We start from the raw sequence: 72089 nt of genomic DNA on the forward strand, positions 1-72089 counted from the left end.
TATTATTTAATATCTTTTAATTATAATAATATTATTTTTGAACATCCAGTGAACAGTTTAAACTCACCTGGCATATCGAGAATCTCTACACCCAACTGAATGACGTGTGGAAGAAACGCCATCTAGCGATCATTATATGTCAGTAACAGCTTCCTTGTATAAATATAAAGTGGTATGAGGAGTTTAATTGAACCCTACGCCACTGTTTCCTTAAACTAGAAGCTGAGTGAATATTTACTGCTGGAAGGTCTAATTTACACTGGAGAGTGATATAATTTTTCTTTATGCTTTAAAAATTAAATTCTTTAGAAATTTTTATTCAGTTTTTATTACACACTGTGCTGTAATGGCTCCCGCAAGCTTAAGACTCTCCACAGGGGGTGCCATTAGTGCACAACTAGCTCTGTTTGAGTCGATTCTGCGCATGCGTGGACCAATTATTTTTACAGTTTTCATGTGTTTTTCATGATAATTCTGTTTTTCTCGTTGCTTCATGCAATCTCTGCTTACCGTTCATATTTGCTAGAGTGAAAAAGTGTAAACTGTGATTAAAAAAATAAAAGTAATAAAAAACGATTTCTTATCACCTCTGTTACCTCATAATTATTACTCTCATATAGTCACTAACACTATATCTCTCATATACGTCTGCTGGGAGCATTCTCTGATATGATGCTTTTAGCCTGTAGAAATATCCCACCTACTGGTTCATTTAGGCACATTTACCTTCATAAAGAAACACATGGCTGCACAACTCGACCGGACCGCCATCGTCTGCATAGCAATTATCAAACAGGTACAAACTACATCCTCTCCTTATTAGAAGTACTTGAGCAGCTTTGGTGTAGAGATGGTTATTGAGAAGCTTTTCAGAGTATTAACACAGTTCAGTGCTGTTGAAGCATTTGACTCCTGACTCCATGCTGCCATCTAGTGTCTAGTTTCATTTCCTACAATGACTGTTTCTGTCCTTTAATACAACGTAAATGTCAATTTGATATTTTCTAAATTAAATTAATATACCACTGATATAATTCTCATTCTTATTAACAACCGATAAAGATAATAAAATAAACTTTATTTTACCTAAAAATGTCTCTCTCTTTTTTCTTTTTTTACACACTTTCACACACTCTGGAAAGTGGGCGTCAGAGTGACTGCATTCAACCCATATTCACTTCCTAATCAATGCTAAACGAGTCTGTGTGTGTCTGTTGGGATTGTTGGGCCCTCATCTGTTTAGACGCATGCTATCCTAATTGCTGCTGCCCTAACATTGCATTTAAACCACTCCCATTTGTTCAGAGGTGAAATTTCCAGTAGTGAAATATCTTCAATTAAGTAAAAGGTTACTATTAAATTTCCTAATTGAATTCAAAGGTGATTTACATTTGTTCCCAAGAGAGGAACAAGGTAACTGAACAGTGATCAGTTAAAGGAGATGCTGAAATTTCACAGCTTAAAATACTATCCGTCACATTGTGAGGGATTAACCAGTAGTGTAGCCTTGAACACTGACCTTTATTGGAAGCATTAAACCAGGTGTACTGTCTGGCATTGGGGTTTCCTGTCCTCCAACAGTCTGTCAGATTAGTATTGGAGACTAAGTTATTGAAAATATAATCAAAAAGATGATGCTGCCCTCTAGAGGGAAGACGGTCAACTGAGCCATCTGGAACTACATTAAAGTCTTCTCCTATAACAACCTGATCTGTCGAGTATTTTACCTTCCATTACTTTATCTTCCTACAAAGGTCTGCTTCAAATATTTGGTTAATCGCAATACTGTTAATCGCATATACACAAACTAAAATGAATTTTGCTCCATCAGTATTCACAACTACCAATGACTAATAACATCTGTATCACATACATGGTCCAATAAATCTACACTATGGTAGCATGTTTTGACAAGTAAGTGAAACTCACCAGAACATGTGATCCATGTACAAACGGTCCGAGTTAGCACAAGAAATATGCGTGGTGACGTCAACAACTAATCGTCTATTAAATACTAATGAACTAATTGGGTCGTCGATTTTTGTAGACTATGTCGATTAGCTGTTGCACCCCTACAGCAGATATTCTGTCTGGTTTGTTCTGTAAAGTAATGAAATAAAAACAGTAATATTACTAATATTAGAATCTAAACAGTTGGTAATTATGTGGAATATTATATGGAAATTATATAAACATCAGGGAAAATATGTAAAATTGGTATATTTGGAATTGTACAATAATATATGTTGTTTATATCCTGTAATATAACCTTATTTTCTACTACAGACTCACTCACTATAAGAGCTTATATGTAAATATGTTTATTTGGAACAGATCGTGCATAATAGTGTAAAATAGTGTATATGTTTATATATTCTGTATTTGAATGTGAATATTGTATACTTGGTCACTATAAAAGATTTTTTAATATAAATATAAAAGACTATAAAAGATTTTAGGGAAGCACTCATTTGTTAGCCTGATAATGTCTCTGTCTGTCTGTCTCTCAGTAAAGGCTGAAGAGGCCATGGACCAGCACAGAGGTCCCTCCACCAGTGGAGCTTGTCTCGGACTGAGTCAGAAATAGTGCGTGGACTAACGTAAGTCTAAATCAAGTGTGATTCAGAACCTGATTTCTGAACATCTTCAGTTGAGTCATGTATGAATGCTGCTGATCTGTTTCTTAAACTGGTTGTTTTTGGAACTAAATCTACATCCACAGAGGAGCTTTACTACCTCTGATCTAAAGGAGAAGTGTATTCAATGAGGGAGGAGCATAGTAATGAGGCCGCCCTGACCTGCAGACAAACGATTTCTCAAACCCTGAAACTAAAATATGAATATTTAATCATTATGTACATTTAAAAATATTTATCTAAATTTCATAAAAATATACCTCAGAAGATAAATGTACCATTTCTGTAGGAGATGTTCCCAAATAAATCTTGCTGTTGGTAAAACAACCATTGAGGAGCAGATTGTGGTACTCATCATCCATAAGGAGCTGAAGGTCTGGACAGCGATGCCAAGGTTCCTATTTTCCTGTTATTTAAACAATTATTTTTTAAACCAGATATGAACCAATTATGGTTACCTGGTGGATTTGATTGCATTCTGCGACAACAGCTTTAGTGAGGTCAGTATATTGGTTGATCACCCCACCTAATCATCCCCAACTCTCCAACCCATCTCTAAAATTTTGTATGGAGCACCATCCATCATTTCAGAAAACACAGTTCCACTGCTCCACAGCTCAATCTAACCTACAGGGGCTAGACAAGCTGTGTGTGTGTGCATTTGCACATCTGTGTCAGCAATGGGTGCAACATAAAGTAGCTGAAAGCATTGTTTAGAAAGGTTGTCCACAAATATTTGGACTTATTGTGTAAGTTAAGTGAAACGCTTGGTAGGTTTGAAAGTAGGTTACTCTCAGACAACCCTGAAAAAAGTGCAGTGATTGAATGTTCTTCACCTCAGGCATCAGCTCTCCACTGGTGTCCAGTTCAATATGGAGGGTGAAGCTTGTTCCGGTGGCCTCAGTGATACAGACCAGAACTTCCACACTCTGTTGGACAGCGGATCTCCTCCCATAGACACTGCTTGATTTACCAGCCTAGGACCAGAGGACCGGAAAGTGATCCATACTGAGGCCATGGAACAGCAGGGATGTCTCTCCACCAATGAAGCTCGTCTCTGGGACTGAATCAGGAGCAGTGGGTGTTCTGAAGGCAGTCTGAATCAAGAAGCACAACAAGAAGATTCAGAACCTGATTTCTGAACATCTTCAGTTGAGTCATGTACAGGTGCTGGTCATAAAATTAGAATATTTTGAAAAAGATGATTTATTTCAATTCCATTCAAAAAGGTAAACTTGTATATTATATTAATTCATTACACACAGACTGATATATTTCAAGTGTTTATTTATTTTAATTTTGATGGTTATAACTGACAACTAATGAAACCCCAAATTCAATATTTATATTATATCTATCAATATATATATATATATATATATATATATATATATATATATATATATATATATGGAAACTCAGTTGTTTCTGATGTGGACATGAAGTGGACTTACTGAGAAGCAATGCACTGTAAAAAGTGGGACTGGGGTTCATTAATATTTACTAAATAATTAAAAGTTACCAACACATAATAAAATAAGAATATATGTAGTTTAAAATCAAATCGAGTTTTTAATGTTTTTATTAATTGTATGTAACACAAATGTTGCTTTAATAATAAAATTAGCTGAGTAGAATTTACTTAACGGCAATATTATATATATATATACAACTTTTTCTAGGACCTTGGCTATGAAGGGAAGATTTAAGATTGGTGTATAATTACCAAGCTCATTGGGGTCAAGGTTAGGTTTTTTGAGAACAGGTTTGATAATTGCTGAATTAAGGGATTTAGGTATGTAGCCAATGTTGAGGGAAGAGTTAACTATGGCCAGTACTGATTGTATAACCCTAGGCAGAACCTGTTTAAACAACTGTGTTGGAACAGGATCTAGTACACATGAGGATGACTTTAATAGGCTATTCAGAGTATTCAGAGTGTGCATTAAAGCTGGTGCACCATTCATCAACATTCACTGCAGTGGTCAGGGACTGACTATGAATTTTTAATGTTTTCAATTTTATCCTGCTAATGTCAGCAGGAATGGCTGAGTTAGTTTGTCTGTGACTGCTGGTGAGTTTATTCACAGTATTAAAAAGGAATCTGGGGATATTTTTGTTATTGTCTATTAGTGATGCGATTTATGAGGATTTGGCTTTAATTAAAGCTTTTTTGTATTCCGCATGACTATGATGCCATTCAAGCCGTAGAGAGTACGCATATGGTCATTACACCAAGGCGCTAGCTTTCTCTCCCTAATTTGTTTGATCTTAATTGACGCAACATTGTCAAGATTAGAGCGGAGCACAGACAGCAGATCATCTGTTTCATGCTCAAGTTCTATATGATGAGATGGGCTGGAGATGGTTAAATCTGGAAGGTTATTAATGAATACACTAGCTGTAGACATTGTTATGGTACGTTTGCTCATAAAGCGAGGCATCAGGTGGATATCCTGGTTTAAGACTACAAACATGATTAGGTAATGGTCAGAAATGGAGTCAGGCTGAGAAATGCTTACTACATGTTCTGTTTCAATATGCAGGGTCAGAACTAGGTCTAGTGTATGGTTGGACCTATATCTAGGAGTTGGACCTATAACATTTTGAATGAATCCCAAAGCATCTAAGATTGATTTAAACCTAATTCTAAGGGGGTCCTAAGGACTCTTTTCAAAGTGAATACTGAAATCTCAAACAATAAAAGCCTTATCAGTTGTGGTGGAAATCTGTCAGAGAGTGATGAAGCAGACAAGGGAATATGCATTGAGTAGCAAGTTTAATGAATCTGCACGCAGCTCGTGACCACGATACAGACTGCCTCAATGGTATTCAACATACATACTTATAGGAATATCCCCCACCCACCCTCACATGTTGCATACGCATCCTGAAGTCATGACTTACGACACCTGGCACCTCCTAAGAAGGAGTGTATGTAATTAACACTAGTGGTGTGTGACCTCTGGCACACTTTTCTGCCTATTGTTGATAGATTTAAGACACTGTGCCCCTGAGTGTGAGGGTGAGTAAGGGGACAACATGATTAACTGCTCTGTTTCAGCTAATGCTTACCCATATATTTCTTATCTGGCCTCGGCTGGCGCCAGACATAGTATCAGAATGTACTGTACAACTGTGCAGTAGATTATATAGAACAGAACATGATTTACGAATGCGAAATATTAAGGGGATACAAGATTAAATGGATACATTATGAATCAGCATGATTACAATATTTTTCATGACACAGTAGAGACAGCTACTTCTGAAAAGAAGTCAGCAATTTCACTAACAAGATCTGTATACGGTCCAGGAGGATGATAGACTGTAATAAGCAGGAAAGAGAGCTGCTTTTTAGAAGCCGGAGAAAAGCCTGCCACTTTAAGAATAAGCACTTCAAACGATTTAGCTTCATAACCTGAGTTTTGGATTATGCCTAGAACTGAATCATAGATTGTGGCAACGCCGCCACCACGACCACACCTGAGTGGATAACTGCAGTAGTTAAAGCCTGGGGGAGTTGATTCATTCACAGCAATAATTCATTAGGTTTAACCCACGGTTCACAGAGACACAGTGAACTGAGGAGGTTTACAGTTAGAATTTCATTGACAATGACGGCTTTACGTGTTAGAGACCATACGTTTAACAGCCCAAACTTAACGCAGGAGTTGCTAGTACTCGGACATCACGAAGCGCTGTTGATTCTGATTGGGTTGTTAAAATTTATTTTTGAACGTCTATGATTATCTGCAAGACTAAGCACACACCAAAGCTCTGCATACTGTTAGTCATAGTCTGACGCCAATAAAAAAGGGTTGATTTACTCATTGTAGCAGTTACTGATTAAAGATTACCCAAGGAAAATGCACTGCTGGGATTCAAACCCAGGATCTCCTGTGTACTAGACAGGCACTACAACCAACTAAGCCACTGCGCCCTACCTGAAAGGTAATCTATATCAATACAATATAGCTTCAGGCAAATTCAAAAACATTCTCTTGCATACAAACTTCACACAGACAGAAAAAACAACTTCCCTGAATAGGAACCTCTGCATTTTCCAGAAACAAAAAACATCACATGTACATATACATGTACAGAGTAGGAGACCTGGTCACACAGAATGTACACACAAAAGCTTAGCATCTTTTGTTTAGCCTTCAGGTTCCATTTAAACATCTTTTAATGGATCAGCAAACATCATTCTGATTCAGAAAAGGCTAAAATCCAAAATTTCAAACTGCTTCCTCTCACTTTTCACAAATACATGCAGAATCTTCTGCAGCACAAATATGTTCCAATACCCCAACATCAAACAGAATATTTCTGAAAGTTTGAAATTGCTATTAATTAGGTAAAAAGACTAGACCAAATCTTGCAAATAAAAGTACAAAAAGGTAGTAGACAGAGCTATAAAGAAGAGGAAACACTCTCGACTCTGGTGGGACTCAAACCCACAACCTTTGAATTGCTCCAGCTAGTCATTTAGAAGTCCAGTGTGCTATCCATTGCATCACAGAGGCCAGTTTATGAAATGGGTTCCTTGGCCAACCTTCCTATAAAATAACAGTAGTGCTGCTAATATTTGAGGCAAATAATGAATTTACTATGCATATGTAAATCCCAGTGGTCTGATGATTATCTGCAGGTCTAAGCAAACACCAATGCTCTGCATACTGTTAGTCATAGTCTGACGTCAATAAAAAAAAGGGTTGATTTACTCATTGTAGCAGTTACTGATTAAAGATTACCCAAGGAAAAAGCACTGCTGGGATTCAAACGCAGAACCTCCTGTTTACTAGACAGGCGCTATAACCAACTAAGCCGCGGCGCCGTACCTGACTCGTCTTCTATATCAATACAATATAGCTTCAGGCAAACTCAAAAACATTCTCTTGCATACAAACTTCACACAGACAGCAAAAACAACTTCCCTGATTAGGAACCTCTGCATTTTCCAGAAACAAATAACATCAACTCTGAAAGCTTGTCTCAATTGCTTAAACCTATCATATACATGTACAGAGTACTAGACCTTGTCACGCAGAATGTACACACAAAACTTAGCATCTTTTGTTTACCCTTCAGGTTCAGTTTAAACATCTTTTAATGGATCAGCAAACATCATTCTGATTCAGAAAAGGCTAAAATGCAACATTTCAAACTGCTTCATCTCACTTTTCACAAATACATGCAGAATCTTCTGCAGCACAAATATGTTTCAATACCCCAACATCAAACAGAATATTTCTGAAAGTTTGAAATTGCTATTAATTAGGTAAAAAGACTAGAGAAAATCTTGCAAATTAAAGTACAAAAAGGTAGTAGACAGAGCTATAAAGAAGAGGAAACACTCTCGACTCTGGTGGGACTCAAACCCACAACCTTTGATTTGCTCCAGGTATTTATCTAGAAGTCCAATACGCTATCCATTGCACCACAGAGCCCAGGTGAAGAAACTGGTTCCTTGGCCAACCTTCCTATAAAATAACAGTAGTGCTGCTAATATTTGAGGCAAATAATGAATTTACTATGCATATGTAAATCCCAGTGGTCTGATGATTATCTGCAAGTCTAAGCACACAACAAAGCTCTGCATACTGTTAGTTATAGTCTGACACCAATAAAAAAGGAGACGATTTACTCATTGTAGCAGTTACTGATTAAGGATTACCTAAGGAAAAGGCACCACTGGGATTCGAACCCAGGATCTCCTGTTTACTAGACAGGCGCTATAACCAACTAAGACACGGCACCCTACCTGACTGGTTTTCTATATCAACACAATATAGCTTCAGGCAAACTCAAAAACATTCTCTTGCATACAAACTTCACACAGACAGCAAAAACAACTTCCCTGATTAGGAACCTCTGCATTTTCCAGAAACAAATAACATCAACTCTGAAAGCTTGTCTCAATTGCTTAAACCTATCATATACATGTACAGAGTACTAGACCTTGTCACGCAGAATGTACACACAAAACATAGCATCTTTTGTTTACCCTTCAGGTTCATTTTAAACATCTTTTAATGGATCAGCAAACATCATTCTCATTCAGAAACGGCTAAAATCCTACATTTCAAACTGCTTCATCTCACTTTTCACAAATACACGCAGAATCTTCTGCAGCACAAATATGTTCCAATACCCCAACTTCAAACAGAATATTTCTGAAAGTTTGAAATTGCTATTAATTAGGTAAAAAGACTAGAGACAATCTTGCAAATAAAAGTACAAAAAGGTAGTAGACAGAGCTATAAAGAAGAGGAAACACTCTCGACTCTGGTGGGACTCAAACCCACAACCATTGAATTGCCCCAGCTATTTATCTAGAAGTCCAATGTGCTATCCATTGCACCACAGAGCACAGGTGAAGAAGCTGGTTTCTTGGCCAACCTTCCTATAAAATAACAGTAGTGCTGCTAATATTTGAGGCAAACAATGAATTTCCTATGCATATGTAAATCCCAGTGGTCTAAGCACACACCAAAGCTCTGCATACTGTTAGTCATAGTCTGACGCCAATAAAAAAAAGTGTTGATTTACTCATTGTAGCAGTTACTGATTAAAGATTACCCAAGGAAAAGGTACCGCTGTGATTCAAACCCAGGATCTCCTGTTTACTAGACAGGCGCTATAACCAACTTAACCACGGCGCCCTACCTGACTGTTTTTCTATATCAATACAATATAGCTTGAGGCAAACTCAAAAACATTCTCTTGCATACAAACTTCACACAGCCAGCAAAAACAACTTCCCTGATTAGGAACCTCTGCATTTTCCAGAAACAAATAACATCAACTCTGAAAGTGTCGTCTCGGTTCGTCTTCCTCTGGAGATGGACTTGTTATTCAAAAAGGAGAGTCTGTAACCACCGTCTTTAGTTGTAACAATAATATATTTTATTTCAATCGAAAGAACAGTGTGGAGAGAGTCTGCCAATTCTGGGTGCCCTTCGGTCTCTCTCTTCCCGACTTAGGAATACCTTGAGTTTTTATACCCTATTTCACGTCACATTCTGTTGGAATGTTGCCATATATGGAATGTTTACATTTCATCCATAGGGAACAGCCATTAGCTCCCCCATTACCTAAGTGGTCCATGGCCACATCTGGACAGCGTTTAAATCACTGACACGTCTGCCCAAAGGGATGTCCAAATCTAAACAGCATCTTATGTCTGTTCAATTTGTGTATATTTGGTCAAGAAACGGGGCCCCCTTTCTTTTCTACATCTGCAAAGCCAATGAATATACTACATTTGCCCCCTTTGAGCCTAATCAGAGGCTCAATATAATAAAAGAGCATCACACACATGGTTACATGTGCTTCTAAAGACCTATTCCTTCTATGTTTGCCTTTTTTAACACTTATTTCACAGAATGTGAGAGCGAAAACCTGCCAGGCAGCTATCTCACTTTTAATATCCCTCAATCATCCAAGACAGGAAAAACTCTCTCACGGTCCCTCTGCCCCAGGCGACCACATACTGTACTCCAGGCCAATGTAAAAAGAAGGAATATCTCATTGATATATATATTGAATATGGACATCTGCTAGTGTGAGTAAATACATTTGGAACCCCATTAAACCAAACATAATGTGTACTTTCAGGCTGGTCGACCCATCGGACCTTCCAATACACCTGTCCCTGCCTACCATTACTGACCCTAGTATCGAGAAAAGATCAAAACCCCTGGGGTCACGCTGTGCTTACTCACAATAAAATACATCATCTTACAACTCATTTACAAAATAATATCAATAGATTATACATATCAAAACTACTATTTGTACATGTAGTGTATTTAGAGTACAGACAGTAATAATTGACAAGTTTAAATGTGGCACATTGGAATTCATCAACAACGGTGTTCCTTGATGGTGAGTGTTCCTTGATGGTGAGTCGGGATAGATGAATTTACAATGTCCTTGTTCAAAAGATCTTCAGATCTCTCGATTAGTAGTGTCCATCAACATCTGACCCCTTTTCTGCCTCTTGGGATCTCTGAATACCAGTCCAGTGGTACTCCCCACGCTAGTCTGAAGGGAAAGATAGAAACAACAGCCAATATCTTTTCTTCAAAACATCAAATGCAGATTTCACAACAACAGTATTATACGTGTCAAACTATTACTACTCAGTAAATCATCTTTCAAGCCACCCTTTTCAGCCATACTATCATATACTTAAATCCCCTTTTACATAACCTGTGGTAATATAACATAGGTGTTATAACTTATGATAAAAGACTTGATTCATTAAATTAAAGTCATAATTCAATTAGATACTCAGAATGGATATTTATCCACCAAATCACCTTCTAATACTAATCCCTCATCTTCTTCTGAATCTGTCCTAGGTAATAATGGCAGTTGAATTTGTTCCCCCGGCATTACAATTCCAACCCATCTTAAAATCATTGCCTTAGCAAAAGTCAATATCAGTGTGCAACAACAGAACATTACACATAGCGACAAAAGCGCAGCACCAAACAACTGAGCCAACAATGTTCCCACATAACGATTGAATCCAGCTTTTTGCAGAATTTCTTCCATGCCCGGCACTCCCAGGAGATTAGCAAGAAGTCTTTTAATATCTCCTACAGCAGGTTGTGTTCCCACCATAATCTCTTCCAACTTTGCGATCCAAGGATGTGCTCCGTCTTGTAGAGTTGGCAATTTTTTCAAAACATCAGACATGTCTGTATTCTGCCAAGGCTTGTATTCCAATGTCTGTCCTCGGATGATCACTGGACACATCTTGTCACATGATGTTCCTTTTCTTAGGCGCAATGCATATCCCTTGTCCACTTTCTGAGAGCCTTCCATCCTTGATTCCTTCTTCTGCATGTGTAGCTCCTTCAGTTGTTTTTCCAGTCTTTTCTGCTTCTCTAAACTCATAGCAGTGTCCACATGAGAAAGGCATTGGTCTATACGCCTCTCTACATTTCTCATATCCCTGTCGATGTCTTCTTCCATTCTTGAACTGGCTGTGGTCGGGAAGAATCCTCTTGAAGTGCAAAGACTTGTGGGTCCCTTGTCTTGGTCGTCGTCTTCATTTTCACTTTCATCAGAACTTTCATCAGTGGAGTCCTCATACCGTCTAGTCTTGCCTCCTCTCCTTTCTGCCCTCACCAGGATCCGTCTGACTGCTGGATCATATCCTCCTCTGGCTTCTTCCCAAGCACTCTGATCCACATCATCTCCAACTTTTGTCCTCCTGGTCTTCACTGCACCTTCGATTTGCAAACATGTTGTTTTCTTCTTACTTTTGGAAATTGGATACATCTTTATAATAGTTTCTGCTTTGCCTGCTTCCACTATTCGGTCGTCCTCATCTCTGATACGATAGTCTCCCTCTTGAGTGATCACTGGAAGCTGGGGATAGATCTCCTTAGACGTCACCTCCTTCTCATATGGTGGGGGATTTTTTACTGGGTTGACATGTGAAAATGGTGCACTTATTTCTGCCATCTGCTTTTCTGTGCCCCTTACCTGTCTCTCTATGTCTTCTGCACTCCTCTCTCTCTTATCCTTTGCTGCTCTAACCAATTTCTGTCCCTCTTGTTCAAACAACTGAAGAATGCCAAGCTCCATCTGTCTCTTCTCCTTACGTTGTTCCCCCTTCTTACCTTTCTTTTGGTTTGCCTTGTATGTAGCCACAAGCACCTGCATTACCTTAATTACATCTGGATTAAGAGTCCCCTCCACTGGCCATGGTTGGTCAATGTCAGGCCAACGCTTATGCCATTTCTCTGATGTTTTAGTTATGCCTTTAATTAATGGATTATTTTTCTTAACCACATCAACAGGAGTAATACCTTTTGAAGTGTTGGTACCCATAGTTGGCATACTAATAGCCTCTCTATGTTATTTAAGTATGGAAAAAAAAAAGATGACTTAAATAATTGAAGTTACTACCCTTTCACTATCTACTTACAATTATACTATGTATTTGTAAATTACTTGGATGGTTATTGAAATTAAGTGGATGGGTTATTAAAAATATACTGAGGTTTGCCAACTCCAGAACAACCCAGACCTTAAAGATGTATGACCACTATGCAATAGTAAATTCTCCTAAAGTAAGACTGATGCCACCAAATACTTTTGAATCTAATCTCCCCAAAAAACACAAGATATTACAATAGTAAATGCTCCAATGTATCTCTATGCAGACTACATGTCTTAACAAAAATGTGTAACCCCCAAATACTTTCTCCTGCGTATTCAAATTCACTAACCAATCAGTCTGTTGCCAAGCTTCATACAGAGTCCTTTAAACTGTAAGTATTATGCAATTAATAGTACTATAACTGTGACTGCACATGTTTTTAAGTGCAGGTGTGTACAGGGAAGTAATTTGTGGAAAAACACACTAGCCTGATCTGCCGTCAGCACAGCTTCTTCCACTCAGTCCACGTAACTCTTCTGTCCCGTCGCTCACCAGCAGCCCCTCCTTACTTCCTTTTTCTGCCTCCTCTCACATCCCATAAAAGAGAAAAGGAGAATCACGCCAGAGTTAATATTGTCATAAACTCTCAAGGTCCATAACAATTCACTGTAAACATACATTTTCCATCCTATTTCCATCCACTTTCCATACATCTTCCTTCTGTTCCTACATACTATAATACCATCTTGAACCATTCTTCATATCCCCAAGGGACTCTTGGCCTACTGCCAACATAGTTTCTCAACTATCATCATAACATAGACTATTCCGCTTAAAACCAATTTAACACTCTTCACCTTTTTAAGCCCAAGTGTATATTTATGTTGACATGCCTGACTCTCCCTTAGCCAGGGGTCATAGGTCAACCAGAAACATATGTGTGCAAAGCCTATCTTCACACTAGTATGTATGGTGGATAGTCCCCTTTCTCCCGCTGTGCAGAAAGGGAGAGAAATACCAGCAAAACAGAAAAACTAATTTAACCCATCGAGGCTCACTAGTTCCTCTCATAAAGTAACCCTGTGTAAGGTAACTACCAACATGAGTGATACTAGTAAAACAACATTATCATCATAATGGTCTGTCATGCACCCTGAACAATTTATATAACAGTTCATACTGGGTCTAATAATCACTTAGGTTTAATGCATTCTCAAAGCACAACCAGCACTCCAAGCCACACACTCACTGCACTCACTGCCACAGAACACCAATAAAATCACCACCTCCATTATAATAATCCCAAAGACAGTTGGCTAGAAGCACTATAATAGTCTATTCTTCAACACAAGCCATACCAAGAACATCACTGTACCCATTTCAATACAGGAAAAACAACAACCTTAGACATCTTTTCCCCCATACAAAACAAACCAACCATTCTGCTATTACTATTCTCTAGTCATACTTCTTATGAACACATATTTAACAAGACTAATATTATTATTATAATATATTATCTCATATGACACCACAACCAAACTCTTAACCATGAACCATCATTTCTCATCATAGGAAAAATCTCACTCTACCAGGCCCCTGTGCTCCTGCATATCTTGTCATTAACACTGCATTACACATCTGGCGCTCAGCCACGCCTTAGCCATTGCAAAACACAGAATCACAAACCTACTACTAAATTCCTTTAGTAACCACTCGCCTTTATATAGTTATATGCAAACACAAAGTGTATATTTAATACACTCCTCTACTTATCTTACATTATGGCTATCATATTATATCAACATTCTACAATCAGTATTAATTTCATTTATTCCTTCTCAACATTAACATACCAGAGACTATTCTCCTACATTGCTGAACAATACTACTCATCTCAACCATATATAAACTTTCCTTCAAATTAGACATACTACTAATATCACATCTTCTACATGCACATATATACATGTATATATATATATGTAACTTTGAATTGATTTAAATTTGTCTCTCAGATGGTAGGTTGAAATTACACTTTAAAAACCCACATTCCAGGATCCACACGACAATCACAGGACTTATTAACAGTATTCTTGTACTGTACATGACCTGGTGCCAATATGGGCTGCTTTGGTGGTTTATGAAATTTTACCCTTACCTATCTCCCTCTCTGTTATCCAGACAGGGCTCATTAATTTTCCTATACCTCATTCCAACCCACACATCTGAGAAACCTATTTATTTAACATTACTGTTCTACAATCATTATCACTTAACTATGTTTATGGGATCCCTTTATCTATTATTTGCCATTAAACAACAACACAGACTAGACATACAACACATAACATTTACTCCTTTTTCCTCTCTCTATGGGCCCCCATATTTTCCTTTAAATTTACAACCTCCCACAAAGGTACACATGGTCTGAAACAATATCAGAATTAATTTAAATTGCATGTCCCCTTTAAATCTTTTCATAACCTCAATTAATCTGGCTTTTATTGCTTCTGGTGCACAGACTCAAATACAGCTCCTCCTCCCCGTAAGGAGTGACTCTCAGGCCCCATACTTTTGTCAGAAGAGACCTCCTGCAAGGCATAGGATCTCAGAAAGCCAACGAGATCGGGTATTTGACCATATGCATGTTTTTTTTTTGTTTTTTTTTGTTTTTTTTCAATAAAAGCCAACATTATGGAGAGTTTGAGAATTACTCTCCTCTTACCAAACATATCCCTTTTAACCCAGACAAAACATGACAAAGAAAGGGAGGAGGGTACCAGCCCCTCAGCCTCCACACACGGACTGACACACACACGTAAATCCCTGGGCACGCGCGCACACACACACCCCAAGTCGACTGTTTTAAGCTAACCCTTAAGTCTTCTCTTCTGTGCACTATACCCTTTTCTCTTTACTTCTGACACTTAGATAAGTACTCACCCCTCTTTTCTTTTTTCTCTTGTACTACCCTTTTTACTCTAAAAACCCCTTCTTTTCTCTTGTAACACCCCTTCTTTTCTTCTCTTAAACTTCCCATATTTCTCTTTTTCTTCTATAACACCCCATATTTCTCTTTGATTTTCCGTAACATCCCATAGTACTTGTCTTCTTCTATAACACCCCATGTTTCTTCTCTTAAAAACCCCCCATATTTCTCTTATATCACCCTGGTAAGCTAACTTTCATACTGTAACCTGAACCTGCTCACGTCTTACAATCCTAAGAGAGACAAGGGCCCTAGCTCTCAAAGCCTGCGTGGCGCAAATTAACATGGCCTTATCAATGTTACTCACTGCTTTTTCAACAACACCCCTTTTGTGTTCCTCATTTTCCTTATACCTTGTCAGTACTCTTGTTCCTACATATTTTTCTCATTCCTTACACCCCCGTATTGTGGTGGCACAACCCACAAACGACCCAAATTTAGAACAGAGTCTCCTCCCAAATAATGTCACAACCTCATGTGTTACAATTGCACTCAGTGCAGCCTCACAGCACACACCCCAGCATAACGCTGAAACCCAAGCTCGAATAGTGAGAAAAGTGCTCACCGTGTATTGTTGGCTCACGAGCAAAAGTTTTCCACGTGGTACCGTCTGGTGCCGCCGGAAGTCACAGCTGGGTCCCTGTTCGGGCGCCAAAATTTGTCGTCTCGGTTCGTCTTCCTCTGGAGATGGACTTGTTATTCAAAAAGGAGAGTCTGTAACCACCGTCTTTAGTTGTAACAATAATATATTTTATTTCAATCGAAAGAACAGTGTGGAGAGAGTCTGCCAATTCTGGGTGCCCTTCGGTCTCTCTCTTCCCGACTTAGGAATACCTTGAGTTTTTATACCCTATTTCACGTCACATTCTGCTGGAATGTTGCCATATATGGAATGTTTACATTTCATCCATAGGGAACAGCCATTAGCTCCCCCATTACCTAAGTGGTCCATGGCCACATCTGGACAGCGTTTAAATCACTGACACGTCTGCCCAAAGGGATGTCCAAATCTAAACAGCATCTTATGTCTGTTCAATTTGTGTATATTTGGTCAAGAAACGGGGCCCCCTTTCTTTTCTACATCTGCAAAGCCAATGAATATACTACAAAAGCTTGTCTCAATTGCTTAAACCAATCATATACATGTACAGAGAACTAGACCTTGTCACACAGAATGTACACACAAAACTTAGCATCTTTTGTTTACCCTTCAGGTTCATTTTAAACATCTTTTAATGGATAAGCAAACATCATTTTGATTCAGAAAAGGCTAAAATCCAACATTTCAAACTGCTTCATCTCACTTTTCACAAATACATGCAGAATCTTCTGCAGCACAAATATGTTCCAATACCCCAACATCAAACAGAATATTTCTGAAAGTTTGAAATTGCTATTAATTAGGTAAAAAGACTAGAGAAAATCTTGCAAATAACAGTACAAAAAGGTAGTAGACAGAGCTATAAAGAAAAGGAAACACTCTCGACTCTGGTGGGACTCGAACCCAAAACCTCTGAATTGCTCCAGCTATGCATCTAGAAGTCCAATGCCCTAACCATTGCCCCACAGAACCCAGTTGAAGAAACTGGATCCTTGGCCAACCTTCCTATAACATAACAGTAGTGCTGCTAATATTTGAGGCAAATAATGAATTTAATATGCATATGTAAATCCCAGTGGTCTGATGATTATCTGCAAGTCTAAGCACACACCAAAGCTCTGCATACTGTTAGTCATAGTCTGACGCCAATAAAAAATTTGTTGATTTACTCATTGTAGCAGTTACTGATTAAAGATTACCCAAGGAAAAGGCACCGCTGGGATTCGAACCCAAGACCTCCTGTTTACTAGACAGGCGCTATAACCAACTAAGCCACGGCGCCCTACCTGACTAATTTTCTATATCAATACAATTTAGCTTCAGGCAAACTCAAAAACATTCTCTTACACATAAACTTCACACAGACAGCAATTACAACTTCCCTGATTAGGAACCTCTGCATTTTCCAGAAACAAATAACATCAACTCTGAAAGCTTGTCTCAATTGCTTAAACCTATCATATACATGTACAGAGTACTAGACCTTGTCATACAGAATGTACACACAAAACTTAGGATCTTTTGTTTACCCTTCAGGTTCCGTTTAAACATCTTTTAATGCATCAGCAAACGTCATTCTGATTCAGAAAAGGCTAAAATCCAACATTTCAAACTGCTTCATCTCACTTTTCACAAATACATGCAGAATCTTCTGCAGCACAAATATGTTCCAATACCCCAACTTCAAACAGAATATTTCTGAAAGTTTGAAATTGCTATTAATTAGGTAAAAAGACTAGAGAAAATCTTGCAAATAAAAGTACAAAAAGGTAGTAGACAGAGCTATAAAGAAGAGGAAACACTCTCGACTCTGGTGGGACTCGAACCCTTTGAATTGCTCCAGCTATTTATCTAGAAGTCCAATGCGCTATCCATTGCGCCACAGAGCCCAGGTGAAGAAACGGGTTCCTTGGCCAACCTTCCTATAAAATAACAGTAGTGCTGCTAATATTTGAGGCAAATAATAAATTTACTATGCATATGTAAATCCCAGTGGTCTGATGATTATCTGCAAGTCTAAGCACACACCAAAGCTCTGCATACTGTTAGTCATAGTCTGACGCCAATAAAAAAAGGGTTGATTTACTCATTGTAGCAGTTACTGATTAAAGATTACCCAAGGAAAAGGCACCGCTGGGATTCGAACCCAGGATCTCCTGTTTACTAGACAGGCGCTATAACCAACTAAGCCACGGCGCCCTACATGACTGGTTTTCTATATCAATACAATGTAGCTTCAGGCAAACTCAAAAACATTCTCTTGCATACAAACTTTACACAGACAGCAAAAACAACTTCCCTGATTAGGAACCTCTGCATTTTCCAGAAACAAATAACATCAACTCTGAAAGCTTGTCTCAATTGCTTAAACCTATCATATACATGTACAGAGTACTAGACCTTGTCACGCAGAATGTACACACGAAACTTAGCATCTTTTGTTTACCCTTCAGGTTCTGTTAAAACATCTTTTAATGGATCAGCAAACATCATTCTGATTCAGAAAAGGCTAAAATCCTACATTTCAAACTGCTTCATCTCACTTTTCACAAATACATGCAGAATCTTCTGCAGCACAAATATGTTCCAATACCCCAACATCAAACAGAATATTTCTGAAAGTTTGAAATTGCTATTAATTAGGTAAAAAGACTAGAGAAAATCTTGCAAAAAAAAGTACAAAAAGGTAGTAGACAGAGCTTTAAAGAAGAGGAAACACTCTCGACTCTGGTGGGACTCGAACCCACAACCTTTGAATTGCTCCAGCTATTTATCTAGAAGTCCAATGCGCTACCCATTGCGCCACAGAGCCCAGGTGAAGAAACGGGTTCCTTGGCCAACCTTCCTATAAAATAACAGTAGTGCTGCTAATATTTGAGGCAAATAATAAATTTACTATGCATATGTAAATCCCAGTGGTCTGATGATTATCTGCAAGTCTAAGCACACACCAAAGCTCTGCATACTGTTAGTCATAGTCTGACGCCAATAAAAAAAGGGTTGATTTACTCATTGTAGCAGTTACTGATTAAAGATTACCCAAGGAAAAGGCACTGCTGGGATTCGAACCCAGGATCTCCTGTTTACTAGACAGGCGCTATTACCAACTAAGCCACGGCGCCCTACATGACTGGTTTTCTATATCAATACAATGTAGCTTCAGGCAAACTCAAAAACATTCTCTTGCATACAAACTTCACACAGACAGCAAAAACAACTTCCCTGATTAGGAACCTCTGCATTTTCCAGAAACAAATAACATCAACTCTGAAAGCTTGTCTCAATTGCTTAAACCTATCATATACATGTACAGAGTACTAGACCTTGTCACGCAGAATGTACACACAAAACTTAGCATCTTTTGTTTACCCTTCAGGTTCTGTTTAAACATCTTTTAATGGATCAGCAAACATCATTCTGATTCAGAAAAGGCTAAAATCCTACATTTCAAACTGCTTCATCTCACTTTTCACAAATACATGCAGAATCTTCTGCAGCACAAATATGTTCCAATACCCCAACATCAAACAGAATATTTCTGAAAGTTTGAAATTGCTATTAATTAGGTAAAAAGACTAGAGAAAATCTTGCAAATAAAAGTACAAAGAGGTAGTAGACAGAGCTATAAAGAAGAGGAAACACTCTCGACTCTGGTGGGACTCGAACCCACAACCTTTGAATTGCTCCAGCTATTTATCTAGAAGTCCAATGCGCTATCCATTGCGCCACAGAGCCCAGGTGAAGAAACTGGTTCCTTGGCCAACCTTCCTATAAAATAACAGTAGTGCTGCTAATATTTGAGGCAAATAATAAATTTACTATGCATATGTAAATCCCAGAGGTCTGATGATTATCTGCAAGTCTAAGCACACACCAAAGCTCTGCATACTGTTAGTCATAGTCTGACGCCAATAAAAAAAGGGTTGATTTACTCATTGTAGCAGTTACTGATTAAAGATTACCCAAGGAAAAGGTACCGCTGGGATTCAAACCCAGGATCTCCTGTTTACTAGACAGGCCCTATAACCAACTAAGCCACGGCACCCTACCTGACCGGTCTTCTATATCAACACAATATAGCTTCAGGGAAACTCAAAAACATTCTCTTGCATACAAACTTTACACAGACAGCAAAAACAACTTCCCTGATTAGGAACCTCTGCATTTTCCAGAAACAAATAACATCAACTCTGAAAGCTTGTCTCAATTGCTTAAACCTATCATATACATGTACAGAGTACTAGACCTTGTCACGCAGAATGTACACACAAAACTTAGCATCTTTTGTTTACCCTTCAGGTTCCGTTTAAACATCTTTTAATGGATCAGCAAACATCATTCTGATTCAGAAAAGGCTAAAATCCTACATTTCAAACTGCTTCATCTCACTTTTCACAAATACATGCAGAATCTTCTGCAGCACAAATATGTTCCAATACCCCAACATCAAACAGAATATTTCTGAAAGTTTGAAATTGCTATTAATTAGGTAAAAAGACTAGAGAAAATCTTGCAAATAAAAGTACAAAAAGGTAGTAGACAGAGCTTTAAAGAAGAGGAAACACTCTAGACTCTGGTGGGACTCGAACCCACAACCTTTGAATTGCTCCAGCTATTTATCTAGAAGTCCAATGCGCTATCCATTGCGCCACAGAGCCCAGGCGAAGAAGTTGGTTCCTTGGCCAACCTTCCTATAAAATAACAGTAGTGCTGCTAATATTTGAGGCAAATAATAAATTTACTATGCATATGTAAATCCCAGTGGTCTGATGATTATCTGCAAGTCAAAGCACACACCAAAGCTCTGCATACTGTTAGTCATAGTCTGACACCAATAAAAAATTGTTTGATTGGGTTGATTTACTCATTGTAGCAGTTACTGATTAAAGATTACCAAAGGAAAAGGCACCGCTGGGATTCCAAGCCAGGATCTCCTGTTTACTAGACAGGCGCTTGTTGTGTTGACTTGTCGTTCAGAGTCAGACATTAACCACACACGATTATGGAACAGAGAGCTTACTATTTTGTTTATTCTTCTCCTCCTTTCCTCTCTTCTTTCTCTTACCTCAAACAGTCCACTAGTGCCCCCCAGTGTCCTAAATCCGTAACAACGAATTTGTTTAATATATGCATTAAACACATTGCATATGGACAAAACAAAGTTACAGCAGCTTCAAGAAAAATGACATTCACTGGCCTGATGGTGGCGTTACAACAAAGCATTAAGCGTTTTTATTCAATAGCATCTGGTCTGTAGCTTCTGTGTCCTACACACAAAATTCATTTTTTTTTTTTTTTGGGGGGGGGGGGGGGGGGGGGGTGTTTTCTTGATCCTTTCTACTTCAAGAATTTTTTTGCCAATCTGGTAGCAAAATACCTGCAATATTTATAATTAATAATAATTATAAGGAATAACTTGTACCTTTTGAACACTTTGACTTTGAACAAGCCCATTTTAACAAAATCTGTTCAGCACATTATTTTGAGGGGGTATGTCAAGTTTGGTGGACATTTGTCACAAGAAAGCGAGGCCAATAGTACATAACTCTTAGAAACCATTCATCCAGTCAACCTACAATTTTACATGCTGCATCTTTAGCCTGTTCTATAATAGTCTGACCAGAGGACTTGATATGTCAATTATTGTGGTTGGTATTAGCCAATCACATTCAAGCATACATTTGACATGCTAAACATTCACCAATCAGGGTGCAACTTAAGGGGATTTATCAATGTAGGCATATTCTATTAACCAGTGAAGTTGCCAGAAATGCCTTACAATAATGCTGTCATATGCTGTTTCCTATATGTTACATTTACAGATACACCATACATAATCGATACCAATACATAAACTTATTGATCGATACACAGTACCGATCCGATACTATTGTTAAATAAATAAACCGTATACCTCACCATGTGGGAGAGATTTAAAGCATCAGGATTGATGTAAACATTATCTCACTAACTTTGTAAAATAGTTATAAATGTATTAAATTGCTATTTATTTGTCACTAAAATAAGAAACAATTGTGCAGGACCTTGGCACAGCATTCACCTTACAATGTGTTCATTTATTTATAAGTATTTATAGGACACAGTCACACATGCCAGATTTAGTTCTTTTCAAAGGATACAAAAGTCTTCATATGAGATATGACTATTAACAGAATGTTTTTTTTTTAGTTGAAAATGCAATAATTTTGATGATTGGTTATGTGTATTGATTTGTAATTATCATTATCATTGGGCCTGTTGTGCTGGTTCTTTAGGTATCATTGGGCCTGTTGTGGTTGGAACTTTAAGCCACTTGCCTATTGTCTATTTTCTAAATTTGCATTAAAAAAATCCTAAAACTTAGGCCTACTTGAAGCCATAGCTGACACTCGTGTGACTCCAGTGTTGTGACCTTTTTTTTAATGGTAATTCCTACTCCATCCACTATGTGGCAGTATATTGGAAGTAGGCCAGGTTACAAGCCAAAAGGGAGGGAACTATGAAGCAGCAAGGTGGTTTAGATGTGGCTCACTTCAGGCCTCACTGTAATGAAGATCCTTACTGGTGGAACTACAGGTTCTAACACTCACTGTAAGTTTGCTATCATTTAATTCTTTCTATATTCAGTCAAGGTTTGTGTATGTGTTATTCATGAGGTTTTGTGCTGTTCTGTTTTTGCAGAAAGCTTCACTTTTGTCTTGTTTTCTGTTTGTTTGTTTGTTTCTCTATTTGCAGTCCTTACAACTAACTTGCTCTTCTTATGGACATTGGGATAAACTTTACACACAGAAGACAAATGTATCACTCCTGAATTGACTCTCAGCAACTCAAACCAGGGATTTCCATGGTTTAGACTTTCCTTTCACAAGGAAACACCCAGGATTATAAATTGTTTTCAGAAAGAAGGATGTCTGGAATACAAACCACTTTGTGAGAGCTTGGCACAGCATTCACCTTACAATGTATTCATTTATTTATAAGTATTTATAGGAGACAGTCACACATGCCAGATTTAGTTCTTTTCAAAGGATACAAAAGTCTTCATATGAGATGTCTATTAACAGAATGTTTTTTTAGTTGAAAATGCAATCATTTTGATGATTGGTTATGTGTATTGATTTGTAATTATCATTATCATTGGGCCTGTTGTGCTGGTTCTTTAGGTCTCATTGGGCCTGTTGTGGTTGGATCTTTAAGCCACTTGCCTATTGTCTATTTTCTATATTGGCATAAAAAAAACCTAAAACTTAGGCCTACTTGAAGCCATAGCTGACCCTCGTTTGACTCCAGTGTTGTGACCTTTTTTCATGGTAATTCCTACTCCATCCACTATGTGGCAGTATATTGGAAGTAGGCCAGGTTACAAGCCAAAAGGGAGGGAACTATGAAGCAGCAAGGTGGTTTAGATGTGGCTTCATGAGGTTTTGTTCTGTTGTGCTTTTGCAGAAAGCTTCACTTTTGTCTTGTTTTCTGTTTGTTTGTTTCTCTATTTGCAGTCCTTACAACTAACTTGCTCTTCTTATGGACATTGGGATAAACTTTACACACAGAAGACAAATGTATCACTCCTGAATTGACTCTCAGCAACTCAGACCAGGGATTTCCATGGTTCAGACTTTCCTTTCACAAGGAAACATCCAGGATTATAAACTGTTATCAGAAAGAAGGATGTCTGAAATACAAACCACTTTGTGAGAGCTTTCCAACTCCTATGTTTTGGATTGGTTCTATGGACTTCAAGTAAGTACCGTTAATAAGAGGGTGAGTACAGACAAAATTTTACCCACCTTCAAGCACTAGTGAGCAGTCCACAAGAAATCTGCAGGCTCTCTTAAGTACTTGTTTTGTATATTGTGATCTGGCTATTCTAAGGGTAGTAGTATATTTCAGATGTCTCTCTACACTACAGCTGATTTTGGATTTATATGCTTTATGGATGTTTAACTGGAACTATATTACATTAAAAATGGTTAAAATAGGCAGTGTCACAGTAGTGATTTATTCATTATGAAAATGCGCTACAAGCATGTTTAGAACCTGTAAAGTGCAAAAAAAATCTGTTTGTTGAAGAAGTTAAGGTTTGTCATTGATTTTAATTTCTTCTCTGTTCTTCAGTAGGTTTGTTTGTCTTTAAGTAACACCAGCAGCTCTTTATCTCTGAGAGTTTTTGATTTCCGCACATTTTGTCTTTTACCATCAACAGCACCTGTTGCAGGAATTCTGGCTATTCTGATTAAATATCCTTGTCCAAATGGAAAGACTGGAAATGTTGAGGAAATATAATAAGTGTAGTTTCTCTGTTCTCCATCGTTTTTTTTTAGTCATGTTTGAGGTTTTAAGGGATTTGTTTGTGAGTGAGAGGAGGGGCAAAGTGAACATCTAATGATCCAATATCAAACTAAGTTGACTGAGCTTTCCAAACTCAAGGTTCTCAAACTCAAATGTGCTTGGATTTTAAGTGACTGTGTTTTTTAGCTCATTAGTAAGACAGCCCGATTAATTTCTGTGAAGTTTACTAGTGTTTGAAAATGCAGCTTCTCCTAGTCTGAGAAATATGTGGAAATAGTACCACCAGTTAAAGTGATGAAATTGGGTATGATGTCCGGTCCTCTATCACAGAGAAAGGCTTCACCTCTGCTGCCTGGAATCTGTTGTGCTCTCCGGAAACATTGAGAAGGTGCTGCACCAAGACCTTACCCAGTCACACCAGTCAGGTAAGTGATGGTTTACTTTATTCAAATCTTTATTCAGTCAAATGATTTTTAGTTGCTGGACCAGGGATAATGGAAAAATCAGCTGATCTAACATTAAGTCTAAATAGTAGGGCTAATAAAGAATACGTAGCCTTGATCAGAGGCAAGAAAGAGATCTTTGTAATCTTCACTAGGGCTGTGTCTGTGCTATGATGGGGTCTGAATCCAGATAGGAATTTCTTATTCATGGATGGACTAGGAGATTTGGTTTCTTAATTAAAGGTTTCATGACTGCTAATTTAAGGGTTTTGGGTACATGCCCTAAGCTAAGGGATGAATTTACTATTGTTAAAAGAGGTCTGATTATAATTGGGAGTATTTCTTTTAGTATTTTAGAGGGAATTGGGTCAAGTGTACAGGTTGTGCAATTTGCTGAGGAAATCTTTTTTTAGTTCTGGCTGTGGAAGTGGGTAGAAGGCTTCCAGCCTTTATTCTACAACCAAGTTATGTTCTAAAGCAGCTATACCAGGCAATTTTGATTTAAGGTCAAATGTTTGATTTAATAAGGAGTGTTGGATTTGTTGTTTAATGCTTTCTATTTTATTATTAAAATAGTCCATAAAAACATTACTGGTTAAAGAAGCTGGAATCTTGGGACACTTGGGTCGTCCGCCATTTTTGCTCTAGTTTCTACGCTGTTTGTTTTAAGGTACGAGTTTGATCACTGTACCACTGTGTGAGCGGAGCCGCTTTGTCTAAGGTTAATTGAAGGGTATTTTATAGACCGCTTGTTAATCTATCTAGCTATGTTTAATCTAACGGAGTGTAAGCTAAGGTCGGTAGGTCTGGGAGGTTTTCAGTAAACTGTACAGTGGTCATTGGGTTATTGCATGCTTTAAAAAGTGGCAAGGGGCCAAATTAACATTTTGCCTAAGATGTAGCTCATAGGAGATTAGATAATGGTCTGATGTTACTAAGCTTAATGCTAACACCCAGGGTCAGGACTAAATCTAGGGTATGATTACAGTAATGTGTGGGTCCAGTTACAGTTATCTAATATCGATGCAAGGGTCTTTGTTAATGAATTGTCTGCTTTTTCAAAATGAATATTAAAGTCTCCTACTATTATAACTTTGTTGTTGCACACTGCCAAGTCTGCAGCAAAATCACTCAATTCTTTTAAAAATTCAGAGTGTGGTGCTGAAGGCCTACAAATAATAGTGTGAATGCATTTTTATTTGTGGCTGGATTTGATATATTAACGTAGAGAATCTCAAACAAAGTGAATTTGATACAGTGTTTTTGAATATCAAGCGTTTTCTGGTAGATTATGCATGCTCCACCTCCTCTGCCTGATAATCTAGGGCTATGTACATATTTATAACCTGCGGGGGTGGCTTCATTTAGTGCTAAATATTGATCAGGTCTAATACAGGTTTTCAGACAACTGTAGTAAAGATGTATTCATTCTCCATCTACCTCTTCTAAGCCTGTCTGAATGTATATTCACACAAAGCTAAACAGGTGCATGGTCCGACAGGGAAATAGCGTTGATAGTGCTATCAGTGATATTATTGGTTAGACTCTGGGAGATTAAAATCAAGGTCAAGTCTTGGGTAGGAATTATGGCAGTGGTAGTAAAATGTGCATTTCTGGTTTCTAGGATTGAATCAGGTCATTGTCCACCATCAGCATGTGAATGGCAGCTCTATCCTTCGGCGTTGAGGTACCTGATTATTTACTTTTATCTAATATCCCATTTAAGACCTAATTGAAGTCTCCTGCCAAAAGCATTTGTCCTTGGGCATTTCCCAATTTATTAACTCCATGAAAGAAAGATGGGTCCTCCATGTTAGGAGCATAGACATTACACAGTGTTATTTACCCCCCCCCCCTCAATTTATATTGGCTTCTATATAAATAACTCTACCATTACTATCCTTATACTCTCTCAGCAAAGTTCAACCTCCTATGGACCAAAATAAGAACTCCATAAGAACTATTAATATTCCAGGAACATTAACATTAGCACTATTTGCCATTCATATGATAAGATAACAAAACTGAAATAAAAGATTGGCATAGCAATCGTTCCATGGCATCTGACCTTCCTACTTTCAAAATATAGGCTACTGCTTTTGTACCAGTGAACATTATTAGGATACCTGTAATTCTAAATAGAACCAGCATAGCCAAACAGGCCAACAAAAATCTCTTCTCCACAGCAGAGGAGAGAACATGAACAGAAAAATGTCTCCAGTAGCCAGCTGAGGATTCTCTTCTTGTTAAATTCATGTCCACAAAACTAACAACAAAGAGAAAAAAGGAAGAAAAAAAAAGAAGAGAACTTAACTTGGGTCAGTGGAATGTCTGAGACGTCTACTAGGTTATAGCCTAAACAGCTACACAAAGCTATCCAGACCAATCATACCTCTCAGTCTCCTTGTGCTAGTGGATGTTTTATAGTTTATTCTCCATCAGTAACTTGCTTCTTGATGAACTTGACAGCTTCTGTTGTGACGTCAAACTTTTCTCCTCTTCCACGCAAACTGGAGCGCTGCAGGAAAGACTAAAGGAAACCTCACTTTCTTGTCACGCAGCAGCTGTTTCGCCAATCAGAACGTTTTCCTCCTGTCAACCAGCTTCTTCGACATGTATGGAAACAAGGAAATGTTGCTTCCACTCCGCACTACACCTCCATTCTCCCTCACAGCTTTTAAGACATTATCTCACTAACTAACTTCTGTGTTTACTTTCGAGGAATATGGTGGCCATGGAGAGGCACTGGGAGCATCAGCGTGACCAGGGCCAGCCCAAGACTTTATGGGGCCCTAAGCAGATTTTCATTTGGGGCCCCCATACCACTACCTTAGCACCAGATGCTTCATCATTCCGTATGCTGCACTGTGTGTATTGTACCCATTAGCATTATTTGTAATTAGCTTACATCGTACACAAAAATGTTCTAATTAATTTTTACTTTTAAATACAGAGTGATGTATACATGTTCAGTATCATTAACAGACAAGACACTGCATTTACAGTAAACAAGTTAATGAGATTTTTCTTAATTTTTCCTTCAACAGATGTAGAAAAGTGTGAGAAAGGCACCTATTATTGACCGGTCCCCTAACTCTGACCACCTCTGCATATTGCGCAATTTCCTTTTTCTCCCTAGGACAGAAAAAAGAAAAACATTGTCTATGGCTCTGCATGCTCCAGCAGAGAGGGCAACTACTCCAGATGGTGTTCTCATTGTTGGAGATTTTATTGTAAGACCCTATTAAATATTGGGCCCAAAGAGTAATACTGCGGTACCTGTGGCCTGGAAGACCTCTAGTACACTAAATTCCAGACACCGTTTGGAAGAAAACAGATGGCAGGATCGAGGAAGCAAGCCATTCAGCTGACTCTTCGCGCTCCACTGCTGACTGCAGGTTTGACATTCTGTCCTCTACCACCGAGAAAGGCTACACCTGTGCTGCCTGAGATCTGTCAGGTAAGTGATGATTTACTATATTAAAAACATTTGTTCTTCCCTTTCTCTGCTTGTATTAAAAAAGTAATATTAGTATCACTTGCTCACATTTAAACAAACCCTGCAGTATCGAGCATATATTGAGAACAGAAAATTGGTTTTAACAGTCTTAGGGGAAAAAAAGGAAACCTACGTATCAATTCTTACCAGTACCAGTAACTTCCACAAATAAATTTAAATTTAGACTGTTAAATATACAACCTAAGTCAGGTATGCCAGGCAGATTCTCAACCCCAGATCCCTACTACCTTAACCAGTAATATTTTTTTATACATTTTTTATAATACAGCCTGTACACTCGACCCAATTCCCTTTAAAATACTGACAGAATTACTCCCAATTATAATCAGACCTTTTTTAACAATAATAAATTCATCCCTTACCTAAGGCCATGTACCCAAATCCCTTTAATTTGCAGTTATAAAACCTTTAATTAAGAAAGTAAATCTTGGTCCTGGTGTACTGTCAATTACAGACCCATCTCAAGCCTGACATTTCTGTCCAAGATATTAGAAAATGCTGTGCCTCAACAACTCTGCTTATACCAGAGTAAAAATGAAATGTATGAGAAATTCCAATCTGGATTCAGACAGCCCAAGTGAAGATTACAAACGATCTCTTTCTTGCCTCTGATCAAGGCTACGTAGCCCTACTCGCCCTCAGTTTAGCCTTTGACACTATAGATAACACTATTCTCTTTGAAAGATTAGAGAACGTGGTTGGAATCACAGAAACAGCCCTATCATATCTAAACTAACCCTATCAGTCCGTATTTCTAAATTACACAGAAGTCCGATATGGAGTTCCACAATGCTCTATTTAAGGGTATCTATTATTTTCATTATAGATGTTACCACAGGGCAGTTATAAGCAGACAGGATGTTAACTTACAGATGCAGATGACAATGCTCTATATATCAGCCAAACCTGATAGTAACTCTAGATTAAAGAAAATTTAGGACTGTGTGTATGTTTTTGGACTGTTCTCATATGCAGGATGTCTGCATTTCATCCATAAGTAATCATCATTAGCCCCCACCATCTCCTTTCCAAGACTACCCCATGGGCCTCACTATATTCAGTTTCTATACATGTATTGACTTTCTTTTTTGTGTTACAGGTTCTCAGGAACCCCATCAACCCAACAAATGTATTTTCATCGGCAACTGTGTGGCTCACTGTCTGAACTGTGTGTTCTGCAACTCTGTAACATGTAAGTGATCATTCAGTTTCTATACATGTATTGATTTTCTTTTTTGTGTTACAGGTTCTCAAGAAATCCGTCAACCTCTTCTTCTCCCTGAAGGTGTATCCGTCGAACAAATATATTTTCATCTGCGACTGTGTGGTTCGCTGTCCATCCTTCTGCAACTCTGTAACAGGTAAGTGATCATTCAGTTTGTATACATGTATTGCCTTTTTGTTGTCTTACAGGCTTTCAGGACCAATGTCCCCCCCCCCTTCCTGATGGTGCATACAGCCAACAAGGGTCTGTCCATTGCAAGTGTTTGTGTGGCTTGCTATCTATCTGTCTGCAAGTGTGTAACAGGTAGGTGATCATTCAGTTTCTATACATGTATTGACCTTCTTTTTTTTTTTTTGTCTTAGAGGTCTTTCGGACCGCATGAACCAAGGGTTTGTGCATCTGCAACTGTGTGTGACTCGCTGCTATCTCTCTGCAAGTGTGTAACAGGTTGGTAATCATTCAGTTTCTAAACATGTATTGACTTGTTGTTGTCTTACAGGCTTTCAGGACCAAGGGCTCCCCCCTTCCTGATGGTGAAACAGCCAACAAGGTTCTGTCCATTGCAACTGTGTGTGAATCGCTACTATCTGTCTGCAAGTGTGTAACAGGTAAGTGATCATTCAGTTTGTATTCATGTCTTGCCTTTTCATTGTCTCACAGACTTTCAGGACCAATGGCTCCCCCCTTCCTGATAGCGAGCCACACACACAGTAGCAATGGAAAGACCCTTGTTGGCTGTATGCACTATCAATCTGTCTGCAAGTGTGTAACAGGTAGGTGATCATTCAGTTTCTATACATGTATTGACTTTCTTTTTTTGTCTTACAGGTTTTTTGGACCTCATGAACCAAGGGTCTGTGCATCTGCAACTGTGTGAGACTCGCTACTATCTGTCTGCAAATGTGTAACAGGTAAGTAATCATTCAGTTTCTATACATGTTTTGACCTTCTTTTTTTGTCTTACAGGTTTTTTGGACTGCATGAACCAAGGGTCTGTGCATCTGCAACTGTGTGTGACTCGCTACTATCTGTCTGCAAGTGTGTAACAGGTAGGTGATCATTCAGTTTCTATACATGTATTGCCTTTTCGTTGTCTTACAGGCTTTCAGGACCAATGGCTCCCCCCTTCCTGATGGTGCATACAGCCAACAAGGGTCTGTCCATTGCAAATTTGTGTGTGACTCGCTACTATCTGTCTGCAAGTATGTAACAGGTAGGTGATCATTCAGTTTCTATACATGTATTGACTTTCTTTTTTTGTCTTACAGGTTTGTCGGAACGCATGAACCAAGGGTCTGTGCATCTGCAACTGTGTGTGACTCGCTACTATCTGTCTGCACGTGTGTAAAAGGTAGGTGATCATTCAGTTTCTATACATGTATTGCCTTTTCGTTGTCTTACAGGCTTTCAGGACCAATGGCTCCCCCCTTCCTGATAGTGTATACAGCCAACAAGGGTCTTTCTATTTCCACTGTGTGTGTGTGACTCGCTACTATCTGTCTGCAAGTATGTAACAGGTAGGTGATCATTCAGTTTCTATACATGTATTGACTTTCTTTTTTTGTCTTACAGGTTTTTCGGACCGCATGAACCAAGGGTCTGTGCAACTGCGTGTGGCTCGCTACTATCTGTTAGCAAGTGTGTAACAGGTAGGTGATCATTCAGTTTCTATACATGTATTGACTTTTTCTTTTTTTGTCTTACAGGTTTTTCGGAACGCATGAACCAAGGGTCTGTGCATCTGCAACTGTGTGTGGCTCGCTACTATCTGTCTGCAAGTGTGTAACAGGTAGTTGATCATTCAGTTTCTATACATGAATTGACTTTCTTTTTTTGTGTTACAGGTTCTCAAGAAGTCCATCAACCTCTTCTTCTCCCTGAAGGTGTATCCTTCTAACAAATATATTTTCATCTGCAACTGTGTGTGGTTCGCTGTCCATCATTCTACAACTCTGTAACAGGTAAGTGATCATTCAGTTTGTATTCATGTATTGCCTTTTTGTTGTCTTACAGGCTTTCAGGACCAATGGCTCCCCCCTTCCTGATAGCGAGCCACACACACAGTGGCAATGGAAAGACCCTTGTTGGCTGTATGCACTATCAATCTGTCTGCAAGTGTGTAACAGGTAGGTGATCATTCAGTTTCTATACATGTATTGACTTTCTTTTTTTTGTCTTACAGGTTTTTTTGATCGCATGAACCAAAGGGCCTGTGCATCTGCAACTGTGTGTGACTCGCTACTATCTGTTTGCAAGTGTGTAACGGGTAGGTAATCATTCAGTTTCTATACATGTATTGACTTTCTTTATTTGTCTTACAGGTTTTTCTGACTGCATGAACCAAGGGTCTGTGCATCTGCAACTGTGTGTGTGGCTCGCTATCAATCTGTCTGCAAGTGTGTAACAGGTAGGTGATCATTCAGTTTCTACACATGTATTGCCTTTTCGTTGTCTTACAGGCTATCAGGACCAATGGCTCCCCCCTTCCTGATAGTGTATACAGCCAACAAGGGTCTTTCTATTTCCACTGTGTGTGGGTCGCTATCAATCTGTCTGCAAGTGTGTAACAGGTAGGTGATCATTCAGTTTCTATAAATGTATTGACTTTCTTTTTTTGTCTTACAGGTTTTTCGGACCGCATGAACCAAGGGTCTGTGCAACTGTGTGTGGCTCGCTACTCTCTGTTTGCAAGTGTGTAACAGGTAGGTGATCATTCAGTTTCTATACATGTATTGACTTTCTTTTTTTGTCTTAAAGGTCTTTCGGACCACATGAACCAAGGGTCTGTGAATCTGCAACTGTGTGTGGCTTGCTACTATCTGTCTGCAAGTGTGTAACAGGTAGGTGATCATTCAGTTTCTATACATGTATTGACTTTCTTTTTTTTGTCTTACAGGTTTTTTTGATCGCATGAACCAAAGGGCCTGTGCATCTGCAACTGTGTGTGACTCGCTACTATCTGTCTGCAAGTGTGTAACAGGTTGGTGATCATTCAGTGTCTATACATGTATTGCCTTTTTGTTGTCTTACAGGCTTTCAGGACCAATGGCTCCCCCCTTTCTGATAGTGTATACAGCCAACAAGGGTCTTTCTATTTCCACTGTGTGTGTGGCTCACTATCAATCTGTCTGCAAGTGTGTAACAGGTAGGTGATCATTCAGTTTCTATACATGTATTGCCTTTTCGTTGTCTTACAGGATTTCAGGACCAATGGCTCCCCCCTTCCTGATAGTGTATACAGCCAACAAGGGTCTTTCTATTTCCACTGTGTGTGTGGCTCACTATCAATCTGTCTGCAAGTGTGTAACAGGTAGGTGATCATTCAGTTTCTATACATGTATTGACTTTCTTTTTTTGTCTTACAGGTTTTTCGGACAGCATGATCCCCTCCCTTCCTTTCCTGATGGTGGATCTGTCCTTCAAGGGTCTGTGTATCTGCAACTGTGTGTGACTCGCTACTATCTCTCTGCAAGTGTGTTACAGGTAGGTGTTCATTCAGTTTCTATACATGTATTGCCTTTTCGTTGTCTTACAGGCTTTCAGGACCAATGGCTCCCCCCTTCCTGATAGTGTATACAGCCAACAAGGGTCTTTCTATTTCCACTGTGGCTGTGGCTCGCCATCAATCTGTCTGCAAGTGTGTAACAGGTAGGTGATCATTCAGTTTCTATACATGTATTGACTTTTTCTTTTTTTGTCTTACAGGTTTTTCGGACCACATGAACCAAGGGTCTGTGCATCTGCAACGGTGTGTGGCTCGCTACTATCTGTTTGCAAGTGTATAACAGGTAGGTGATCATTCAGTTTCTATACATTTATTGCCTTTTCGTTGTCTTACAGGTTTTTCAGGACCAATGGCTCCCCCCTTCCTGATAGTGTATTCAGCCAACAAGGGTCTTTCTATTTCCACTGTTTGTGTGGCTCGTCATAAATCTGTCTGCAAGTGTGTAGCAGGTAGGTGATCATTTAGTTTCTATACATGTATTGACTTTCTTTTTTTGCCTTACAGGTTTTTCGGACAGCATGATCCCCTCCCTCCCTTCCTGATGGTGGATCTGTCCTTCAAGGGTCTGTGCATCTGCAACTGTGTGTGGCTCACTATCAGTCTGTCTGCAAGTGTGTAACAGGTAGGTGATCATTCAGTTTCTATACATATATTGCCTTTTCGTTGTCTTACAGGCTTTCAGGACCAATGGCTCCCCCCTTCCTGATGGTGCATACAGCCAACAAGGGTCTGTCCATTGCAAATTTGTGTGTGGCTTGCTATCTATCTGTCTGGAAGTGTGTAACAGGTAGGTGATCATTCAGTTTCTATACATGTATTGACTTTTTCTTTTTTGTCTTATAGGTTTTTCGGACCGCATGAACCAAGCGTCTTTCCATTGCCACTGTGTGTGTGGCTCGCTATCAATCTGTCTGCAAGTGTGTAGCAGGTAGGTGATCATTTAGTTTCTATACATGTATTGACTTTCTTTTTTTGTCTTACATGTTTTTCGGACCGCATGAACCAAGGGTCTGTGCAACTGCAAGTGTGTGTGGCTCGCTACTATCTGTTTGCAAGTGTGTAACAGGTAGGTGATCATTCAGTTTCTATACATGTATTGACTTTCTTTTTTTGTCTTACAGGTTTTTCGAACTCATGAACCAAGGGTCTGTGCATCTGCAAGTGTGTGTGACTCGCTACTATCTGTCTGCAAGTGTGTAATAGGTAGGTGATCATTCAGTTTCTATACATGTATTGACTTTCTTTTTTTGTCTGACAGGTTTGTCGGACCACATGAACCAAGGGTCTGTGCATCTGCAACTGTGTGTGACTCACTACTATCTGTCTGCAAGTGTGTAAAAGGTAGGTGAGCATTCAGTTCCTATACATGTAATGCCTTTTCGTTGTCTTACAGGCTTTCAGGACCAATGGCTCCCCCCTTCCTGATAGTGTATACAGCCAACATGGGTCTTTCTATTTCCAGTGTGTGTTTGGCTCGCTATCAATCTGTCTGCAAGTGTGTAACAGGTAGGTGATCATTCAGTTTCTATACATGTATTGCCTTTTCGTTGTCTTACAGGCTTTCAGGACCAATGGCTCCCCCCTTCCTGATAGTGTATACAGCCAACAAGGGTCTTTCTATTTCCACTGTGGGTGTGGCTCGCTATCAATCTGTCTACAAGTGTGTAACAGGTAGGTGATCATTCAGTTTCTATACATGTATTGACTTTCTTTTTTTGTCTTAAAGGCTTTTCGGACCGCATGAACCAAGGGTCTGTGCATCTGCAACGGTGTGTGGCTCGCTACTATCTGTCTGCAAGTGTGTAACAGGTAGGTGATCATTCAGTTTCTATACATGTATTGACTTTCTTTTTTTGTCTTAAAGGTCTTTTGGACCACATGAACCAAGTGTCTTTCCATTGCCACTGTGTGTGTGGCTCGCTATCAATCTGTCTGCAAGTGTGTAACAGGTAGGTGATCATTCAGTTTCTATACATGTATTGCCATTTCGTTGTCTTACAGGCTTTCAGGACCAATGGCTCACCCCTTCCTGATGGTGCATACAGCCAACAAGGGTCTGTCCATTGCAAATTTGTGTGTGGCTTGCTATCTATCTGTCTGTAAGTGTGTAACAGGTAGGTAATCATTCAGTTTCTATACATGTATTGACTTTCTTTTTTTGTCTTACAGGTTTTTCGGACAGCATGATCCCCTCCCTCCCTTCCTGATGGTGGATCTGTTCTTCAAGGGTCTGTGCATCTGCAACTGTGTGTGACTCGCTACTATCTATCTGCAAGTGTGTAACAGGTAAGTGATTATTCAGTTTCTATACATGTATTGACTTTTTGTTGTCTTACAGGCTTTCAGGACCAATGGCTCCCCACTTCCTGATGGTGCATACAACCAACAAGGGTCTGTCCATTGCAACTGTGTGTGTGGCTCGCTATCTATTTGTCTGCAAGTGTGTAACAGGTAGGTGATCATTCAGTTTCTATACGTAGATTGACTTTCTTTTTTTGTCTTAAAGGTCTTTCGGACTACATGAACCAAGGGTCTGTGCATCTCCAACTGTGTGTGACTCGCTACTCTCTGTCTGCAAGTGTGTAACAGGTAGGTGATCATTCAGTTTCTATACATGTTTTGACTTTCTTTTTTTGTCTTACAGGTTTTTCGGACCTCATGAACCAAGGGTCTGTGAATCTGCAACTGTGTGTGACTCGCTACTATCTGTCTGCAAGTGTGTAAAAGGTAGGTGATCATTCAGTTTCTATACATGTAATGCCTTTTTGTTGTCTTACAGGCTTTCAGGCCCAATGGCTCCTCCCTTCCTGATAGTGTATACAGCCAACAAGGGTCTTTCTATTTCCACTGTGGGTGTAACTCGCTACTATCTGTCTGAAAGTGTGTAACCGGTAGGTGATCATTCAGTTTCTATACATGTATTGACTTTCTTTTTTTGTCTTACAGGTTTTTCGGACCACATGAACCATGGGTCTGTGCATCTGCAATTGTGTGTGACTCGCTACTATCTGTCTGCAAGTGTGTAACAGGTAGGTGATCATTCAGTTTCTATACATGTATTGACTTTCTTTTTTTGTCTTACAGGTTTTTCGGACCACATGAACCAAGGGTCTGTGCATCTGCAACGGTGTGTGACTCGCTACTATCTGTCTGCAAGTGTGTAACAGGTAGGTGATCATTCAGTTTCTATACATGTATTGCCTTTTCGTTGTCTTACAGGCTTTCAGGACCAATGGCTCCCCCCTTCCTGTTGGTGCATACAGCCAACAAGGGTCTGTCAATTGCAAATTTGTGTGTGGCTTGCTATCTATCTGTCTGCAAGTGTGTAACAGGTATGTGACCATTCAGTTTCTATACATGTATTGACTTTCTTTTTTTGTCTTACAGGTTTTTCAGACAGCATGATCACCTCCCTCCCTTCCTGATGGTGGATCTGTCCTTCAAGGGTCTGTGCATCTGCAACTGTGTGTGACTCGCTACTATCTATCTGCAAATGTTTAACAGGTAGGTGATCATTCATTTTCTATACACGTATTGCCTCTTCGTTGTCTTACAGGCTTTCAGGACCAATGGCTCCCCCTTTCCTGATAGTGTATACAGCCAACAAGGGTCTTTCTATTTCCACTGTGTGTGTGGCTCGCTATCAATCTGTCTGCAAGTGTGTAACAGGTAGGTGATCATCAGTTTCTTTACATATATTGCCTTTTCGTTGTCTTACAGGCTTTCAGGACCAATGGCTCCCCCCTTCCTGATAGTGTATTCAGCCAACAAGGGTCTTTCTATTTCCACTGTGTGTGTGGCTCGCTATCAATCTGTCTGCAAGTGTGTAACAGGTAGGTGATCATTCAGTTTCTATACATGTATTGACTTTCTTTTTTTGTCTTAAAGGTCTGTCGGACCACATGAACCAAGGGTCTGTGCATCTTCAACTGTGTGTGACTCGCTACTATCTCTCTGCAAGTGTGTAACAGGCAGGTGATCATTCAGGTTTTATACATGTATTGACTTTCTTTTTTTGTCTTACAGGTTTTTCGGACCGAATGAACCAAGGGTCTGTGCATCTGCAACTGTGTGTGACTCGCTACTATCTGTCTGCAAGTGTGTAACAGGTAGGTGATCATTCAGTTTCTATACATATATTGACTTTCTTTTTTTGTCTTAAAGGTCTTTCGGACCACATGAACCAAGGGTCTGTGCATCTCCAACTGTGTGTGACTCGCTACTCTCTGTCTGCAAGTGTGTAACAGGTAGGTGATCATTAAGTTTCTATACATGTCTTGACTTTCTTTTTTTGTCTTAAATGTCTTTCGGACCACATGAACCAAGGGTCTGTGCATCTGCAACTGTGTGTGACTCGCTACTATCTGTCTGCAAGTGTGTAACAGGTAGGTGATCATTCAGTTTCTATACATATATTGACTTTCTTTTTTTGTCTTAAAGGTCTTTCGGACCACATGAACCAAGGGTCTGTGCATCTCCAACTGTGTGAGACTCGCTACTCTCTGTCTGCAAGTGTGTAACAGGTTGGTGATCATTCAGTTTCTATACATGTATTGACTTTCTTTTTTTGTCTTACAGGTTTTTCGGACCGCATGAACCAAGGGTCTGTGCATCTGCAACTGTGTGTGGCTCGCTACTATCTGTCTGCAAGTGTGTAACAGGTAGTTGATCATTCAGTTTCTATACATGAATTGACTTTCTTTTTTTGTGTTACAGGTTCTCAAGAAGTCCATCAACCTCTTCTTCTCCCTGAAGGTGTATCCTTCTAACAAATATATTTTCATCTGCAACTGTGTGTGGTTCGCTGTCCATCATTCTACAACTCTGTAACAGGTAAGTGATCATTCAGTTTGTATTCATGTATTGCCTTTTTGTTGTCTTACAGGCTTTCAGGACCAATGGCTCCCCCCTTCCTGATAGCGAGCCACACACACAGTGGCAATGGAAAGACCCTTGTTGGCTGTATGCACTATCAATCTGTCTGCAAGTGTGTAACAGGTAGGTGATCATTCAGTTTCTATACATGTATTGACTTTCTTTTTTTTGTCTTACAGGTTTTTTTGATCGCATGAACCAAAGGGCCTGTGCATCTGCAACTGTGTGTGACTCGCTACTATCTGTTTGCAAGTGTGTAACGGGTAGGTAATCATTCAGTTTCTATACATGTATTGACTTTCTTTTTTATCTCGCAGGTTTTTTGGACAGCATGACCCCCTTCCTCCCTTCCTGATGGTGGATCTGTCCTTCAAGGGTCTGTTCCTCTGCAAATGTGTGTGACTCGCTATCTGTCTGCAAGTGTGTAACAGGTAGGTGATCATTCAGTTTCTATACATGTATTGACTTTCTTTATTTGTCTTACAGGTTTTTCTGACTGCATGAACCAAGGGTCTGTGCATCTGCAACTGTGTGTGTGGCTCGCTATCAATCTGTCTGCAAGTGTGTAACAGGTAGGTGATCATTCAGTTTCTATACATGTATTGCCTTTTCGTTGTCTTACAGGCTATCAGGACCAATGGCTCCCCCCTTCCTGATAGTGTATACAGCCAACAAGGGTCTTTCTATTTCCACTGTGTGTGGGTCGCTATCAATCTGTCTGCAAGTGTGTAACAGGTAGGTGATCATTCAGTTTCTATAAATGTATTGACTTTCTTTTTTTGTCTTACAAGTTTTTCGGACCGCATGAACCAAGGGTCTGTGCAACTGTGTGTGGCTCGCTACTCTCTGTTTGCACATGTGTAACAGGTAGGTGATCATTCAGTTTCTATACATGTATTGACTTTCTTTTTTTGTCTTACAGGTCTTTCGGACCACATGAACCAAGGGTCTGTGCATCTGCAACTGTGTGTGACTCACTACTATCTGTTTGCGTTTGTGTAACGGGTAGGTGATCATTCAGTTTCTATACATGTATTGACTTTCTTTTTTTGTCTTACAGGTTTGTCGGACCGCATGAACCAAGGGTCTGTGCATCTGCAAGTGTGTGTGACTAGCAACTATCTGTCTGCAAGTGTGTAACAGGTTGGTGTTTATTCAGTTTCTATAAATGTATTGAATTTCTTTTTTTGTCTTACAGGTTTGTCGGAACGCATGAACCAAGGGTCTGTGCATCTGCAACTGTGTGTGACTCGCTACTATCTGTCTGCAAGTGTGTAAAAAGGTAGGTGATCATTCAGTTTCTATACATGTATTGCCTTTTCGTTGTCTTACAGGCTTTCAGGACCAATGGCTCCCCCCTTCCTGATAGTGTATACAGCCAACAAGGGTCTTTCTATTTCCACTGTGCGTGTGGCTCGCTATCAATCTGTCTGCAAGTGTGTAACAGGTAGGTGATCATTCAGTTTCTATACATGTTTTGACTTTCTTATTTTGTCTTACAGGTTTTTCAGACCGCATGAACCAAGCATCTTTCCATTGCCACTGTGTGTGTGGCTCGCTATCAATCTGTCTGCAAATGTGTAACAGGTAGGTGATCATTCAGTTTCTATACATGTATTGACTTTCTTTTTTTGTCTTACAGGTTTTTCGGACAGCATGATCCCCTCCCTCCCTTCCTGATGGTGGATCTGTCCTTCAAGGGTCTGTGCATCTGCAACTGTGTGTGGCTCACTATCAGTCTGTCTGCAAGTGTGTAACAGGTAGGTTATCATTCAGTTTCTATACATATATTGCCTTTTCGTTGTCTTACAGGCTTTCAGGACCAATGGCTCCCCCTTCCTGATGGTGCATACAGCCAACAAGGGTCTGTCCATTGCAAATTTGTGTGTGGCTTGCTATCTATCTGTCTGGAAGTGTGTAACAGGTAGGTGATCATTCAGTTTCTATACATGTATTGACTTTTTCTTTTTTGTCTTACAGGTTTTTCGGACCGCATGAACCAAGCGTCTTTCCATTGCCACTGTGTGTGTGGCTCGCTATCAATCTGTCTGCAAGTGTGTAGCAGGTAGGTGATCATTCAGTTTCTATACATGTATTGACTTTCTTTTTTTGTCTTACAGGTTTTTCGAACTCATGAACCAAGGGTCTGTGCATCTGCAAGTGTGTGTGACTCGCTACTATCTGTCTGCACTTGTGTAATAGGTAGGTGATCATTCAGTTTCTATACATGTATTGACTTTCTTTTTTTGTCTGACAGGTTTGTCGGACCACATGAACCAAGGGTCTGTGCATCTGCAACTGTGTGTGACTCACTACTATCTGTCTGCAAGTGTGTAAAAGGTAGGTGAGCATTCAGTTCCTATACATGTAATGCCTTTTCGTTGTCTTACAGGCTTTCAGGACCAATGGCTCCCCCCTTCCTGATAGTGTATACAGCCAACATGGGTCTTTCTATTTCCAGTGTGTGTTTGGCTCGCTATCAATCTGTCTGCAAGTGTGTAACAGGTAGGTGATCATTCAGTTTCTATACATGTATTGCCTTTTCGTTGTCTTACAGGCTTTCAGGACCAATGGCTCCCCCCTTCCTGATAGTGTATACAGCCAACAAGGGTCTTTCTATTTCCACTGTGGGTGTGGCTCGCTATCAATCTGTCTACAAGTGTGTAACAGGTAGGTGATCATTCAGTTTCTATACATGTTTTGACTTTCTTTTTTTGTCTTACAGGTTTTTCGGACTGCATGAACCAAGGGTCTGTGCATCTGCAACTGTGTGTGACTCGCTACTATCTGTCTGCAAGTGTGTAACAGGTAGGTGATCATTCAGTTTCTATACATGTATTGACTTTCTTTTTTTGTCTTAAAGGCTTTTCGGACCGCATGAACCAAGGGTCTGTGCATCTGCAACGGTGTGTGGCTCGCTACTATCTGTCTGCAAGTGTGTAACAGGTAGGTGATCATTCAGTTTCTATACATGTATTGACTTTCTTTTTTTGTCTTAAAGGTCTTTCGGACCACATGAACCAAGTGTCTTTCCATTGCCACTGTGTGTGTGGCTCGCTATCAATCTGTCTGCAAGTGTGTAACAGGTAGGTGATCATTCATTTTCTATACTTGTCTTGACTTTGCTTTTTGTGTTACAGGTTCTCAAGACGTCCATCAACCTCTTCTTCTCCCTGAAGGGTGTATCCTTCTAACAAATATATTTTCATCTACCACTGTGTGTGGTTCTGTTCTATCTGTCTGCAAATGTGTAACAGGTAAGTGATCATTCAGTTTCTATACATGTATTAACTTTCTATTTTTGTCTCACAGGTTTTTTGGACCGCATGAACCAAGGGTTTGTCCATTGCAACTGTGTGTGTGGCTTGCTATCTATCTGTCTGCAAGTGTGTAACAGGTAGGTGATCATTCAGTTTCTATACATGTATTAACTTTCTTTTTTTTGTCTCACAGGTTTTTTGGACCGCATGAACCAAGGGTCTGTGCATCTCCAACTGTGTGTGACTCGCTACTCTCTGTCTGCAAGTGTGTAACAGGTAGGTGATCATTCAGTTTCTATACATGTATTGACTTCCTTTTTTTTGTCTTACAAGTTTTTCGGACCTCATGAACCAAGGGTCTGTGAATCTGCAACTGTGTGTGACTCGCTACTATCTGTCTGCAAGTGTGTAATAGGTAGGTGATCATTCAGTTTCTATACATGTTTTGACTTTCTTTTTTTGTCTTACAGGTTTTTCGGACCTCATGAACCAAGGGTCTGTGAATCTGCAACTGTGTGTGACTCGCTACTATCTGTCTGCAAGTGTGTAAAAGGTAGGTGATCATTCAGTTTCTATACATGTAATGCCTTTTTGTTGTCTTACAGGCTTTCAGGCCCAATGGCTCCCCCCTTCCTGATAGTGTATACAGCCAACAAGGGTCTTTCTATTTCCACTGTGGGTGTGACTCGCTACTATCTGTCTGCAAGTGTGTAACCGGTAGGTGATCATTCAGTTTCTATACATGTATTGACTTTCTTTTTTTGTCTTACAGGTTTTTCGGACCACATGAACCATGGGTCTGTGCATCTGCAATTGTGTGTGACTCGCTACTATCTGTCTGCAAGTGTGTAACAGGTAGGTGATCATTCAGTTTCTATACATGTATTGACTTTCTTTTTTTGTCTTACAGGTTTTTCGGACCACATGATCCAAGGGTCTGTGCATCTGCAACGGTGTGTGACTCGCTACTATCTGTCTGCAAGTGTGTAACAGGTTGGTGATCATTCAGTTTCTATACATGTATTGCCTTTTCGTTGTCTTACAGGCTTTCAGGACCAATGGCTCCCCCCTTCCTGATGGTGCATACAGCCAACAAGGGTCTGTCAATTGCAAATTTGTGTGTGGCTTACTGTCTATCTGTCTGCAAGTGTGTAACAGGTATGTGACCATTCAGTTTCTATACATGTATTGACTTTCTTTTTTTGTCTTACAGGTTTTTCAGACAGCATGATCCCCTCCCTCCCTTCCTGATGGTGGATCTGTCCTTCAAGGGTCTGTGCATCTGCAACTGTGTGTGACTCGCTACTATCTGTCTGCAAGTGTGTAACAGGTAGATGATCATCAGTTTCTTTACATATATTGCCTTTTCGTTGTCTTACAGGCTTTCAGGACCAATGGCTCCCCCCTTCCTGATAGTGTATTCAGCCAACAAGGGTCTTTCTATTTCCACTGTGTGTGTGGCTCGCTATCAATCTGTCTGCAAGTGTGTAACAGGTAGGTGATCATTCAGTTTCTATACATGTATTGACTTTCTTTTTTTGTCTTAAAGGTCTGTCGGACCACATGAACCAAGGGTCTGTGCATCTTCAACTGTGTGTGACTCGCTACTATCTCTCTGCAAGTGTGTAACAGGCAGGTGATCATTCAGTTTTTATACATGTCTTGACTTTCTTTTTTTGTCTTACAGGTTTTTTGGACCGAATGAACCAAGGGTCTGTGCATCTGCAACTGTGTGTGACTCGCTACTATCTGTCTGCAAGTGTGTAACAGGTAGGTGATCATTCAGTTTCTATACATATATTGACTTTCTTTTTTTGTCTTAAAGGTCTTTCGGACCACATGAACCAAGGGTCTGTGCATCTCCAACTGTGTGTGACTCGCTACTCTCTGTCTGCAAGTGTGTAACAGGTAGGTGATCATTAAGTTTCTATACATGTATTGACTTTCTTTTTTTGTCTTACAGGTTTTTCGGACCTCATGAACCAAGGGTCTGTGCATCTGCAAGTGTGTGTGACTCACTATCTGTCTGAAAGTGTGTAACAGGTAGGTGTTCATTCAGTTTCTATACATGTATTGGCTTTTTGTTGTTTTACAGGCTTTCAGGACCAATGGCTCCCCCCTTCCTGATGGTGCATACAGCCAACAAGGGTCTGTGCATCTGCAACTGTGTGTGACCCGCTACTATCTGTCTGCAAGTGTGTAACAGGTAGGTGATCATTCAGTTTCTATACATGTGTTGACTTTCTTTTTTTGTCTTACAGGTTTTTTGGACCGCATGATCCAAGGGTCTGTGCATCTGCAACTGTGTGTGACTCGCTACTATCTGTCTGCAAGTGTGTAACAGGTAGGTGATCATTCAGTTTGTATACATGTATTGCCTTTTTGTTGTCTTACAGGCTTTCAGGACCAATGGCTTCCCCCTCCTGATGGTGCATACAGCCAACAAGGGTCTGTCCATTGCAACTGTGTGTGTGGCTCGCTATCAATCTGTCTGCAAGTGTGTAACAGGTAGGTGATCATTCAGTTTCTATACATGTATTGACTTTCTTTTTTGTGTTACAGGTTCTCAAGAAGTCCATCAACCTCTTCATCTCCCTGAAGGTGTATCCTTCTAACAAATATATTTTCGTCTGCAACTGTGTGTGGTTCGCTGTCCATCATTCTGCAACTCTGTAACAGGTAAGTGATCATTCATTTTCTATACATGTATTGGCTTTTTTGTTGTCTTACAGGTTTTTCGGACCTAATGAACCAAGGGTCTGTGCATCTGCAACTGTGTGTGACTCGCTACTATCTGTCTGCAAGTGTGTAACAGGTAGGTGATCATTCAGTTTCTATACATGTATTGCCTTTTTGTTGTCTTACAGGCTTTCAGGACCAATGGCTCCCCCCTTCCTGATGGTGCATACAGCCAACAAGGGTCTGTCCATTGCAACTGTGTGTGTGGCTCGCTATCTATCTGTCTGCAAGTGTGTAACAGGTAGGCGATCATTCAGTTTCTATACATGTCTTGACTTTCTTTTTTTGTCTTACAGGTTTTTCGGACCGCGTGAACCAAGGGTCTGTGCATCTGCAACTGTGTGTGTGACTCGCTACTATCTGTCTGCAAGTGTGTAACAGGATGGTGATCATTAATTTTTATACATTTATTGACTTTCTTTTTTTTGTCTTACAGGTTTTTCGGACCGCATGAACCAAGGGTCTGTCCATTGCAACTGTGTGTGTGGTTCGCCGTCTTTGTGTCTGCAAGTGTGTAACAGGTAGATCATCATTCAGTTTCTATACATGTATTGACTTTTTGTTGTCTTACAGGCTGTCAGGACCAATGGCTCCCCCCTTTCTGATGGTGCATAAAGCCAACAAGGGTATGTCCATTGCAATTGTATGTGTGGCTCGCTATCTATCTTTTTGTAAGTGTGTAACAGGTAGGTGATCATTCAGTTTCTATACATGTATTCTTTTTTGTGTTACAGGTTCTCAAGAAGTCCATCAACCTCATCTTCTCCCTGAAGGTGTATCCTTCTAACAAATATATTTTTATCTGAAACTGTGTGTGGTTCGCTTTGTGTGGTTGACTTTTTGTTGTCCTACAGGCTTTCAGGACCAATGGCTCCCCCCTTTCTGATGGTGCATACAGCCAACAAGGGTCTTTCCATTGCAGCTGTGTGTTTGGCTCGCTATCTATAGTGCCCTCCATAATTATTGGCACCACTGGTTAAGATGTGTTCTTTAGCTTCTAATAAATTGAGTTTTTTTGTAGATAATATAGGACCACGATAGAAAAAAAGAGTAAAATCCAACCTTTAACTCAAGTGAATTTTAAGGGGGGAAAAAAATCCCTGACTAAGAAATAATTATTCTTTATTAAATCACCTGTTCCACAATTATTGGCACCCCTAACATTTCTTAGGAAATAAATGTAATTAAAGTATTTCTGTCAATTCTATAGTAGTTTACGAAGTTGATCAGAGTATGTAGGAACATTTAATTAGTAATTCACAACTTCCAGTTTCCCTGGGGTATAAATAAAAGGTCTCCAAAGCTCACTGTTACAGAATTGCAACAAATGGTAGCTTCTTGGGGTCACAAAGTCTCCAAAACAACCATCAGGCGCTATCTGCATGCCAACAAGCTGTTTGGAAGGCATGCACGGAAAAAAACTTCTCACTCTCAATCATAAACGCAAACGTTTGGAGTTTGCTAAGCAGTACTGGAACTTCAACTGGGACTGTGTGCTTTGGTCAGATGAAACTAAGATAGAGCTTTTTGGCAACAAATGCTCTAAGTGGGTCTGGCGTAACACAAGAGCTGAGTATGCAGAAAAGCACCTCATGCCCACTGTGAAATATGGGGGAGGATCAGTGATGCTGTGGGCCTGTTTCTCTTCCAAAGGCCCTGGGAACCTTATTAGGGTGCATGGCATCATGAATGCTTTGAAATACCAGGACATTTTAAAGCAAAATCTGGTGGCTTCTGCCCAAAAGCTGAAGATGGGTCGTCACTGGGTCTTTCAGCAAGATAATGACCCAAAACATATGGCCAAATCTACACAGAAATGGTTCACCACACACAGAATCAAGCTCCTCCCATGGCCATCTCAGTCCCCAGACCTCAACCCCATTGAAAACCTGTGGGGTGAGCTGAAGAGGAGAGTGCAGAGAAGAGGACCCAGGTCGCTGGATGATTTAGAGAGATTGTGCAAAGAGGAATGGTCAAAGATCCCTCTATCTGTATTTGCCCATCTTGTGAAACATTATAAGAGAAGATTAGGTGCTGTTTTGTTGGCAAAAGGGGGTTGTACAAAGTATTAACATCAGGGGTGCCAATAATTGTGGCACACATGATTTGATGTTAAACAATTATTTCTTAATGTGGGATTTTTTTCCTACTGAATAAATTCACTTAAAGTTAAAGGTTGGATTTTACTCTTTTTTTTCCATCGTGGTCCTATATTATTTAGAAAAAAACTCAATTTATTAGATAATTATGGAGGGCACTGTATATATCAATCTGCCTGTATATATCAATCTTTATTGTTTTTAATTGATTAGTGAAATGTCTATCAGCCTGGTCTCATGGGATATACGTACCTCTGACCACTTTTTAGGTTTAAGATATAGGGGAACTGGGTCCTTTCTACTGATTAAGGGTGATTTATCTAGCTAGTAGGGAACAGCTAGCTTGGTGGCTAGGCTAATGCAGCCTCTAACATAGCATCAGGTACACAGCGAGCTGTAGTTGTGGACATTCTCATATAGTTTGGTGGTTAAATCAGAGGTTCTTCTAACATATCTTTTACCAAAAGCTTATACGAAGATAAGGGAACGGGAGACACTGTCTGCTCATTCATTAGCGTAGAGTGAGGTGTCAGCTGAGCTCGTACATTAGCTAGCTAGCGCTAGGTGGCTAATGAGGAGCGCTTGCTAGATAAAGCAGCTGGTGTTTTCACTGTGGTTGAGATCTCGTATGCTGTACTAACTGATTTCATACTGGATCTAATTGTGTGTAATTATGATCTTTCTCTTTTTTACAGCTTTGAACTTCTATTCATCATTGATTCTCATTATCTTTCTCTGCCTCTTGCAGGGACCAGGTAGACACGGGGACAGGTGAGTTAATGGTAGAGTTTATGTTAGCTGGTTTTCTGGTTAGTTTTTATGACCTGTGGTGCTCTGTGGTGCATTTTGGTGACGAGTCTTGCACTGAATGTGTTCTTGTGGGTTGGAGCCATTATCCGTAATGGCATGCAGCTTATACAGCATCCTCCCCTCTGACACTGCCTCAGTGAGTCCACCTCCACACCCACATCATCACTGGCCTTTTGGATCAGTTTGTTCAGTCTGTTGGTGTCTGCCACTCTCAGCCTGTCCCAGAATGCACTTGCACTTGCTGCCACAGACTCATAGAAGATCCTGAGCATAGTCTGGCAGTTATTGAAGGACCTTAGAAAATAGAGACGACTTTGGTCCTTCCTGTAGAGGGCGTCAGTGTTCTTAGCCCAGTGTAGTTAATTGTCAATGTAAACTCTTAGATATTTGTAGTTCTCCACAGTGTCCACATTGACCCCCCTGATGGACACAGGGGTCACCAGTGCCTTGTCCCTCCTTAACAGGTCATTTTGTTAAATACATTTTCATGAGTTGCTGAACAATAACAAAAAATGGTTCAGCTTCCAATCCTCTATGAGGAAACATATATCATGTTGATTTGCATGTTCTGTGTATGTATGAAAATGTATTAAAAAAATAATAATTCCAGAAAATGCAAGAACATCTGAAGCTTCAGCTAGTGAACAATGCTTTGCGGATGTAAATGCACACCAAGTTATTGGTATGTATTTTTCACACCTAAAATGTTGTTCAGAACAATTTGGAAGGGTGAGGCTGTTGAAAAGCCACTTGTCCTTATTTGTGCAGGTCTGTAATTAGCATGCCACTGTTATTCAGTATTTTCCTAATTCCAGAATGGGAACATTTGTGGCGATTTGTGTATCTTCCAAAAAGCTTTCCTTGAATGAACATATTGTCATCATGAAAAAGAAAAATTCTGTAGCATTGACCACTTCTCTTGCCCAGTTTGCATCCTAGATACAGTTGCTGTGTCTGTCGATGGAAACCGAAAACTACATCGTTTTAGCAAAACAAAGAGTTATGTTATTATTGATAACTGTAAACTGTCATCTTTATGTTTTCTTTAGAGGAACAAACATTTTTGATGGCATTTTTTGGCCAGTGATAAAGATATAGCAACATTTGTTGAGTGCATTCGTACCAGTAAGATATTTGTCAAAACACTTTAGACTGTACATAGTGAAGCAGGATTTACTTTTTGTATATATTTGATAGTGACATTGTGCTGCAGGTACATGGAAAATGAATCTGTGGGACATCAACATGGGCTGCAGCCAGAGAGACCTCTAAAAAGACAAACATCATATGTGATGAAGAGGTCCTGGAGGTGGCAGTTTGCTTAAAGGTCTGAACATGTACTGGGGAGATATTTGCCAATCCTCCATTTTTGCAAGAAGAACTGGCCACAAAAACAAATGGAAAGTTCTTCTGCACTGACGTAATGTGTGGATATTGGCCCTATCTGCAGAAGCCCGCTCAGACATTTCCAGAAATACAAAACTTGACTTAGATGACTTAGACTTTTCTGCATGCAAAGGGGCGTTCTACAAAATGTGAGGTAATTGTGTATTGTCGAACACACAGTTAAGCATTTTACCATATTGGTGGTGTTTTTAAACTTCAAATTTGTATTCTTGACATCTGATATAAATGCTGTAGGTTAACAGCTTTTTGCCACGAGTGGCTCTAACTACAAAATACATGAGTAAGGCTGGGAAGTGTACCTTTACTTACAGTGCTCATGTATTGTGCTTTTTTTACCCTACTTTTCATTGATCATATTTGTTGACTAAGCCCTGGTGAAACAGCACCTTTATCAGTTCCTTCATCATTACAGCTCGAGTGGATATGATCACATTGCATGTCAGGAGGTTGGACAATCTTGCTGTTTTTTTACAAGTATATTTTAATACCTGCCCTTTTAACTGATAGAGTGACCATGGCAAACAAACTTTTTAAAATTATTTGTATAATTGCGTTCTCATTGCATAAGTGATGTGACTTTCTCTGTCAAAATGTTGGAATACTTATTAGTCACCATAAAACTAAAAATAAGGCAAACTATAGATAGATTCTCAGATTTTCTTGGCAAAACATTTATGGGTGTCGTCTTTTAATTTTACATCCCATGTTGTTTAGTCATTTACTGTTTTGGCTTTATCTCAATGTTAGATTTACTTTTAATGTCAACCACCTTAACCTGACAAATATTCTTTACAGCTCCACATGACCCCAGATCAGATGATCCAGTGGGGTTGCAACATGTGATTGAAGGCCTATTCTTGGGCATGCAGCAAAAAAGGGTGGAATCTATATCGAGTAACTGGTAAGTAGCCATGTTCAGGTTGCCTCCCAGACATCATGAACTTGTGGAATTAATTTTTAAATGTGAAATCTGTGACAATAACATTAAGTTGTAGGTAATTTAGGTAATTTCCAGTTCAAATACATTTTTACATGGAGCAAAGTGCCCCTTCCACATCGTACACTTAAACCCTTACAAAATTTGTATACTGTGTTTATACTCTAGTGAGCATGTTCAATAAAACCACCTCATTGTTTCTGCATGTTTTCCATTTGATCAGTTCCACTGACCATATAGGTCTTGGTTGTTGTACAGTTACATACTGTAATCCATCTTTTTCCCTGTGTACTTTGCCAGCACACCTTTACCTTTTTCTTTAGTATTCAGGACCTCCACAAGACTATAATTTCCAGAAGTTGTACTGAAGAAACTAGCATGAGCAAGTCTGATTTGTAATGTAAGCTAAGAGAGTTAGTTGGTCACAGGACTCTGTTGGCTGGATATTTGTGATTGGTGGACTATTTTCAGTGACACTGAGCTGTTAAAAAAAACTCCAGCAGCACTGCTGTGTGTCTGTCTCACTCGCACTGGTGCAACACACACTAACATGCCACCACCCTGTCAGTGTTACTGCAGTGCTGAGAATAATCCACCACCCAGATAGTACCAGTTTATTGCACTGGTGTGACTGAATCAGACACAGAAATGCTGTTGGAGTTTTCACTGTTCACTCTGTAGACAAACCGAGCTTGTCATTCTGCTTTGGAGACGTTTGCTTGTAATTGTACACACCTACCAACCAAGGAGTGTCTAAACGAGTGGACAGTGAGTGGACACAACGTTTAAAAACTTTAGCAGAACTGCTGTGTCTGATGTATGCTACGATTACTTTTGTATTCGCTGACGTTATGACTTGGGATTCTGGTATGTTAATTTTGACATGGACCATTTTCGTGACTCTTCATTTGAACTCATTAAACTCAGACTTTCAAAGGAAAGAGGTCTATGTGCTTTTCATTTGTTTCAGACCATAGAAATGTGCAGACTCTGACCATGAAGATCATTAGACCAGGCATTTTTACCCCCTTTTTTGCCCACTTGCACTAAACTGTGCTTTCAACCTCACAGAGTGACCATGTTCCACAGAGTCAGGAGAAGTGACTGAATGCCCGACTTCTCTGATTAACTGTCACAGTGCTTCTCCTTTCCTTCCTCCACAATGTAAAACCAGTCACGCGTTGCCTGTGTAGTCAGGACAGAAAGCTGCAGCACTAACATCAGATGTCAAATTATTAACACTCACACTGCAGGAGAACTGGAAATGATATGTGGAGTGAGAGAGAGAAGCAGGAGCTCTGATGCTGTGTGCATCGCCTTTCAGTTCAGTTACACTCCCCTGCCAACCAATTCCGTTCAGCTGGGGATATCCATGCACTGAGTTGATGACAAGTAAGTGCCAGCTAGTTGGCTGTTCAAGTTTGTTCCTTGTGAGAATTAACTCCATGTTAAAGAATAAAGAGAGAAAGAAAGTCGTTCGAGCTGCAGTAAAGTTCTTGTTCTGTGTGGGTAATGGCTTCCGCCTGAGGACATAGTAGTGCACTTCTCATGTTCGCCAAACATATAGGGAAGCTCTATATGTAACCGTGTGCATATTCTCTAGAACATAATGTCCCTTAAATACTATTCCTGCTAGAACTGAATGTTAATACTTATTATTTATTAAGTGATCATTTCTTGTCTGATTCAGCAGTTTAGAATATTTGTTCGAATATGATTTGATGGTGTTTTTTTTTTTGTTGTTGTTATTTCAGACTGTGAGCAATGCTGAATGTCAAGTTGTACTGCGAAGTACTATTGGATTACAATACAGTTTAATAAGAAGACATTATGTTCCCTCGTCTTTATTCCTGTGTCCTTACCGATGCACCATCCTGTTTACTGTGAAACCCAATACGAGCTAGTCCTACCTATATCCTCTGAAACACTTAGACATGAAGAAGAATGTTTTTGACAAGGTGATGCAGCTGGAGAGACTTATCAAGGAAGAGGCTTGTTCCTTGTGGAAGAAATGAGACAACAGTGAAACCATCTTACAAGAACCTGCAGGGCTTTGAGGGACCAGGCTGGTGTACTCTGTGTGGCCTGGCCACACAGAGTGAGAACCTAAGACTCTATTGTAATGCACTTCACTTTATATAGGATCAATTCCTGAACCGATCTACAGACGATCCTCCCTAAAAGGGCCATAATAATGCATACTTAATGAATAACATATTCACCTGATTCTATACTGGATCCTACTTTTCAAAGCCCTTAACTAGGATTTATTTGTGCTAGTTGTGTTTTACAGGGTGATTTATATATGATGCATCCAGAATATCAGATAGTTTTTAGTGAGGTGAGGTGCTTGATTGTTTTGTTAAATTATGTGTTATATTTTCAAGTGCCTAATGCTTATGCATGATACTGTAAATACCAAGTTAACTACTTGGTATTTAAATACTACTATTCCTACTTAAAAAACAACATTGATGCAAATGACTGCAATATCATTGCATATTTTAAAAAAAAAAAGGGATTTGATGTGAATGAGGTAAAATAATATTATCATATCATAAAATAATAGTAATTAGGGTGTGTTTTGCAGAAGCCTGGTAATAAACTAGCGAGAAAGGAAGTGAATGTTGTTATTAAGCACATATCAAAACAGCCAAACCTGACTGAAGTGCCATCTTCCCTTTTTCCCTTTTCCCTACACACAAACACAGACAGAAACGAGTGTTAGTCATTTCAGCAACCCCAGATAAATGCAGAACTACTGAACATCCTCAGTTTCAACATCTGACCTCCTTTACTCCTCTGTAATTTGGTTATAGTAGAATATCCACCATTTTAAAACATACATCTGCAGAATCTGCAAAAATAACACAGAAAGAAATGTTGGTATTAGATACACAGTTGGACTTTTCTAGAAAAACTTCATTAACAGGAAATAATGTGGATTAATTAAGTTTCTGCTCAAAGCTTGCTTGCTGTTCATGTCTCCCAGTGTAAATCATTTCAGTGTCTCAGGTAAAAGCTTACACATACTTAATATACCTCCGGCCTCCTTTGCCTCTGCACAGTTAGGCAAGTCATCAGTTGAGTCGTCCGTAGTAAAGCAACCAACACCATTGAGTGATCTTCCAAAAGGTGAAGCCTGAGGCTTAGTGCTGCTCATAAGTGGCTTCTTTGTTGAGCGTCTGTATTCTGGATGACCACTCTATCTGATTCCATTTTCTCTAGTTTCACCCAAAATCACCCACAATTCAGGTCTTCTCACAAAACATATATGAACAATAATAAACAATCTGTAATCATTATGTAGCAATCTAATATAAAGGTGTTTTACAACATTTACAAAAGTGGCCACATAAATCTGAGTGCCACTGTGCCAATTCACTGCATGTCACTTGCCTGAATTTTGTAAATGATTTAATATAAAATGTGACAACAGAAGACTGAATGACAGATAATCTAACACAAACATTTAGTCTACGGTACAACAAAATGCAAAGAGAAAAACAGTGCCAATTAATACTCTTCTAAGAAAGCTTAAGAAATTTACCAAGATGAAAATACCCCCCAAAAAACAGATCAGAATCATTTCAGTTATAATTAGTTTTATACAAATGTAGATGATAAAAAGCATACAGTGATTATAAACCCAGTATGAAGATGAAATTCCAGACTCTTATGAAAGAACCATAAAACTACAGGGGCCGATTTCCTGCTTAGGGATTAAGCTTAGTCTTGGATTATATTTGGGTGTTCATCTGTGGGACAAGTTGGAATGGGATGTGAACATGGACAAGCTGTACAAGAAAGGCCAAAGCCAGCGCTACTTTTTGAAGACTGAGGTTCTTTGGTGTGACAACCTAGCTGCTATGAACTTTCTACAAATCTGTGGTGCCAAGTAACATTTTTCTGTGCCATTGTGTGCTGGGCAGCAGTACTACAACAAAAGACCCAAACAGACTGAACAAGATCATTAGACTGACCGACTCAGTCCTGGGGGCTAAACTGGACACAGTGGAGATGGTGCTGGAGAGGGTAATGGGATGTTGGCAAAGGTGTCCGTGATCATGAAGAACTCTCACCCAGTCCACAAAACACTACATGGACAGAGAGCACACAATGGGCAGCAGACCTCGCTGCAGGAAAAACACTTTGACAGGTAATTTCTTCCTACAGCCATCGGATTATACAAATCTACACTCCAATCCATCAAATTAATCTGTTACTCAGCATCATTGTACATCTGTATATCACCTGCACTGCATTTCCATCACTGCCTGTTCTGCTCTAGTCATCTTTTGCACAATACTGTGTGTTACAGCAGTTCTGCATTAAGTACTTAGTACTATGCAGTAATACTGCAACTGTAAACAACCTCATCCGTGGATTACTGTTACCATCACACAGTAACATTAACTGTGACAGTAACTGTGGCTATGACTGTGGCAATAACTGTAACTGCAATACCTATATATGAGGGTTAGGGTCCTCTATAACAGAAATATGCTACAAAGCCATTTAGGGAAACTGAATATCTCTGTACCAGTCCTTGGTGTGGTAACGTCAGACAAAGCTGTAGACCACTAGAATAACCAGCTGTACTGAGTACTCCTCCTCTTCCCTGCCCGCTTCTCCAACTAAAGTATAAAACATAGCCAAAGTCAAAGCGTATAGTTGTGCAGTTGTGAGGACAACCCACTTGGAGGCCAGTAGACTCGACTTTTTTCCAAACTCAATCACCTTACACCACTTCACCCTAAACCTGCACAGTTCAACAACATTAGAGACTGAGTGCATGTGCGCATAATGGAGATATCTGTCAGGGGGTCCAGCAATGTGTGGGTGTCTCATGTAAAATGCATTTTGCAGCATGTAATGTCTGGATAAATGAGTGTAATTAGTTCTATTAAAACATTAACAGCCCCCATCATCTAGCTCGCTTCCTCTTCTGTTTTACATTTATTATAGTCCTATTTTATTCGATTTATTACAATGGTCAGTGGCTTGTCTAGGCTGAGGTCTAAGCTAGACATAGGTTTTAATTTAAACTAATAAGATTATTTTGAGTCTCTTCTGTCACATACGTGTTATTTGTGTAAAAATTACTGACATGAGCACTACGAAGGACTGTCAATTCATGGATGCAAACGTATGGATGCAGTTACTGCACAGAACCTGGCCCCAGTTTGAACATAAGACAGCTCTCATTTGAACTAAATTTGTCCTCATTTCTGTGTAATAGAATGGCAGGATGTCATGCTTTGTATGTTTTTTACAGACACTGATATGACCCCTACCGAGTGAAGGATTTCAGTGGTATTTGTTTCATGGCATTATTTCCATTATTACAAGTCAAGTCAAGTCAAGTGGGTTTATTGTCATTTCAACTACATACAGAGTACACAGTGAAACGAAACAACGTTCCTCCAGGTCCATGGTGCAACATAGACAGTGCATACAAGACACAAGTGCAACACAAACAAACAAACAAGTGCGGACAGAACAACACAGTACAGACAGAGGATAATAAATATGCATTCATGTCATGACATTTTCTATCTCTGTATTCTCCCCATCGTCTCATGCCAGGTTTATTAGCATTCCAATGGTTGTGAGCAGCCAGGCCTTCCATGTCTGCAGAAGAAGGCATATGCCTTCATGCCTATCAAGCCACCCCCCCCCCCCCCGCCCCAGGTAAACCCCAACTGTTTTCCATTGCCTGCACTCCTCCCCCCGATTAGAATGTGGCACATTTACATAAAATGTACTGTTATGGAGAGAATTGCAGGGAAGTGAAATCACACCTTATCCTCAAAATGGAGTTATGTAATAACTGAAAGTTCGGGAGAAGCACCACGCCCAAACTCTTCCCCTCAATTACTACGCGCTATAAAACCGTTCCTCTCCCTTCTCGTTCTCGTGCCGAAACTTGCATCCCACCACCACCCCTGCTCCTCCTGATCCAATTTTACTCAACCTCTACCTGGCAAGGGGTGTCTGGTTTCGAATTCCATCTGCTTGAAGCCCCTCAGAACTCCAGCCCAAATTTCTCGAGTTGCCTCCTTGCCTTAGCTAGCTTGGTCCGCACTCACAAACTGATTTATACTTAAATCATCATAGCAGCCACATACATTAATGTACAAATGTCAACAGGTACAGCGGCTGAGAAGAATGAGCGGAAAGACTCATGAATGAATGAGTGGGGACACTGACTGACAGTTCAGTTGCCAGCAGATGAACTAAAAAATATAATAGTACCAGCAGGAATGACCTCCTGTATCACACCAGAGGTGAAGATGTCTGTTTCTTCCAAACGGATTCCTTCTCTCTTTATAGGTGTGCACTTTTCTATTCAAGTGAATGGCTTCTGTGCCCAGTGAGTGAATTAGAGGCTGAATATTAAAGACATTGTATTAGACTCTTGAGTACAGAAAAAGTGAACTCCATAGAGAGGGAGAGTGTCCTTTCCTTCACATTACTTTATGAATTATATTGGATAGAAATGAGAAATAGGTGCTGGGAATTTCTCACCACCTTCATCTGCCACACACCAATAGCATCAAGGGAATACTTAATAATTTAGTGTAATATTAGATACACACTGATGCACCTCCCCTTGACCCTGTACACCTCTGAGAGCAGCACTGAATTTAAGAGTCTTCTGTAGGTCTGCTGGTGGAAATGAAAGTGGTGTGCTTACACTTTTGCTGAGCATCTCCTGAAGATCACCTAGGAGTCCTTCAGAGGAAAACTGCAAGCACTGTTTCAGATGAAGCGGTGACAATGTACACCATCACAGGATGGATGGCATTAACCTTAAAATACACATAAGCTTCATTATGATGTTGCAAAAAAGTGTAGTGATGAAGGCAGTAGTGGAGAGTAAAGAACCTAGAACAGTCAGAAATATCTTATAATAGACTATAAAAGACACAACTATTCATATGAAGTTGGTTCATCACATCACATTTGATGGCTCTGCTGTTTTTCCCCATTACATTATTCCACTTACCCCCAAGAATCTTCCAAGAGCTTTTCAATAGTCATTCCCTCAGCTAGTTCTCCATGCTGCCAATGCAAAGGCTTTCATAAGGTCCTTCACGATCATCAAATCAGGTTTTTCAGGCAACACCTTATTGTGGGCCTCAGACATAGTATCCTCTCCAACAACGCATGATTTCCTCATCAAAGACACAAAATATCAGTCCCAACCATAAAAAGAGAATTACTCAAATCTCTCCAATACCAATATTACACCAACTACTCTTCTGTGATCAACCATAATAAAATCGTTCTTAAACAAACTTCCATAACTGTTCTCCTCATCATCCCTCAGAAAAGAGCTCTTCGCCATTAAAGCTTTGGTAACTTGGACATACTCTGCATTGGTGGGATACCTGCACATCAAGAGCAACAAAATGAATCAAATGTATCCAGTAATTCTGCTCATCTAATGGGGGCATTTCACAAAGCAGGATTCCTCTGATTAGCGAGAAAACTTAAGCCCAGAGTCAAGCCTATCCAATACGTAAAGAGCTGAGGCACATTTTGTAAGGGGGTTCAGTTCCTAATCAACATCTGGCACTAGGAAGTGGCCACTGCATCATCTGAAAATGCCATCCACTGCCACGTACCATATTACGAAAGCCTTGCCTCAGCACTGTGATGGCACTTTGGGTCTGTTTACTCCTGCCATAAAGAGCTGTAAATCCCAGAAACATCAAACAAGTTACAGCAGCTTCAATAAAAATGACATTCACTGGTTTGATGGTGGCGTTACAGGAAAGCATTAAGCGTTTTTATTCAATAGCATCTGGTCTGTAGCATCTGTGTCCTACACACAAAATTCTTCTTTTTTTTGGTCATTTCTTGATCCTTCCTACTTCAAGATTTTTTTTTTTACCAATCCTCACATATCTGGTAGCAAAATACCTGCAATATTTATAATTAATAATAATTATAATGAATAATGTCAACTTGTACCTTTTGAACACTTTGACTTTGAACAAGCCCATTTTAACAAAATCTGTTCAGCACATTATTTTGAGGGGGTATGTCAAGTTTGGTGGACATTTGTCACAAGAAAGCGAGGCCAATAGTACATAACTCTTAGAAACCATTCATCCAGTCAACCTGCAATTTTACATGCTGCATCTTTAGCCTGTTCTATAATAGTCTGACCAGAGGACTTGATATGTCAATTATTGTGGTTGGTATTAGCCAATCACATTCAAGCATACATTTGACATGCTAAACATTCACCAATCAGGGTGCAACTTAAGGGGATTTATCAATGTAGGCATATTCTATTAACCAGTGAAGTTGCCAGAAATGCCTTACAATAATGCTGTCATATGCTGTTTCCTATATGTTACATTTACAGATACACCATACATAATCGATACCAATACATAAACTTATTGATCGATACACAGTACCGATCCGATACCATTGTTAAATAAATAAACCGTATACCTCACCATGTGGGAGAGATTTAAAGCATCAGGATTGATGTAAACATTATCTCACTAACTTTGTAAAATAGTTATAAATGTATGAAATTTCTATTTAATTGTCACTAAAATAAGAAACAATTGTGCAGGACCTTGGCACAGCATTCACCTTACAATGTATTTATTTATTTATAAGTATTTATAGGAGACAGTCACACATGCCAGATTTAGTTCTTTTCAAAGGATACAAAAGTCTTCATATGAGATGTCTATTAACAGAATGTTTTTTTTTAGTTGAAAATGCAATAATTTTGATGATTGGTTATGTGTATTGATTTGTAATTATCATTATCATTGGGCCTGTTGTGCTGGTTCTTTAGGTCTCATTGGGCCTGTTGTGGTTGGATCTTTAAACCACTTGCCTATTGTCTATTTTCTATATTGGCATAAAAAAAAATCCTAAAACTTAGGCCTACTTGAAGCCATAGCTGACACTCGTTTGACTCCAGTGTTGTGACCTTTTTTCATGGTAATTCCTACTCCATCCACTATGTGGCAGTATATTGGAAGTAGGCCAGGTTACAAGCCAAAAGGGAGGGAACTATGAAGCAGCAAGGTGGTTTAGATGTGGCCTCATGAGGTTTTGTTCTGTTGTGCTTTTGCAGAAAGCTTCACTTTTGTCTTGTTTTCTGTTTGTTTGTTTCTCTATTTGCAGTCCTTACAACTAACTTGCTCTTCTTATGGACACTGGGATAGACTTTACACACAGAAGACAAATGTATCACTCCTGAATTGACTCTCAGCAACTCAAACCAGGGATTTCCATGGTTCAGACTTTCCTTTCACAAGGAAACACCCAGGATTATAAACTGTTATCAGAAAGAAGGATGTCTGAAATACAAACCACTTTGTGAGAGCTTTCCAACTCCTATGCTTTGGGTTGGTTCTATGGACTTCAAGTAAGTACCGTTAATAAGAGGGTGAGTACAGACAAAATTTTACCTACCTTCAAGCACTAGTGAGCAGTCCACAAGAAATCTGCAGGCTCTCTTAAGTACTTGTTTTGTAAATTGTGATCTGGCTATTCTAAGGGTAGTAGTATATTTCAGATGTCTCTCTACACTACAGCTGATTTTGGATTTATATGCTTTATGGATGTTTAACTGGAACTATATTACATTAAAAATGGTTAAAATAGGCAGTGTCACAGTAGTGATTTATTCATTATGAAAATGCGGTACATGCATGTTTAGAACCTCTAAAGTGCAAAAAAAATCTGTTTGTTGAAGAAGTTAAGGTTTGTCATTGATTTTAATTTCTTCTCTGTTCTTCAGTAGGTTTGTTTGTCTTTAAGTAACACCAGCAGCTCTTTATCTCTGAGAGTTTTTGATTTCCGCACATTTTGTCTTTTAGCATCAACAGCACCTGTTGCAGGAATTCTGGCTATTCTGATTAAATATCCTTGTCCAAATGGAAAGACTGGAAATGTTGAGGAAATATAATGAGTGTAGTTTCTCTGTTCTCCATCGTTTTTTTTAAGTAATGTTTGAGGTTTTAAGGGATTTGTTTGTGAGTGAGAGGAGGGGCAAAGTGAATATCTAATGATCCAAAATCAAACTAAGTTGACTGAGCTTTCCAAACTCAAGGTTCTCAAACTCAAATGTGCTTGGATTTTAAGTGACTGTGTTTTTTAGCTCATTAGTAAGACAGCCCGATTAATTTCTGTGAAGTTTCATTTACTAGTGTTTGAAAATGCAGCTTCTCCTAGTCTGAGAAATATGTGGAAATAGTACCACCAGTTAAAGTGATGAAATTGGGTATGATGTCCGGTCCTCTATCACAGAGAAAGGCTTCTCCTCTGCTGCCTGGAATCTGTTGTGCTCTCCGGAAACATTGAGAAGGTGCTACACCAAGACCTTACCCAGTCACACCAGTCAGGTAAGTGATGGTTTACTTTATTCAAATCTTTATTCAGTCAAATGATTTTTAGTTGCTGGACCAGGTATAATGGAAAAATTAGCTGATCTAACATTAAGTCTAAATAAAAATAGTTTATTTCTAGTGTCTTTTGGACCTAAAAGGAGAAGTTTTGTTTTGTTACTGTTAAGAAGAAAGAAGTTATGTGACATCCAGAGTTTTATATCCTTTACACAGTCCTCCATTTTCTTTAATCTAAATTTATCAACATGTTGGGCTGATATATAGAGCTGTGTGTCATCTGCAATGGCAATGGAAATTATAACTGCCCAGTGGTAACATGTATAATGTAAATAATAGCAGTCCTAGAGTATTGTAGAACTCCATATCTTATTTGTGTAATTTGATGATAAATCTTTTATCTTTATAAACTGATGGTGTTCAGTTAGATATGATTTGAACCACGGTAGGGCTGTTCCTGTGATTCCAACCATTTTCTCTAATCTTTCTAGTAGAATAGTGTGAACTATTGTATCAAAGGCTGCACTGCGGTCTAGTAGGGCTAATAAAGAATACGTAGCCTTGATCAGAGGCAAGAAAGAGATCTTTGTAATCTTCACTAGGGCTGTCTCTGTGCTATGATGGGGTCTGAATCCAGATAGGAATTTCTTATTTATGGATGGACTAGGAGATTTGGTTTCTTAATTAAAGGTTTCATGACTGCTAATTTAAGGGTTTTGGGTACATGCCCTAAGCTAAGGGATGAATTTACTATTGTTAAAAGAGGTCTGATTATAATTGGGAGTATTTCGTATAGTATTTTAGGGGGAATTGGGTCAAGTGTACAGGTTGTGCAATTTGCTGAGGAAATCTTTTTTTAGTTCTGGCTGTGGAAGTGGGTAGAAGGCTTTCAGCCTTTATTCTACAACCAAGTTATGTTCTAAAGCAGCTACACCAGGCAATTTTGATTTAAGGTCAAATGTTTGATTTAATAAGGAGTGTTGGATTTGTTGTTTAATGTTTTCTATTTTATTATTAAAATAGTCCATAAAAACATTACTGGTTAAAGAAGCTGGAATCTTGGGACACTTGGGTCGTCCGCCATTTTTGCTCTAGTTTCTGCGCTGTTTGTTTTAAGGTACGAGTTTGATCACTGTACCACTGTGCGGGCGGAGCCACCTTGTCTAAGGTTAATTGAAGGGTATTTTAAAGGCCGTTTGTTAATCTATCTAGCTATGTTTAATCTAACGGAGTGTAAGCTAAGGTCGGTAGGTCTGGGAGGTTTTCAGTAAACTGTACAGTGGTCATTGGGTTATTGCATGCTTTAAAAAGTGGCAAGGGACCAAATTAACATTTGCCTAAGATGTAGCTCATAGGAGATTAGATAATGGTCTGATGTTACTAAGCTTAATGCTAACACCCAGGGTCAGGACTAAATCTAGGGTATGATTACAGTAATGTGTGGGTCCAGTTACAGTTATCTAATATCGATGCAATGGCCTTTGTTAATGGATCGTCTGCTTTTTCAAAATGAATATTAAAGTCTCCTACTATTATAACTTTGTTGTTGCACACTGCCAAGTCTGCAGCAAAATCACTCAATTCTTTTAAAAATTCAGAGTGTGGTGCTGAAGGCCTACAAATAATAGTGTGAATCTATTTTTATTTGTGGCTGGATTTGATATATTAACGTAGAGAATCTCAAACAAAGTGAATTTGATAGTGTTTTTGAGTATCAAGCGTTTTCTGGTAAATTATGCATGCTCCACCTCCTCTGCCTGATAATCTAGGGCTATGTACATATTTATAACCTGCGGGGGTGGCTTCATTTAGTGCTAAATATTGATCAGGTCTAATACAGGTTTTCAGACATCTGTAGTAGAGATTTATTCATTCTCCATCTACCTCTTCTAAGCCTGTCTGAATGTATATTCACACCTGTTCACAAAGCTAAACAGGTGCATGGTCCGACAGGGAAATAGCGTTGATAGTGCTATCAGTGATATTATTGGTTAGACTCTGGGAGATTAAAATCAAGGTCAAGTCTTGGGTAGGAATTATGGCAGTGGTAGTAAAATGTGCATTTCTGGTTTCTAGGATTGAATCAGGTCATTGTCCACCATCAGCATGTGAATGGCAGCTCTATCCTTCGGCGTTGAGGTACCTGATTATTTACTTTTATCTAATATCCCATTTAAGACCTAATTGAAGTCTCCTGCCAAAAGCATTTGTCCTTGGGCATTTCCCAATTTATTAACTCCATGAAAGAAAGATGGGTCCTCCATGTTAGGAGCATAGACATTACACAGTGTTATTTACCCCCCCCCCCCCTCAATTTATATTGGCTTCTATATAAATAACTCTACCATTACTATCCTTATACTCTCTCAGCAAAGTTCAACCTCCTATGGACCAAAATAAGAACTCCATAAGAACTATTAATATTCCAGGAACATTAACATTAGCACTATTTGCCATTCATATGATAAGATAACAAAACTGAAATAAAAGATTGGCATAGCAATCGTTCCATGGCATCTGACCTTCCTACTTTCAAAATATAGGCTACTGCTTTTGTACCAGTGAACATTATTAGGATACCTGTAATTCTAAATAGAACCAGCATAGCCAAACAGGCCAACAAAAATCTCTTCTCCACAGCAGAGGAGAGAACATGAACAGAAAAATGTCTCCAGTAGCCAGCTGAGGATTCTCTTCTTGTTAAATTCATGTCCACAAAACTAACAACAAAGAGAAAAAAGGAAGAAAAAAAAAGAAGAGAACTTAACTTGGGTCAGTGGAATGTCTGAGACGTCTACTAGGTTATAGCCTAAACAGCTACACAAAGCTATCCAGACCAATCATACCTCTCAGTCTCCTTGTGCTAGTGGATGTTTTATAGTTTATTCTCCATCAGTAACTTGCTTCTTGATGAACTTGACAGCTTCTGTTGTGACGTCAAACTTTGTTTCTCCTCTTCCACGCAAACTGGAGCGCTGCAGGAAAGACTAAAGGAAACCTCACTTTCTTGTCACGCAGCAGCTGTTTCGCCAATCAGAACGTTTTCCTCCTCTCAACCAGCTTCTTCGACATGTATGGAAACAAGGAAATGTTGCTTCCACTCCGCACTACACCTCCTTTCTCCCTCACAGCTTTTAAGACATTATCTCACTAACTAACTTCTGTGTTTACTTTTGAGGAATATGGTGGCCATGGAGAGGCACTGGGAGCATCAGCGTGACCAGGGCCAGCCCAAGACTTTATGGGGCCCTAAGCAGATTTTCATTTGGGGCCCCCATACCACTACCTTAGCACCAGATGCTTCATCATTCCGTATGCTGCACTGTGTGTATTGTACCCATTAGCATTTTTTGTAATTAGCTTACATCGTACACAAAAATGTTCTAATTAATTTTTACTTTTAAATACAGAGTGATGTATACATGTTCAGTATCATTAGCAGACAAGACACTGCATTTACAGTAAACAAGTTAATGAGATTTTTCTTAATTTTTCCTTCAACAGATGTAGAAAAGTGTGAGAAAGGCACCTATTATTGACCGGTCCCCTAACTCTGACCACCTCTGCATATTGCGCAATTTCCTTTTTCTCCCTAGGACAGAAAAAAGAAAAACATTGTCTATGGCTCTGCATGCTCCAGCAGAGAGGGCAACTACTCCAGATGGTGTTCTTATTGTTGGAGATTTTATTGTAAGACCCTATTAAATATCGGGCCCAAAGAGTAATACTGCGGTACCTGTGGCCTGGAAGACCTCTAGTACACTAAATTCCAGACACCTTTTGGAAGAAAACAGACGGCAGGATCGAGGAAGCAAGCCATTCAGCTGACTCTTCGCGCTCCACTGCTGACTGCAGGTTTGACATTCTGTCCTCTACCACCGAGAAAGGCTACACCTGTGCTGCCTGAGATCTGTCAGGTAAGTGATGATTTACTATATTCAAACCATTTGTTCTTCCCTTTCTCTGCTTGTATTAAAAAAGTAATATTAGTATCACTTGCTCACATTTAAACAAACCCTGCAGTATCGAGCATATATTGAGAACAGAAAATTGGTTTTAACAGTCTTGGGGGGGAAAAAAGGAAACCTACGTATCAATTTTTACCAGTAACTTCCACAAATAAATTTAAATTTAGACTGTTAAATATACAACCTAAGTCAGGTATGCCAGGCAGATTCTCAACCCCAGATCCCTACTACCTTAACCAGTAATATTTTTTTATAAATTTTCTATAATACAGCCTGTACACTCGACCCAATTCCCTTTAAAATACTGACAGAATTACTCCCAATTATAATCAGACCTCTTTTAACAATAGTAAATTCATCCCTTACCTAAGGCCATGTACCCAAATCCCTTTAATTTGCAGTTATAAAACCTTTAATTAAGAAACTAAATCTTGGTCCTGGTGTACTGTCAATTACAGACCCATCTCAAGCCTGACATTTCTGTCCAAGATATTAGAAAATGCTGTGCTTCAACAACTCTGCTTATACCAGAGTAAAAATGAAATGTATGAGAAATTCCAATCTGGATTCAGACAGCCCAAGTGAAGATTACAAACGATCTCTTTCTTGCCTCTGATCAAGGCTACATAGCCCTACTCGCCCTCAGTTTAGCCTTTGACACTATAGATAACACTATTCTCTTTGAAAGATTAGAGAACATGGTTGGAATCACAGAAACAGCCCTATTGTGGTTCAAATCATATCTAAACGAACCCTATCAGTCCGTATTTCTAAATTACACAGAAGTCCGATATGGAGTTCCACAATGCTCTATTTAAGGGTATCTATTATTTTCATTATAGATGTTACCACAGGGCAGTTATAAGCAGACAGGATGTTAACTTACAGATGCAGATGACAATGCTCTATATATCAGCCAAACCTGATAGTAACTCTAGATTAAAGAAAATTTAGGACTGTGTGTATGTTGTTGGACTGTTCTCATATGCAGGATGTCTGCATTTCATCCATAAGGAATCATCATTAGCCCCCACCATCTCCTTTCCAAGACTACCCCATGGGCCTCACTATATTCAGTTTCTATACATGTATTGACTTTCTTTTTTGTGTTACAGGTTCTCAGGAACCCCATCAACCCAACAAATGTATTTTCATCGGCAACTGTGTGGCTCACTGTCTGAACTGTGTGTTCTGCAACTCTGTAACATGTAAGTGATCATTCAGTTTCTATACATGTATTGACTTTCTTTTTTGTGTTACAGGTTCTCAAGAAATCCGTCAACCTCTTCTTCTCCCTGAAGGTGTATCCGTCGAACAAATATATTTTCATCTGCAACTGTGTGTGGTTCGCTGTCCATCCTTCTGCAACTCTGTAACAGGTAAGTGATCATTCAGTTTCTATACATGTATTGCCTTTTTGTTCTCTTACAGGCTTTCAGGACCAATGTCCCCCCCCCCCTTCCTGATGGTGCATACAGCCAACAAGGGTCTGTCCATTGCAACTGTTTCTGTGGCTTGCTATCTATCTGTCTGCAAGTGTGTAACAGGTAAGTAATCATTCAGTTTGTATACATTTATTTCCTTGTTGTTGTCTTACAGACTTTCAGGACCAATGGCTCCCCCCTTCCTGATGGTGCATACAGCCAACAAGGGTCTGTCCATTGCAACTGTGTGTGTGGCTCGCTATCTATCTCACTGCAAGTGTGTAACAGGTAGGTGATCATTGAGTTTCTATACATGTTTTGACTTTCTTTTTTTGTCTTACAGGTTTTTCGGACCACATGAACCAAGCGTCTTTCCATTGCCACTGTGTGTGTGGCTCGCTATCAATCTGTCTGCAAGTGTGTAACAGGTAGGTGATCATTCAGTTTCTATACATGTCTTGACTTTGCTTTTTGTGTTACAGGTTCTCAAGACGTCCATCAACCTCTTCTTCTCCCTGAAGGTGTATCCTTCTAACAAATATATTTTCATCTACAACTGTGTGTCGTTCTGTTCTATCTGTCTGCAAGTGTGTGACAGGTAAGTGATCATTCAGTTTGTATACATGTATTACCTTTTTGTTGTCTTACAGACTTTCAGGACCAATGGCTCCCCCCTTCCTAATGGTGCATACAGCCAACAAGGGTCTGTCCATTGCAACTGTGTGTGTGGCTTGCTATCTATCTGTCTTCAAGTGTGTAACAGGTAGGTGATCATTCAGTTTCTATACATGTATTGACTTTCTTTTTTTGTCTAACAGGTTTTTCGGACTGCATGAACCAAGGGTCTGTGCAACTGCAACTGTGTGTGGCTCGCTACTATCTGTTTGCAAGTGTGTAACAGGTAGGTGATCATTCAGTTTCTATACATGTATTGACTTTCTTTTTTTGTCTTGCAGGTTTTTCGGTCCGCATGAACCAAGGGTCTGTGCATCTGCAACTGTGTGACTCGCTACTATCTGTCTGCAAGTGTGTAACAGGTAGGTGATCATTCAGTTTCTATACATGTATTGCCTCTTCATTGTCTTACAGGCTTTCAGGACCAATGGCTCCCCCCTTCCTGATGGTGCATACAACCAACAAGGGTCTGTCCATTGCAACTGTGTGTGGCTCGCTATCTATCTGTCTGCAAGTGTCTAACAGGTAGGTGATCATTCAGTTTTTATACGTAGATTGACTTTCTTTTTTTGTCTTAAAGGTCTTTCGGACCACATGAACCAAGGGTCTGTGCATCTGCAACTGTGTGTGACTCGCTACTCTCTGTCTGCAAGTGTGTAACAGGTAGGTGATCATTCAGTTTCTATACATGTATTGACTTCCTTTTTTTTCTCTTACAGGTTTTTCGGACCTCATGAACCAAGGGTCTCTGAATCTGCAACTGTGTGTGACTCGCTACTGTCTGTCTGCAAGTGTGTAACAGGTAGGTGATTATTCAGTTTCTATACATGTATTGACTTTCTTTTTTTGTCTTACAGGTTTTTCAGACCGCATGAACCAAGGGTCTGTGCATCTGCAACGGTGTGTGACTCGCTACTATCTGTTTGCAAGTGTGTAACAGGTAAGTGATCATTCAGTTTCTATACATGTTTTGACTTTCTTTTTTTGTCTTACAGGTTTTTCGGACCGAATGAACCAAGGGTCTGTGTATCTGCAACGGTGTGTGACTCGCTACTTTCTGTTTGCAAGTGTGTAACAGGTAGGTGATCATTCAGTTTCTATACATGTATTGCCTTTTCATTGTCTTACAGGCTTTCAGGACCAATGGCTCCCCCCTTCCTGATGGTGCATACAGCCAACAAGGGTCTGTCAATTGCAAATTTGTGTGTGGCTTGCTATCTATCTATCTGTATGTGACCATTCAGTTTCTATACATGTACTGACTTTCTTTTTTTTGTCTTACAGGTTTTTCGGACAGCATGATCCCCTCCCTCCCTTCCTGATGGTGGATCTCTCCTTCAAGGGTCTGTGCATCTGCAACTGTGTGTGACTCGCTACTATCTATCTGCAAATGTGTAACAGGTAGGTGAACATTCAGTTTCTATACATGTATTGACTTTCTTTTTTTGTCTTTCGGACAACATGAACCAAGGGTCTGTGCATCTGCAACTGTGTGTGACTCGTTACTATCTGTTTGCAAGTGTGTAACAGGTAGGTGATCATTCAGTTTCTATACATGTATTGACTTTCCTTTTTTGTCTTACAGGTTTTTCGGACAGCATGATCCCCTCCCTCCCTTCCTGATGGTGGATCTGTCCTTCAAGGGTCTGTGCATCTGCAACTGTGTTTGACTCGCTACTATCTATCTGCAAGTGTGTAACAGGTAGGTGATTATTCAGTTTGTATACATGTATTGCCTTTTTGTTGTCTTACAGGCTTTCAGGACCAATGGCTCCCCCCTTCCTGATAGTGTATACAGCCAACAAGGGTCTTTCTATTTCCACTGTGTGTGTGGCTCGCTATCAATCTGTCTGCAAGTGTGTAACAGGTAGGTGATCATCAGTTTCTTTACATATATTGCCTTTTCGTTGAATTACAGGCTTTCAGGACCAATGGCTCCCCCCTTCCTGATAGTGTATTCAGCCAACAAGGGTCTTTCTATTTCCACTGTGTGTGTGGCTCGCTATCAATCTGTCTGCAAGTGTGTAACAGGTAGGTGATCATTCAGTTTCTATACATGTATTGCTATTTCGTTGTCTTACAGGCTTTCAGGACCAATGGCTCACCCCTTCCTGATGGTGCATACAGCCAACAAGGGTCTTTCTATTTCCACTGTGTGTGTGGCTCGCTATCATTCTGTCTGCAAGTGTGTAACAGGTAGGTGATTATTCAGTTTCTATACATGTTTTGACTTTCTTTTTTTGTCTTACAGGTTTTTCGGACCGAATGAACCAAGGGTCTGTGCATCTGCAACTGTGTGTGACTCGCTACTATCTGTCTGCAAGTGTGTAACAGGTAGGTAATCATTCAGTTTCTATACATGTATTGACTTTCTTTTTTTGTCTTACAGGTTTTTCGGACAGCATGATCCCCTCCCTCCCTTCCTGATGGTGGATCTTTCCTTCAAGGGTCTGTGCATCTGCAACTGTGTGTGACTCGCTACTATCTATCTGCAAGTGTGTAACAGGTAGGTGATTATTCAGTTTTTATACATGTATTGCCTTTTTGTTGTCTTACAGGCTTTCAGGACCAATGGCTCCCCCCTTCCTGATGGTGCATACAACCAATAAGGGTCTGTCCATTGCAACTGTGTGTGTGGCTCGCTATCTATCTGTCTGCAAGTGTGTAACAGGTAGGTGATCATTCAGTTTCTATACGTAGATTGATTTTCTTTTTTTGTCTTAAAGGTCTTTCGGACCACATGAACCAAGGGTCTGTGCATCTCCAACTGTGTGTGACTCGCTACTCTCTGTCTGCAAGTGTGTAACAGGTAGGTGATCATTCAGTTTCTATACATGTTTTGACTTTCTTTTTTTGTCTTACAGGTTTTTCGGACTGCATGAACCAAGGGTCTGTGCATCTCCAACTGTGTGTGACTCGCTACTCTCTGTCTGCAAGTGTGTAATAGGTAGGTGATCATTAATTTTCTATACATGTATTGACTTTATTTTTTGTCTTAAAGGTCTTTCGAACCACATGAACCAAGGGTCTCTGCATCTGCAACTGTGTTTGACTCGCTTCTATCTGTTTGCAAATCTGTAACAGGTAGGTGATCGTTCAGTTTGTATACATGTATTGCCTTTTTGTTGTCTTACCGGCTTTCGGGACCAATGGCTCCCCCCTTCCTGATGGTGCATAAATCCAACAAACTTCTGTCCATTGCAACTGTATGTGACTCGCTACTATCTGTTTGCAAGTGTGTAACGGGTAGGTGATCATTCAGTTTCCATGCATTTATTGACTTTCTTTTTTTGTCTTAAAGGTCTTTCGGACCACATGAACCAAGGGTCTCTGCATCTGCAACTGTGTTTGATTCGCTACTTTCTGTCTGCAAGTGTGTAACAGGTAAGTGATCATTCAGTTTCTATACATGTATTGACTTTATTTTTTTGTCTAAAAGGTCTTTCGGACCACATGAACCAAGGGTCTGTGCATCTGCAACTGTGTGTGACTCACTACTCTCTGTCTGCAAGTGTGTAACAGGTAGGTGATTATTCAGTTTCTATACATGTATTGACTTTCTTTTTTTGTCTTACAGATTTTTCGGACCGCATGAACCAAGGGTCTGTGTATCTGCAACTGTGTGTGACTCACTACTATCTGTCTGCAAGTGTGTAACAGGTTGGTGATCATTCAGTTTCTATACATGTATTGACTTTCTTTTTTTGTCTTAAAGGTCTTTCGGACCACATGAACCAAGGGTCTCTGCATCTGCAACTGTGTTTGATTCGCTACTTTCTGTCTGCAAGTGTGTAACAGATAAGTGATCTTTCAGTTTCTATTCATGTTTTGACTTTCTTTTTTTGTCTTACAGGTTTTTCGGACCGCATGAACCAAGGGTCTGTGTATCTGCAACTGTGTGTGACTCACTACTATCTGTCTGCAAGTGTGTAACAGATAAGTGATCTTTCAGTTTCTGTACATGTATTGACTTTCTTTTTTTGTCTTAAAGGTCTGTCGGACCACATGAACCAAGGGTCTGTGCATCTTCAACTGTGTGTGATTCGCTACTATCTGTCTGCAAGTGTGTAACAGGTAGGTGATCATTCAGTTTCTATACATGTATTGACTTTCTTTTTTTGTCTTACAGGTTTTTCGGACCGCATGAACCAAGTGTCTGTGCATCTGCAACTGTGTGTGACTCGCTACTATCTGTCTGCAAGTGTGTAACAAGAAGGTGATCATTCAGTTTCTTTACATGTATTGACTTTCTTTTTTTGTCTTACAGGTTTTTCGGACCACATGAACCAAGGCTCTGTGCATCTGCAACTGTGTGTGACTCGCTACTCTCTGTCTGCAAGTGTGTAACAGGTAGGTGATTATTCAGTTTCTATACATGTATTGACTTTCTTTTTTTGTCTTACAGGTTTTTCGGACCGCATGAACCAAGGGTCTTTCTGTTGCCACTGTGTGTGTGACTCGCTACTATCTATCTGCAAGTATGTAATAGGTAGGTGATCATTAATTTTTTTTACACATGTATTGACTTTCTTTTTTGTCTTAAAGGTCTTTCGAACCACATGAACCAAGGGTCTGTGCATCTGCAACTGTATGTGACTCGCTACTGTCTGTTTGCAATTGTGTAACGGGTAGGTGATCATTCAGTTTCCATGCATTTATTGACTTTCTTTTTTTGTCTTAAAGGTCTTTCGGACCACATGAACCAAGGGTCTCTGCATCTGCAACTGTGTTTGATTCGCTACTATCTGTCTGCAAGTGTGTAACGGGTAGGTGATCATTCAGTTTCTATTCATGTTTTGACTTTCTTTTTTTGTCTTACAGGTTTTTCGGACCGCATGAACCAAGGGTCTGTGTATCTGCAACTGTGTGTGACTGGCTACTCTCTGTCTGCAAGCATGTAATAGGTAGGTGATCATTCAGTTTCTATACATGTCTTGACTTTCTTTTTTTGTCTTACAGGTTTTTCGGACCGCATGAACCAAGTGTCTGTGCATCTGCAACTGTGTGTGACTCGCTACTCTCTGTCTGCAAGTGTGTAACAGGTAGGTGATCATTCAGTTTCTATACATGTATTGACTTTCTTTTTTTTGTCTTACAGGTTTTTCGGACCGCATGAACCAAGGGTCACTGCATCTGCAACTGTGTGTGACTCACTACTTTCTGTCTGCAAGTGTGTGACAGGTTGGTGATCATTCATTTTCTATACATGTATTGACTTTATTTTTTTGTCTAAAAGGTTTTTCGGACCGCATGAACCAAGGGTCTTTCCATTGCCACTGTGTGTGTGGCTCGCTATTAATCTGTCTGCAAGTGTGTAACAGGTAGGTGATCATTCAGTTTCTTTACATGTATTGACTTTCTTTTTTTGTCTTAAAGGTTTTTCGGACCGCATAAACCAAGGGTCTTTCTGTTGCCACTGTGTGTGTGACTCACTACTATCTGTCTGCAAGTGTGTAATAGGTAGGTGATCATTAATTTTCTATACATGTATTGACTTTCTTTTTTGTCTTAAAGGTCTTTCGAACCACATGAACCAAGGGTCTGTGCATCTGCAACTGTGTTTGACTCGCTACTTTCTGTTTGCAAGTGAGTAACAGGTAGGTGATCATTCAGTTTGTATACATGTATTGCCTTTTTGTTGTCTTACAGGCTTTCGGGACCAATGGCTCCCCCCTTCCTGATGGTGCATAAATCCAACAAAGGTCTGTCCATTGCAACTGTATGTGACTCGCTACTATCTGTTTGCAAGTGTGTGACGGGTAGGTGATCATTCAGTTTCCATGCATTTATTGACTTTCTTTTTTTGTCTTAAAGGTCTTTCGGACCGCATGATCCAAGGGTCTGTGCATCTGCAACTGTGGTTGATTCGCTACTATCTGTCTGCAAGTGTGTAACAGGTAGGTGATCATTCAGTTTCTATTCATGTTTTGACTTTCTTTTTTTGTCTTAAAGGTCTTTCGGACCACATGAACCGAGGGTCTGTGCATCTGCAACTGTGTGTGACTCACTACTATCTGTCTGCAAGTGTGTAATAGGTAAGTGATCTTTCAGTTTCTGTACATGTATTGACTTTCTTTTTTTGTCTTTCAGGTCTTTCGGACCACATGAACCAAGGGTCTGTGCATCTTCAACTGTGTGTGACTCGCTACTATCTGTCTGCAAGTGTGTAACAGGCAGTTGAGCATTCAGTTTCTATTCATGTTTTGACTTTCTTTTTTTGTCTTACAGGTTTTTCGGACCGCATGAACCAAGGGTCTGTGTATCTGCAACTGTGTGTGACTCACTACTATCTGTCTGCAAGTGTGTAACAGGTAGGTGATCATTCAGTTTCTATTCATGTTTTGACTTTCTTTTTTTGTCTTACAGGTTTTTCGGACCGCATGAAC

General features: G+C 39.6%; 5 non-coding genes across 5 annotated transcripts; all 5 read right to left on the reverse strand.

The window, feature by feature from the left end:
• Nucleotides 1-17344: 17344 nt before the first annotated feature.
• On the reverse strand, nt 17345-17418 carry trnat-agu (transfer RNA threonine (anticodon AGU)). The gene has a single exon. It is a non-coding gene; the product is annotated as a tRNA-Thr (tRNA).
• An 843-nt stretch (nt 17419-18261) lies between these two features.
• Nucleotides 18262-18335, reverse strand: trnat-agu (transfer RNA threonine (anticodon AGU)). Its single transcript has one exon. It is a non-coding gene; the product is annotated as a tRNA-Thr (tRNA).
• Nucleotides 18336-18858: 523 nt separating this feature from the next.
• On the reverse strand, nt 18859-18948 carry trnar-ucu (transfer RNA arginine (anticodon UCU)). Its single transcript is given in 2 exon segments — nt 18859-18894; nt 18912-18948. It is a non-coding gene; the product is annotated as a tRNA-Arg (tRNA).
• Nucleotides 18949-19781: 833 nt separating this feature from the next.
• On the reverse strand, nt 19782-19871 carry trnar-ucu (transfer RNA arginine (anticodon UCU)). The gene is given in 2 exon segments: nt 19782-19817; nt 19835-19871. It is a non-coding gene; the product is annotated as a tRNA-Arg (tRNA).
• An 833-nt stretch (nt 19872-20704) lies between these two features.
• Nucleotides 20705-20794, reverse strand: trnar-ucu (transfer RNA arginine (anticodon UCU)). The gene is given in 2 exon segments: nt 20705-20740; nt 20758-20794. It is a non-coding gene; the product is annotated as a tRNA-Arg (tRNA).
• Nucleotides 20795-72089: the final 51295 nt, after the last annotated feature.

Source organism: Salminus brasiliensis, chromosome 4, assembly GCF_030463535.1.
Source record: "Salminus brasiliensis chromosome 4, fSalBra1.hap2, whole genome shotgun sequence".
Lineage (NCBI taxonomy): Eukaryota > Metazoa > Chordata > Actinopteri > Characiformes > Bryconidae > Salminus > Salminus brasiliensis.